This window comes from Phasianus colchicus, chromosome 17, assembly GCF_987193195.1.
Source record: "Phasianus colchicus chromosome 17, bPhaCol1.hap1.1, whole genome shotgun sequence".
NCBI lineage: Eukaryota > Metazoa > Chordata > Aves > Galliformes > Phasianidae > Phasianus > Phasianus colchicus.
Genome location: NC_143452.1, coordinates 9,590,710 through 9,659,414, shown reverse-complemented (window position 1 = coordinate 9,659,414; position 68,705 = coordinate 9,590,710). Strand labels below are relative to the sequence as shown.

General features: G+C 52.1%; 3 protein-coding genes across 6 annotated transcripts; 1 reads left to right on the top strand and 2 right to left on the bottom strand.

Moving 5' to 3' along the window:
• Positions 1 to 5,032: 5,032 nt before the first annotated feature.
• Positions 5,033 to 9,544, bottom strand: SOX18 (SRY-box transcription factor 18). Its single transcript, XM_031589629.2, has 2 exons — positions 8,946 to 9,544; positions 5,033 to 6,982 (listed from the first exon to the last, which is right to left on the bottom strand). Exons 1-2 carry the CDS (start codon positions 9,346 to 9,348, stop codon positions 6,129 to 6,131), a joined length of 1,257 nt encoding a protein of 418 aa, XP_031445489.1. The 5' UTR covers positions 9,349 to 9,544; the 3' UTR covers positions 5,033 to 6,128.
• A 12,770-nt stretch (positions 9,545 to 22,314) lies between these two features.
• TCEA2 (transcription elongation factor A2) lies at positions 22,315 to 38,607 on the top strand. Of its 3 annotated transcripts, none has more exons than XM_090152117.1 (10): positions 22,315 to 22,566; positions 23,872 to 24,080; positions 25,072 to 25,134; positions 25,780 to 25,885; positions 26,951 to 27,041; positions 32,349 to 32,482; positions 33,925 to 33,981; positions 34,634 to 34,788; positions 35,111 to 35,257; positions 37,656 to 38,288. In XM_090152117.1, exons 2-10 carry the CDS (start codon positions 24,012 to 24,014, stop codon positions 37,755 to 37,757), a joined length of 924 nt encoding a protein of 307 aa, XP_090008243.1. In that variant the 5' UTR covers positions 22,315 to 22,566; positions 23,872 to 24,011; the 3' UTR covers positions 37,758 to 38,288. The 3 variants fall into 3 exon arrangements, with proteins under 3 accessions (XP_090008243.1, XP_090008242.1, XP_031445504.2); XM_031589644.2 differs by lacking the exon at positions 23,872 to 24,080 and adding an exon at positions 38,314 to 38,607 and having other exon boundaries at positions 22,325 to 22,566; positions 37,656 to 37,727; XM_090152116.1 differs by lacking the exon at positions 23,872 to 24,080 and having other exon boundaries at positions 22,319 to 22,566; positions 37,656 to 37,772.
• Positions 38,608 to 40,708: 2,101 nt separating this feature from the next.
• Positions 40,709 to 54,300, bottom strand: RGS19 (regulator of G protein signaling 19). 2 transcript variants are annotated; one of them, XM_031589661.2, is made up of 6 exons: positions 54,136 to 54,300; positions 45,912 to 46,045; positions 45,482 to 45,618; positions 43,770 to 43,844; positions 42,872 to 43,106; positions 40,717 to 42,278 (listed from the first exon to the last, which is right to left on the bottom strand). In XM_031589661.2, exons 3-6 carry the CDS (start codon positions 45,580 to 45,582, stop codon positions 42,090 to 42,092), a joined length of 600 nt encoding a protein of 199 aa, XP_031445521.1. In that variant the 5' UTR covers positions 45,583 to 45,618; positions 45,912 to 46,045; positions 54,136 to 54,300; the 3' UTR covers positions 40,717 to 42,089. The 2 variants fall into 2 exon arrangements, with proteins under 2 accessions (XP_090008244.1, XP_031445521.1); XM_090152118.1 differs by lacking the exons at positions 45,912 to 46,045; positions 54,136 to 54,300 and having other exon boundaries at positions 40,709 to 42,278; positions 45,483 to 45,622.
• Between the last annotated feature and the right edge of the window lie 14,405 nt (positions 54,301 to 68,705).

The window sequence follows — 68,705 nt, the reverse complement described above, 5'->3', positions numbered from 1 at the left end:
AGTTTGGTCTACCTTGGTTGTGTTGGGTTAGGTTAAGTAAAATAGATTGAGTTGGTGGAGTACGATTGAATTGTTTTGGGTTGGGTTGGGTTAGGTAGGGGTAGGCTGAGTTGTTTGCATTGGGGAAGTTTAGGAACCTAGAAACCAAGACAACTTTTTCTTCAGCTTGGTTGATAAAGGTTGTACTGGGAACATTTTAACACTTTCCTTGCTTTTCAGCCTTTTCCTTTGGTTAGCCTTTAAAGCACATGTTACAGTCACATTTCTCAATAGCTTGCCACCAATCTGAAAAAAAAAAAAAAAAAAAAACATAAAAAACTGGAAACTTTTGGTTGTGTTGGTTATACTGGGTTAAGACAACTGAGTTGGGTTGGCTAAATGTGGTTTGGGTTGGGCTGGATTGGGTTGGTTGAGTTGGATGTGCTCTGTTGGGTTATGCTGAGTTGGGCTTTATTAGGCGACCTTCAGCTGTCAGGAAATGCTGTGTGAGCTGAGCAGTGGAGAGGTCTCAGTTCACAACTGATGTGAGTTTTACAGGGGAGATGTAGACTCTCAGTACAGCAGATTTTCAGCATCCATGGCTGGGGTTTGGGGAAGGACAGTAGCAACCTCCCATGGCCCTGTGCTGCTGTGGCTCAGAGCAGCATTGAGTAGGGCTGCGGAGGAAGCCGTGGCTTTCCTGTCCTGCGAGAAGTGTTGAGATTTTTAAACATTTCCTTTCCCAAACTGGGCTGCAAAACAGAAAGTCTGGGGCCGAGAAACCGAGACAACCTTTCCTTTGGCTTCACTGGAGAAGGTGGAGCTATGGACAATTTAAACCTTTCTTCACACTTCAGCCTTTTCCCTCTGGTTAACCTTTAAAGCATATAATTGCAGTTACATTTCTAAATAACTTGCCTCCCAATCTAAAAAATAGAAAAAGAACCGTTTTTTTTTTTTTTTTTCCCTTTTCTTTTTAATATTACATCCCAGCGCTCTTTTTTTTTCGAGTCAGGAAATGTTTCAGAGCCATTTCCCACCATCAGGTTTGGTTTTGAGCCCCATCCCTACAGCAGGGACAGGCAGCTCCCAGCATCCGCAGGGGGGGGACCCCTCTATTTCCAGGGTGCGGTGTAGAGCAGAAGGATGCGATTCCCCCTGCATGTCCCAGATGGGATGACTTCATCCAAACTGCTGTTCCCTCTGGTGTGCTCTGGCCAGGACAGCTCTGGCCGCCTGTGGGTCGCTGCCAGCTGCAGCCCCAGAGCTGCACACCGCCGGGACGGTCCGGCTGGCACATGCTGTTTTAATATGTGGGTGATGTCATCCAGTGCTCCATAATGCCATAAAAAAAGCAGGAGGGCTATAAACCTGACCAGTGAGCCTCCGGCAGAACACACAGGGTGTGCATGTGAGCATGCACAGATGCATGCACATGGATGCATGCACATGGATGCACGCACGTGGATGCATGCACATGGATGCATGCACATGAATACATACACACAGATGCACACATGTGGATGCGCACACATGGATGCACACACAGATGCACACACATGGATGCACAAACACACAGATGCACACAGATGCGCACGCACAGAGGTGTACAAACAGACATGATTGCACACACATAGGTGCACATGGGTACACACGGGTGCATACACACACATGGGTGCACACATGTGCACACAAATGCATGCACGTGGGTGCACAAATGTACGTGGATGCTTACACACATGGTTGTGCAGATGCACATGGGTGCACACACACACGCGCGCACACTCAAGGACGTGCAAATGTGTGCATGTAAATGCACACATGCAGATGTACGCAGAGACATGGATGCACACACACACATGTGTACACAGGCATGTGCTCCCACAGTTGTACACAAGGATGCACACACAGACTCTCATGCATGCATACACACAAAAATGAACCCATGCATGCCACACTATTGCACACGCATGGATGCACAGGCACACACACAAATGCATGCACAGCAGTGCACCTACATGACTGCACACATCCTCACAGATGCACACACGCTGCTGCGCACACACACATGTGTTTGCTCACAGGAGTATTGGGATGCACTGCCCAGCCTGCACACGAGCTCACATAGTAACACCAGGATGGGAGGCATGGGGGAGCACAGGGTGGGTGTGCACGGCAGCACTTGCACAAGTGCTGTGGCAATTGGGGCCTGTGCACGTGGGCAGTGGTCCTGGTGGGTGCAGCCACACATACTGGGGGCCCATTGAGGTCCTGGCCCCACAGCCATCCCTGGGAAAGGCACAGGATGCGCCTGTCCGATTTGCAATATACCTGTCACATTATTTCTGCACATTGCTGCTGTAACGACCTGCTAAGAGCCCCTCGCTCCTCCTCCCCGGTCCGAACCCATCAGGCACGGAGCTTTGGAGAGATTAAGTCATAAAATCGGAAGGGGCTGCGTGGTAACAGCCCCAGCCTGAGCCATAACAGCGGTGAAATCATCCCCAAACTATTCCAGCAGAGTCCGTTTCCATTTCCAGGCAGCACCTGACTGCTCCCCCCCGAAATAAATCGCCCCAGCACAGCCGAATGGGGCCGCAAAGGAGAGGATGGGGGGAATCCACATGTGTGCATGGAGCAGGATGCACCCATGGGAGGACAAGGAGCAATGGGGCCGAGCCCCCCCTGGCACTACATGGCTGCCCCCACTGTGCTCCCAACCCTCAGCCCTGTGTGGTACCAGGCAAATTACACTTTGTTATTCATACAAAGGGCTGCGTGCAGAAGCTTTGCTGTGAACCACACAGCAAGGTCTGGCTGGGCTCCGGCTGTTCAGGAACAGGTCTGACTGCTGCAAAGCACTCCTGCACCACGACGTGATTTTGCAGCGCTGAAGTGGAGGCTGCAGCACATTGCATCTCTGGGGCTGCACGCTGTCAGTCCTAGTGGGCTGCTGCAGGGCAGCCAGCAACGAGCAGGGCTTGCTTTGTGCAGAGGAGAGGAGACCCCAAGGGTGCAGCCCAGCGTGCATCTGATCCTTCTGCAAGGGATGTGCTTGTTCCCTGCTTCCTTGCTGCTTCCTTGTCCCCCTGTCTGCAGGAGCATGGGGATGGGGCTGACCTCAAAACAAGGGGTGCTGGCTCCAACCTGCTGTGGATGCTGTTCAGTGAGGCTGGGTGCAACCTGTGGCTGTGCAAGAATCACAGAATCACAGAATTGCCAGGGTTGGAAGGGACCTCAAGGATCATGAATCTCCAACCCCCTGCCACACGAAGGGAAGGAAGGGGTTTGTGTGCTGGAGCCTCTATACCTGAGCTGTGAGCCCATGGGCTGGTGCTAGGTAAGGATGGGGGTAAGGAGATAACCCTCTGCAACGCCCTGCTTGCTCCCCCAGCTGGCACCCAGCCCTGCTGCAGCATCCTTGGTCAGATTGAGGAGACCCCCCTTCATCCCTCACCTCACAGCAATATTCGCAATGATTTTCCAACACAGGTGCTTTGGGGAACGTCCCACCTATGCCCAGCCTTGGGAACCCCTAAAACACATTGGATTCTATTTGAAATCCAAGAAACAGCAGCCATAAAGCACCTGGAGCTCAAAGCTACCCGAGGGCAGATGGGTGCGGGATGGCGGAGTGACGCTTTGCAATGGCAGGAAATGAGCACACACTCACAAGGGTGTGGGGGGGATCGAGGAGGGGGGATGGTACCTGGAAGATGAGGGCTGGAAAATCAGTCAGGGCTTGCTGTTTTTCCTTGGCTCCTTCCTCCTGGGCTGCTGCGGGATGGAGCCTATAGAAGGCTGCTTCCTTTCATAGTCATCGGTGGCGGCACAGGATGCTTCTCATTTCGGGTGTTGTTTGTTTGTTTCAGCCCCGGTTCTGGCACACGTCGCCCGCCAGCCCTCCCGTGTAGGTAATGATGTCATTTTTCCATGTATTCCCCCTTTTTGCAGACTGTATATGGAAACACGCCGAGGTTCGTTGCTGGCGTTTAATGGGAACGCATCGGCGGCCCCAAACGGGGTCGTTTTATTAGCACTTTGCTCAAAAAAAAAGTGAGTCAGGATTGAGTCCTGTTAACACTAATGTGAATTTAATTTAGGAGAAGCTCGAAAATTAATGTCATTTGTTAAATATCCATTTCCCCTAAAAGGCAATTCTCTGCCAACAACAACAACAAAAAACTCTTCTTCTATTCATTTTCTTTTTTTTTTTTTTTTTCTTTTTTTTTTTAATAGCCTTTTTTGGCTATATCGGCCTGGTTTAAATCACTCATCATTCAAGGAACGGATACCACCAGCGTTTTATGCAACACTGCTCTGCAAACGGATGCGTTGCAAACACTGAGTGCTGCAAATACGGGGGGAGCGATGGGGGATGAATGGGGCTGGGGGTGCTCAGCGGGGAGTGAGGGAATGCAGAGGTGGTTGGGCAGGGCTGGGAGGCTCCGAGCTGTGGGGATGCTCTGAGCTGAGAGGGTGCTCCAAGCTATGGGATGCTCCAAACTATAGGAATATTCCAGGCTATGGGGATGCTCCAACGTATGGATGTTCCAACCTATGGATACTCCAAGCTATGAATGCTCCAAGCTAATGGATGCTCTAAGCTATGGGGATGCTCCAAGCTATAGGGATGCTCCAAGCTACCTGGGTGCTCCAAGCTACCTGGGTACTCCAAGCTATGGGAATACTCCAAGCTACAAGGATATCCAAGGCTACAGGGATGCTCCAAGCTATGGGGACACTCCAAGCAATAGAGATATTCAAGCTATAGGGATGCTCCAAGACATGGGAATGCCCCAAGCCATGGGGATACTCCAAGCAATGGAGATATCCAAGCAATGGAGATATCCAAGCTATAGGGATGCTCCAAGACATGGGAATGCTCCAAGTTACGGGGATACTCCAAACTATAGGAATGCTCCTATGGGGACGCTGTAAGAAAAAGCATCGAACATCCCGAGTGGAGCGATGTGATTTTTGAGGCATTGCATAGGAACAAAGCTGTGAGCACACGGTGACCCCCCCCCACCAGCTTCGCAGCACAATGACCACACGAAGGCACGTTTTAGGAGGAGGATATCGCATGTTTTATTACAGGAACAGCTGCTGCTCCACGGGCGGCCGCGAGCCCCCAGCACCGGGCAGCCCCAGCCCCATGTGCCAGGTTCATCATCAGCGCCGGCAGCAATCTGGAACTGGTTGGGCCGACATGGATTTGCGGAAAAAATGTGTTCACACAACAAGAGCACAAGATGGGAGCAATTAGATGAAGATGTTTTAATAATTAACCAGTATCAAACAGTTTGCTCGCCGTACAGTTCTAGACAATAAAAGTGTTAGCAGTCGTATTTTTCCTTTGTACAAAATTCCAGTCGATTGTTCCACAATATTTACACGGTAACTCCCTTTTTCACAAAATATCTCTTTTTTCCCCCTTTTTTTTTTTTCTTCTTTTTTTCTTTTTTTTAAATCCAGCTTTGCTACATAAATGCTTTAGATCTCATGGATATCCCTTGATTTCTTTTTTAAAAAGTCTAATAGTAAAAAACAAAAACAACAAACCACCAAAACAACAACAACAACAAAATGAAAAGACATTAAATACCATTTTATATATATAAAAATGCTTAGTAAAAATATAGTTTTGTTGCCCAATTAAAATATATTGCTGAGAATACAGTAAAAACTGTCCTAAAGACCACCACGACCGGGCACCACGAGTCTTCAACAGCCCCCCAAAAAAGGGTTCCCGAGGGCCCCCAGTGCGCGAGTTCCTAGGGCTGGGTGCTGGGCAATGGGTGATGGTGTTGGTGCTGGGTTGGCTCAGGCAGGATTCACTGCAATTGCCTACAAAATGCCCCCGAGAGGATGGAGCAATGGGAGCTGCAGCGGGCAGGCGGGCTAGAGCGTGGTTAACCTTTGGCTTTGGGAAGGCGTCTATGTGTTATATAGTGATACGGTATATCGGTGAGTTCAGCATGGTTGGGTTGTGTTTTTTTAGGTTTTTTTTTTTTTTCTTTTCTTTTTTTTCTTTTTTTTTAAGAAAGAAAGCGATGCATTTTAATGAGATACTCTACATATTACGGAGCTCGTGGTTAGAGGAGGATGGCTGCTCTTGGCTTGTTGCGTTGGGTGCACGCGCCAGCCTAGCCGGTGATGCATGGGCTGTAGTAGACGGCGCTGCTGGCGTCGGACAGGGCGGATATCAAGCTGCTCTCCTCGCAGGAGATGCTCCTAGGAGTCACTTTGGACAGGGAGACATGATAAGGCAGTCCCGAGGCTTCGGGACGAGTCCTGCTCATGTTCAAATATTGGTCAAACTCATTGCGGTCAACGTCCGTCCAAAGGTCGGTTTGGTTCAAGTGATCCACGCTCTCCATGTGGTGGGCTTCGGGTGGGGGTGAGAGCTGACCCAGGTGGGCGGAAAGCCCGCTCTGAGTCCCCGAGCACATCTGGTTGTAGTAGAGGCCGGAGGGGTGGGGAGTCCTCATGGCATCGGCCAAGTGTGCTGGGGGCTGCGCGTAGGGCACGGCCACGTCCCGGCCCAGGCACTTCTCCTGGGGAAACTCCATCTGGGGGTGGTGGTGGTGGTACCCGCGGAAGGGCATCATGCCGCAGTCCTCCTGCATGTGAGGGGGGAAAAACGCCGGCTCGGTCTGTTCCAAGACATCCAAGGGAGACATCTCGGGAGTTGGCAAGCCGTAGTTTTCAATATCCGACCCCATGGAGTGGAGTTCTCTGAAGTGGTTGAGTGGGGGAGGCTGGGGGTGGCCCGGCTGGCTGCCGCCGTGGTGACTCATGCTGAAGTTGTCACTGCAAGGCTGGGAAAGGTTATGCAGGAGGATATTGGGTTCCATCCTCTTGATTTTCTTGGCTTGCTTCTTCCTCCTCGGGCGGTACTTGTAGTTGGGGTGATCCTGGAGGTGCTGGATTCGCAGTCGTTCGGCCTCTTCCACAAAGGGACGCTTGTCACTGGCGCTCAGGGCTTTCCACGATTGGCCTGCAAGGGGACAGGGAGCTCAGTGACATTGGCCTGGCCTCAGGACACCCACAGAGGGGTACACTGAGCGGGCTTAGTGCCCAGCCTCGGCCCTGGTGCTGGACAGGGAGTGGGGTCCCAAGCGGGGCTGTCTCCATGTCCCAGCTGCAGACATGATGCTGCAAAGCCCTGGGAAGAGGGGAGACTGGCCTCAGGATGCCCAATCCCCTGCATCCCGCACCCACAGCCCAAACTGCCCGTCCCCCAGCCGCACCCACAGCCCCATCTCCTGAGCTTCCCATCCCCGCATCCCACAGTTCTGTGTCTCTGCATCCTGCTGCCCTGTCTGGCCATATCCTGCTTCCCGTAGTCCCGCATCCTGCAGCTCTGGAAACCCATATCCTGCTTCCCGTGTTCCCACATCCCGCATCCTACAGCCGTGTGTCCCGCATCCTGCAGCCCTGTGTTCTCGTATCCTGCATCTCCACAGCTGTGCACTCCCACAGCTCACAGCCCTGTACTTCTGCACCCCACAGCCCTGTTTCCCTGCCTCTTGTGTACATGCAGCTCTCTAACCCCACATCCCACAGTCCCACATTCTGTGGGACCATAGTGCTGCACCCTATAGCCGCTAATCCCACAGCCCTACACCCAGCATACTTTGGTCCCATGTCCCTGCAGTTTGCATCCCACAGACCTATAACCTCACTGCCCTATCCTGCAGCCATGCATCCTGCAGCACCTTGCCCCTGTAACCATCTCCCGCAGCCCCATATCTTTGCAATCTGCATCCCACAACCCTGTACCCTTCCAGCCTGTCCTCCATAGCCCCCTATCCTCGCACTCCATGTCCTCCTATCCTTGCAGCCTGCATTCCACAGCCTCTACCCTTAAAACCTACATCCCAGCACCCCGAATCCCTGCAGCCTGCATCCTCAGCCCTGCATTTCTGCACACTGCTGCCCTATAATCCTTCTGCCCTATCATCCAACTGCCAGATCTGCGTTATTGTATCAACAGCCCGTCACTTTTACAGTCCACATCCCCAGCCCTAAACTCCTGTAGTCCACTTCCCCAGCCCTGCACCCCTGTATCCCCAGCCCAATGCCTGAGTATCCCATATCTCAATGCCCAAAACCCTTGCAGAAGAGATCCTCAGCCCTGTATCCCCACATTTCTAGCCACATTTGTGCATTCTGCTTCCATGTGGACCTACAGCATGCACCCTTATTCTTCTAACCCTGCATCCCGAACTCCCCCCCACACAGCCCCTATTCCCAGCCCTACATCCCTGCATCCCGCAGCCCTATACTCTTCCAATCCACATTCTCACACCTGTACTCCAGCAACCTGCATCCCCAGCCCTACATCTGTGCATTCCCACTGCCCTGTATCCTATAACCCAGTTCCCCATATGTCTGCAGCCCAAATCCTTAGGTTTGCGCCCCAGTAACTCACATCCCCAACCCCATATCTGAGCATACCTCTTTCCTGTATGTCTGTCGCTCACACCCCCAGCCCCATATCCCTACATCCCAATCCCTGTACCCTTACATCCCCCTCCCTGTACTCTTACATCTCCTGGCTCTGCATCCTTACATGCCCACCACCACAACACTACCCCTCCAGCCCCATACCCTCATAACCCCCAGTATCCTTGCACCTCCCAGCCCAGTACCTTTACAATCCTCCAGCTCTATTCCCCAGTCCAGTACTCTTAAATCCCTCAGCCTCATATCCCTACATCCCCATCCCCATACCCTCACATATCCTGTCCCCATAACCTTACACCCCCCAGCCCCATACCTTTGCAACAGTAACTCTGTAACCTTACATCCCCCAGACCCGTACCCATACACTCCCCACCCGCAGCCTCAAGCCCTTCAGTTCCCAGCCCCGTATACCCACATCCCCAGTCCCTCACCCTTACATTCCCCATCTCCCCCTCCTCCCAGCCCCCAGCCCCGTACCGCACCCCACTCACCCAGCATCTTGCTGAGCACGGCGTTGTGCAGGTCGGGGTTTTGCTGCGCCAGCCGTTTGCGCTCATCCTTCGCCCAAACCATGAAGGCGTTCATGGGGCGGCGGATGCGGGAATCCTCCCCGGCCTTCCCCTCGGCTCGGCCCGCCGGGGGGCTGTATCCATAGCCCGGCTCGGGGCTGGGCGTGCGGCTGGGGGCCGCGCCGGGGGCCGCCCCGGGGGCCGCGGGGCCGAAGGCGAAGCCGGGCTCGGGGCTGGGCGTGCGGCTGGAGGGGGAGGCGGCTCCCGGGGGCCGAGGGAAGGCGAGCCCGGGCTCAGCGGCCGGCACGGCGCCGGTGACCCATGAACAGTCGCCCCGGGGTTGCGATATCTCCTCTCGGCAGTAGTTTGACTCAGATATATTCATTCCAGCTGGACAGCACTTTGTGTCCGACCCGAGCGGGTACCGGAGAGAGAACCGAGTCCCGCGCGTCCCGCCGCCTCCTGCAGCCGCCGAGCACCTCCGCTCGCTTCTTCGCCCGCGTTCGGGTGGTTTCGGGGGGATTTGGGGTCGCCTTGGGTTGTTTTGGTTTCTTTCCTCTGCTTTTTTTTTTTTTTCCCGTTTTTCCCCCCCCCAAAAAAAAAACTTTTTGGGATGATGTTGGGCTGGAAGGGGCAAAATATAGCCGGGGTGGACCAATCAGCGGGCGGAGGGGAGGAGGAGGAGGAGGAGAGACGGGGCGTCCCCAGGAAGAGCCGCCCGGGAGGGCCGGGTGGGAGCGCTGTGGATGTGCGGCCCCATTCCCTTCCTCCCGACGAGGAGCGCGATTCGTTTCTGCTCTCCGTTCTTTCCCTTCTTATTTTTTCTTGCTTCCTTTTATTTTTTTTCATCAAGCCTCGTCTCTGGCTGCTTGGGATCTGCCCGTGCAGAGGGGAAGCGTTTGGATTCACTGTGTGTTTGCAGGGCACAAGGGATGCTCGGCACTCCGAGGTTATTTTCCTTACAAGCCATTCTATATGTGTGTTTTGGCCATGGTCACCATTCTGGGGTCAGGAGCAGCCGTGGGGTGAAGGCAGGGCCGAGTCCTCTCCCCCAACATCATTCTGGTGGGTTTTATTTGTGCCAGTTGAGAAATCTCTCCTTGTCTTCCCGTTCCCGTGAAAAGCAACGCATCCCCATCCTGCCTGCCCAGGCACTTTGGAGGAATGCTGGGTTCAGTGATGGGATGATGGCAGCCCAGACCTGCCCAGATCTATGGCACACTGTTGTTTGGTGGCAGCATCCCATCCCTATGCCAGCTTACAGCTCAAAGCCCTCCTGCCACCCGACAGAGATCTGCCATAGCGGCGAACGCGCATCAGGCGACATGCCAAGCATTGGGTGATGTGGCCCGATGCCTCTTCCTGCTCTTGGCATGGGGCAGCTGGCAGGCAGCGAGATGTTCCCCCTGACACCCCAAGGCCATGGGGTTCATGCACAGCTCAGCCCTGGGCAATGGCCCCAAACCCCTCTGGCTGCGGAGATGCCCAAAGCTGAAATCTGAAACCCGGGCGCAGGAAGAGTTGGGGCACCGCGTTGTGCAACAGCCCGGCTCCCTCCCAGCCTCCCTGCAGCCGTGGGGTGTTGCATGCCATGGTTTGTGTGTGTCTGGAAGTGATTTGAAAAAAGCCGATCTGCAGTTAACCCTAAACAAAGCAAAGGCCATAAAAAAAAAAAAAATATATATATATATATATATATATATATTATAAAACCTTGTCTCGTTTATTCCTCCATTGCTAGGAGAGAGACAGAGGTTTCACGATAGATATCCTTCACGTTCCTGCAGCTTCTTCTTAATATTTCACAAGAGCTCATCAGCACTGGAGTACAGGAGAGCCTGCATGGCTGCAAGGAGCCCCTCTGTGTCATTCCCATCCCATCGGGGCCATGCAGCATCACTGTGCCCCAGGAGCAGCCTGCTGCTGCCGAGCTCTGAGATTTGCTCTTTGCTCTTCACTCCTGCCCACAGCTGCTTGTGGGGTGAATGGCAGGATGCTTATGGGGGTGTCCCATGGCATTCCCTGCTGTCACCTCTGGATTCTTCTCCCAGGCTTTGGCAGAGCACACAGTGCTGTCCCCAGGAGCCCCCACCCTGCAGCACAGCAGCACCCTGGGGCTGGACCAAAGGCTCTTCCTGAGCATTGCCCATAAAGGGTTTGGAATGGGGCAGCACGCAGCAGGGGTCCATGCGGTGCTGCATTTTGGGACCCTGGCACAGGAAAACCATGCAGTGCCCAGGGAGCAGAGCCGTGTGCTTCATCCCAGTGGGCAAACATCAGTGCTCCATCCCGGGACGAGACCCCAGCACAACCCACACAGGGGACAAAGCACCCATCCTGACTCAGCATCCCCATTGTGGAAGCACGCAGCCCCTCGACACTTCCTTTCCTTTCTCCGGGGGGCTCCTCACCCACCCTTGGCGTCAGACAAGCTGGACCCCACCCTGGTGCAAAAACTCAGAATTCCTTTTTTTTTTTTTTTTTCCCCCTTTAATTTCCTTTACCATTTTCCTCATTTTTTAGGACGGCAGCTCGCAGCCCCCACCCCGACCCCCCTTTTCCCTTCGCCGCGTCCCGCGCCGCGCAGCCCCAGCACCACACCTCGCAGAGGAAGCGCGGCGGGGCCGGCAGCCTCCGTTCCCCCCCCCCTCCCCTCTCCTCCCCTCCCCATCACCACCACCACCAGCACAAAGGCATTTTCCCTCCCCGCCCCCCACCTCCCGCTGCTGCCTGTTCCTCCACAACGGGCTCCCAGCCACCTAAAAATAGACGTGGCACCACCTGGGCCATCCGTGGGGGTCTCAGAGGTACTACGGGGTACTGTGAGCAGATAGGGATGAGTGGTGCTGGATGAGCCTTGCATTATTTCTGCTGCTGGGTGGGCTGCGTCTGTGCACTGGTGTGCCTGTACTGTGCAAGCAAATGCAAAGGATTTGCCCCCCAGATTTGCAGTGGGGCTGGGGAGGTGGGTGCAGGGAGAGCCTCGGGTGCAGCCGTAGCAAAGTGCTGAACCAGGAGCAGCAAATTCTCCTTTTGTGGAACACATGGGGAGGGATTCCCAGGGTTTGGGTACCACGGGCAGGCTGCAAATCCTGCTGCTAAGGAGTTCATTACTATGCAATTACCATTGTGGGGTTGGCAATGTGGGGTGCCCCTATAAGTTTAGCTGCATGCCCTGGGTCACTGCACAGTGAGGTATTTGTTATCCATCGTGGCTGATGGCCATCTCTTGGTGCCAGGAGAGCTAAAGCATGCAGCACATGGAGCTGTAACACTGTGGGGCTGCAGTGACACTGTCTGGGCAGGGAAACATAAATCATAGCATCATGGAGTCATAGAATCATAGAATCATAGGATTGTGGAATCCAAGAATCATGGAATCATATGAATCATAGAATCATAGATCAGAGAATGAGACAATGGTAGGATGGGGTGGATTGGGTTGGACTGGGTTGGAACGGACCCTGGAATGGAACCATCCATCTCCAGCCCCCTGCCCTGGCAGGGCTGCTTTGTGTCACCCCCAGCACCCCATGAGCTGCCCCACATTGGCAGTCCCATCTGCTCCCCCAGGGCCACAGCCGGGCTGGAACAAAGGCTTTCCAAAGAAAGGCACTTCCTGCAGAGCAAAGGCCGGGCTGCGTGAGAGCCCTGGCGGGACGCTGAAGTCATCTGCTGGGAAATGTTTCAGGTTTCAGTGGAGACTCCCTTTCTCGAGGGCCTGGCTTCCTTGCAGACAAATGCTCACGAGGGTCACAAAGGACCCAGCTGAGCTCCCAACCCTGCAGCACCACTGTACATCCTGACACCGGTGTAGCTGCAGGGTGATGTGTCCCCATGCCCATGGCTGGTACCAAGAAACCCTACACAAGTTTCCAGGGTGAAGGGCCAGGTTCCTTCCTATCCCAAGCAATGGGAGGTGGATGGGGGAAATGACAGCGTGGTCATCCCCCGGGGGTATCTCCTATGGAGAGAGCCCAGCTACCATTTTGCCCTGCTGTTTTCTGCTCATTTGCTATATTTCTTCACTTCTGGTCCAGTCTGAACAGGTAAAGAGCAGAGATGATTTAGTGGAGATGCCCCTCAAGCCATGGCAATCCCCAGGACCAGGTACCCTCTGCTGTCTCTGCCATCACCCAAGCCATCAGATGGACAATTTTCCACCAGTAATAGAATGAAGGTGTGAGAATGGAATAGACTCAGCCAGGCTGGGGCTTTCCTCCTGCTTCTTCACTCTTTGTCCTGGAGCAGCTCGTCCCCATCGCCACCATCTTAATGTGGCTCCAGGCTTTGAGGGAGGATGCTGGACAGGACCCTGAGCTCACATGTCTCAGTGGCAGGTGGCACCCTGGGGACAGCAGCAGATCAGCAGCACGTGGGCCAGCCCTGGGGATGTGCCCATGGAAGAGGATCCCAGGGGGTGCACGGGGTGGGAGGTGGTGTTGGGGGGGCACAGACCCTCACCTCTATAGGGGCAGAGCCCTCGTGCTGCTTCTGCTTCCCTGCAGCTGATTGTGGTGGATGCTGCAGTGCTTGGTTCTCATCACAGAGAGAGTCCTGCTGTTAGGAAGGAAAGTCTTACACCTCCACCAACTATTCCAAGCCCCCCATAAACACATTTTTGGTTCAGCATTAATGAATTACCTCAATGTGGAGCTGCTCATGCCAAATACATGAATACAGAGTGCAGAAAAGCCGCCGAGAAGGACATTTGGCTGCCGTTCAGCTGCTTCGATCGGCACCATTTATTTTCTCTATTATAGCAAGCAAACGTGCTCTGCCTGTGGCACTGCATCCTCCCAGGAACAGGCAGCAGGCTGGCAGTCTGCTTTGCACCACCTGGGCACTCATGGTGGCAGAAAATATCACGTGCGGATCCATAGGAGCTGCATCCAACAACCTGGATCCTGTCTGCCCAGGATCGCTGCTCTGGACACGCTCTTGAGTGCCAGAGGAAACAAATGGAGCAGTGTCATTAGGCATTAGGTTGGGTTTGGCCAGGAAGAAGTGCAGCCCCTCTTTAGAGAAACTCTTTGGAGCTCTGCTCTGTGGGCTCCAGGTCTGCTGACTGCATGTTTGCACATCTCCCTTTGAGCATCACTGAAATGAAAGCATCATCTGAGAGCATCGTGGATAAATGGGTCCATGCTGCATCACGGGTGCAGTACCACTTTCAGTGTGGGAAAGGAGAGACACTGAGCAAGGAAGAGTGATCACACCTCCACCTCTCTGCATCCCAGCCCTCAGCAACTGCTCAGCAAGGGCTGCCTCTCTGCTCCTACAGCCTGACAGGCAGCGGGGTGCAGGCAATGGGACGTTCCCCTCCAGCACAGCGGCTGCAGCAGCGCAGGACGCCTGCATCTGGGAAAGCTTTGCTGCTCTCCAGAGCTGCTGCAGCTCCCAGTGTGGCTGAGCTCAGCACAGGCATTACCTCACCTCCCCACACAGATGGAGCTGGCTGCAGCTCTGCTCCCCACGTCTGCAGCCCCTGGACGGAGTGTATTCCACTTGGGTTCCCCATGCACTGGCTCAGGTGGGGCAGACATGACTGCAGCCCTGTGCCTCAGTTTCCCCAGGTGTTCTCTGCTCTGGGTGGCACAACCCCCTGGAAATGGCATGATACACCAGGTCATGGCTGACACACTGCTTCTGTCTTGAGAGAGAATAACACTAACAGTAATGACGACAATATTAATAGAGAGAAGGGGCTGAGAGCTTTTTCTCTCTGCAGCCTTGGGGGAGAGGAACTTTTCAGTACCTCATCGGAAACACTGGGGAAATTAAAGCATGTGAATATGCTGCACTGGCAGCTCTAAAAGACAAGACTGATAAAGGTCACTCTATCTTTGCATTTCTCCTCCAGGACTCCTCTGCTGCCCATTCCCAGGCTGCCCACCCCAAGCACCTCCTGCCCCATCACCTCGTCCCCATCTGAAGTATAGGGGACAGCTCAGCACGTGGCCACACTGGGGCCACCTCCGTGGCATGCTTGAGCCAGAGAAATAAGGTTAAAGGCTCTTATCTGATGGAGCCTGAGCCTTGCCAAAGCCCTGTTGCTATCAGCTCAGGACACATGTGCTATTGGCAAAGCTTCGGGGACACAATAATACAAACAGTTTTCATTGTCGAGTCAACAATGATGGGAGAAGGAGCCCTGTGCTATTACCGGTATAAAAGGCACTGTAGGAAAGCTCAGGACGGGAGGATGCAGTCAGGATCAACAGCAGGGCTGAGCAGATTATGCAGTTATATTTTTATTCAGGGAGGAGAAATCTTCCATCCCGAGTGGGCTGGAGCCAGAAGGATGGAGCCGGGGGGGTCAGGCTGTGAGGAAAAACCCTCTGAGCAGTGCTGGCAGCAGCTGCAGTGAAGTGCTGAGCACAGCAGCACCTTTGGACAAGGGCAAGAGGCAGCTCTGTGGGATGTACTCTGCTGGCTGGGGACAGGGACACACTGCCCAGTGGAAAGCATGGGGCTGGGATGCAGGGGGTGCAGGGGTAGGGGCACAGTGCCAGACATAGGCTGGGGGCTGCATTCTTGTTCTCAGCTTCATGTCCCCTCCTTCTCCAGCCCATGTCCTGTGCCAGTACGAGGCAAGGGATGCTGTTGCCCTTGCACCACCATCCAAAATATAAGCAGTCTGGTTGGGGGTCTAGCTCAGGGAGAAACTCCAGCCCTGTTGCTGCTGTGCCAGGTATTGTGCCATGGGGAAGCCTTGAGATGGTGCCAAGGATGGGTATGGCCAGGAAACTCCCACAGGGATAGAAGCCATTCCCAAGCTCTTGCTGATGCTGGGGGAACGTTTGGTTTGGGGCCCAGTGGCAATGGATCCATCCCCTGTCTTCAGGGTGTTGCAGCCCCTGAAGATGCTTTGGGAGCTGCTTTTGGCAGGGTCTGGCTGGAAGTGGTTTGGAAATGCTCTCTGCAGGTGCCCCACCTGTTTGGGGATGAAGTGAAGAGTGGCTTTACCATGAAGAAACTCAGCACGAGGGCAGGCAGCCCTTTGGTTGTCCCTCTCTGGCTGTTATACGTGATGCCAAATGGGTGCCAGTCCCCACCAGGACTTGTCCTCAGATGCAGACTGGGGTGTTGGCTTGGTCCCCACTTCCCATCTGTCCTACGGCACGGCACATGCTTGGAGGTGGATGGGGAGGTGACGGGAGCATCGTACTGGCCGTGTTTATGCTGATGCAGAAGATTACACATCATGCCATGATGATGGGGGGGACAGCAGTCTGAGGGGGCTGGAAGCAGGGCGGGAGGTCAGGAGCTTATCGCTGCCATCAGGACCCTAGTGGGGCCGGGGCCGCCGTTCCCACCAGGAGCAATGATGTCAGGCAGCAGCCGCGCCGGGAGCAGGAAGCTGGATGCAGCCAGCGAGTCTGTCCTGCTGGCCTTCCTCGTGTGCTCCAGCAAACAATGCGCCCGCGGTGGGGACCGTGCCAGCAGCGTGGTGCTGGATGCTGGTCCCCATTGGTGTGGGGCTGTGGGATGGGGCTGGTGTCCTGCTTTCTGCACAGGGGTCTGCTAGAGGAGGTGGGGAGGAACATGCATTGTGTGCCAGGGCTGCAGTTGGCATTGCTGTGGTTCTGGGGCTGCTGCAGTGAGGCATTGGGCACGTCTGGCCCCAGCTAGGCACATGCACAGGGAAGAAAGGCCAGCAAGCTCTCCAAAGGTTTGTGAGACCCCTAGAAAAGCCTTGGGAGAAAGGATGGGCATACAAGATGCTGGCTGGCTCCAGTTCAGCTAGGGTAGGGTGAACACTCACTGGTAGCACCCTGGTTGTTGAATAGAGGAGCAGTGGTGACTTAAACATGCAGAGGAAAAGAATGAGCTATGCTGTGAGATGCAGCTGGAAGCTGAAGACCCGTTATGGGATGGAAACCGTAGCATGTAAGCCTCATCTCTGCCCTCATTCTCAGGCTGAGTTTTGCCCCAACAACCCTGTCAGCATCCCCCATGCACCCATGCTTAGGTCAGGGTGAGGGCAGTGAGCGAGCACTCCTGGAAGGGTGATGGGGCTGGGCACTGTGCCCACTGGGAGAGGGACTTCCTGAGCACAGCAGCTGAAGGATGGCCCCAAGGGCTGCAGCTCGCCTCCACCCCGCACAGCACACCCATGTTATCGCTGTAGGCAGCGTGAGGTTCCCCCCCTTGGTCTGCATTTGGCAGTGGCTGGCAGTGATGCTTGCCCTGGTGCCGACAGGCTGGCTGGCATGTTTTCCCCTGGGGAGGCTTTAGCAGGAGGCTGTACATTTCTGGGAATTGTGTCGGGCAGGGAAGGAGGTTATTGTTCGAGCTGCAAGTGTGTGGCGTGCAGATGAGATCAGGGCTCGCTGCTTGGTGGTGGGACAGCCATGCTGCTGGCCCCGCTGATGGGGAGATAAGCAGAGGATGGGCTTTATCGGTGGTGCCATCACTGAAATGAGAGAGGGATGTGGTGAGACCCTGGTGACCCAGCTCCACTCGGCATCATGGTGCACCTGGCATGAGGCAGGAGAGAGTCAGGGTGGTGTCAAGACAAGGAGGATGCTGCCCTCACCCCAGGGCTCTCCAGCACTCTGGCGTGCCATATTCCCAGGAATCCAGCCCCAGGAATCCAGTTCCATCCCCAACCTCATTGCTTTCAGATCACTGTAAAGGGACCTGCTGTGCACAACAAGATGCAGATGTGCCAAAGCAGCTTTTGCTCCAACCATGGGTGAAGGAGGCCAAGATTGCACTTCTGCCTCATGGCCATGGTGCTCACTGGTGGGAAGGTTTTGTGCAGCCCTGCACAGACACTGTACTTCTGTCCTCATGGTGCTGGGGATGGAGGGAACACTGCAGTCCCCAGCCCATGGCTGCAGCTCTGAGGATGTCATGCTTTGGCAGGGCAGCTCAGGAAAGGAGATTTCTGAGATATTTCTGACATATCACTCTGCTGCCCCAGACCTCAGTGCTGAGCCTCTCCTCAACCAAGATGTCCCCCTCCCTCTCTTCCAGCTTTTCCTCGCACCCAGTCCTTCGGAGGTCTCAGCCCCAGCCCTGTGCTTACCCTGGAGAGCACACAGGTCCCATCCATCCCAAACTATGGGACACAACAGCAGACCCCTGTTTACATAATCACTGCAAAGAAGGGACTTAGGTTTCAAAACTTTTTTGCAATCCTTTACTACAAGTGAGCTGAGGGATGCCAACCTTAACCCACCCGCTCGGTGCTGAGAAGTTCAACCATCCTCCTTGGCAGAACATCTCCCTTCATACACTGTGGCTTTTGTCAAAGAGAGACCGAAGAGGACAGAGGGGCACTGCCATCCAGAGAGCTCCTACCACCCTGCTTGCAGGGACAACATAGGAAATGCTACATGGGAAAGCCCAGTGTGAGAGCCCAGGAGCCCCTGCCTTCCCACAGCAGACTTATCGAGGCACCAGTTCAGAGTGGCGCTTTCTATGGGCCAGAAGGGAAGTGCATACACACCAGACTCCTCGGGGTCAAGGATGCTGGGCAAGCAGAGAGCCGAGAGGCTGCAGGGGGCAGGGGAGGCAACTGGGGCGTGGGGAGCGAGCCACAAATAGCCAAATGAATGGCTTCGACTTCCTATGTTTCATGGAGGTGAATAAAAGGAGACAGGAGGGGGAGAGCAAAGAGACCTGAGCTCTCACGCACACAGTCCAGACCCCAGTGCACATTGGTGACCGATTGGCACAGCACAGTGCCAGCCACTTGTCCCTCAAGAATACATAGCACTTATTCTCCCTCCCTATCCCATTATTATTTTGAACAGCAGGAGGTGGCTGACCAAATCCCACACCTAAATCCTGCCTCGCGCACAGCTGGCACAGGAGGTGCTGGTGGCAGTGCCACCAGGCATGGGTGGGCTGGGGGGAGCAGGGGATACAGAGCCACTGCAGGGCTGCTCTGCTGGAGGGGCAGGATGGAGCTGGCGGTGTCCTCTGGGAGTCACACAGGTTTCTGCTGCGTTAGGAGGGACTGTGCCAGCAGATGAGGTATGGAGAGGTCCCTTGGCTTCTCAGAGGATGTTCAGCAAGACAGCAATGCAAGTCACCATGTGGGCCAAATTCTCCAGATTTCTGAAGTGTTTGTATGGAGAATTTTGGCCTCCAGGCTCGCATGTTCCTAGTGCCAAGCCTAGGAGACTAAAGACATTGGGCATTTGCAGAAAGGAGAGGGATCCTTGCTTGGGTTGCTACAAGCTCACGTCTCTCGGGGATCAGCTCCCCCATCTCTTTCCTTTTCCTCTCCCAAACAGGAGCTGCCCTTGACTAAGGGAGGAATCGCAGAGCAGCTCTGTGCTGAGAATGGTTTGACTAACAGTGAAGAGGGCAGCGGGGCACTGGCACTGATGCATGCAGCCAGGTGGAGCCAGTCCAGAGCCAAAAGCAAACAGCCAGCAAGGCCAGGAGCATCGAATTGCTGCCAAGGCAGGCTCACAAGGGTGGCGATAGGAGATGCAGAAAAACCCCTTCCCAAAAGCGGAGCCTAGAGCAGCTGCTCCCATCTCCCAGCTGGGTGAAGGCATGGAGTCTTATATCTCCTTGCTGTGCATCTTGAAATGGGTGTCATGCAAGAGGCTCAGCACCTCATCCAGGAGCCCCCAGAGTTCCCATGACACCAAGGATGGGATTTCACAGACCTGGGCACACCTGAAGGAAGAGATGTTTGGGGACAGAAGTTCCATGGGGGGGTCTTATGGTGGGTAGGTGGACAAGGTTCTTGCATTCCCCTTCTCCAAAAACCAAACCAGACTGTGGGTTCTAACTAGATGGGAGCAAAGTGGGTGGAAGCAAGGGAAAAAATGTTTTTTTACATGAATTATGGTGATTATGGCATCCAGGAAAACTCATCTGCCTTCAGCCGGCCCATACACCAAGTCCTGAATCTTTGGAGTGTCATTTGGGAGCCCAGCAGCAAAACCAGGTGAGATATTATGGGTTTGCATTTTGCAACAAACTCCTCTCCCTGGAGCCTGTAAGTGAGGCAGCACACATGGAGGTGCTTCTCAGGCATGGCGGGGCCACAAAGCCCCCTCCCAGCCTTTCCCCTGGGTCCAGCTCCAGCCATAGTTTTTCTCCCCGTGCTCTGTTTTTAGCACATTCAAGTAGCTGCTTTCACAAGAGGTAAAAGAAAGTTCACGGATCCGCTGACAGATCAGCCCAAGCGGGAATTTCGCTGGGAATTCCTGCAATAGCAGGTTGGCTCCCGCGGAGGTGGAGTTTCCTCTGGATCTACCTCCACCCAGGCTCGGCGAGCGCTCCGACCACCGGCTCGCACTCGGGGGGCCGGGCTGAGCGACGCCACGCTGCTTCCCAGCCAAGGTCAGCCAGAAACCCTCCCCGCTCTGTGAACGCCTGTCCTGTTAACCCTTGGGGAGAGTGAGAAGGATGGAAGGGCCGTGGCTCAGCGGCAGAGTTGTGCTTGTCGCACATCTCTCCCATCCAGCTGGCATTTTGTGCAGCCCTGTCCCTCCAGGATGCCATCAGGCTGGGAGAGGATGGCCGGCGTGGTGGGAGGGCGGCATTTGCAGGCAGCGGGGTGACAGGCTTCTCGCTCCGATGGGGCGATGGTGCTCGGTGTGAGTGAGCAGTCTGGAATCTGAGACACGTCCCCAGCCATACTTGTGGTCAGGAACCATGTTCATGTTGCAGTGATACAAACCACATTGACAGTGGCAGCGGTGCCTCTCAAGCGTTCCGCTGACGCCGAGGACCGGCATGACCCGACCCCACACATGGGACAGGCGGCCGCCTGCTGCCAGGGACCTCCAGAAGATCTCCTGGCTTCTTCCTGTCTAGCAGAGATGGGCCAAAATAGCACCTCCTGCCCTATAGCCAGACCCTGCCGAGGGACAGAGGCTCCAAAGGCTCCAGACTGAGGGTTGGAGGGGATTTGCGTTTACAAACGTGGGACCCAAGCCAAGAACTGTCAAGGTAGTGCCAAACGTCACACCAGGGAGAGGGGCTGGAGCTCAGGTTTGGGCTGGGGCCACCTCTGCTGGTTTGTGGGCGACGCAAAATGTCTCTCGCACATCTGGGGAGCAGCTCTTGCCCAAGGGGATCCCGGATTTGTCCAACTCAGTGTGAGCTGCCATAAAGCAACATCTTTGAGTACCAAAAATGCCATTGTGGCAGACAGCTATCCCCAGAGATTTAGCACCAATCTGTTCCATTCTCTCCACTTTTGTGTGCTGATTTAAACCCTGGCCTCGGTGACTCTCTGTAGGAGAGAGCGGGGTTGTGGCTGAGCTCAAGGATCCCTGCTTCCCAACATGGAATTCTGCAGCTCACAGCCTCATGTAACAAACCCCTGCATTCAGCTGACTTGCAGCCTGCCAAGGCAGGACGCAGCAGCTATTTACCAGCATAATCAGGGCTCTACCAGCAGCAGCAAGGAGACAGCATCCAGCGCTCGCTGGAGCTGCAGCCTGCTGGTGTTTCTTCTCCTTTTCCTTCTCCCAACCACTGACACGTCGCGTTCTGACGAAGTGGCTGCGCAGGAGGCATCGCAGCTCTCCTCCTGCCAGGATCCAGCTGAGCAGAGCAGATCGATGCTTGCAGCGAGTCCCAGGAGCAGACGTTGCACAGCACCCCGGGGACGTGCCGGCCCTGCACAGTGTACGAGTGCCACCTACAGGGTGGCTCCAGGGCCCAGATCCCAAATGGGCTCACGCTTCCCCCTGCACCCCATCGCTCCTTGTTATTCCTCCAGGCTGAGCTGAACAGCCCCAAATGTCAGTGTAAGCAAGCAGTGGGTCAGCGTGGTGCTGAGCGTGATTGAGGTTTGATCACTGCTGGAGCAGCTTGTTTGGTTTTGGGATTCCCATTAGAAGAAATGTTGTCCAGCGGGTGGTGGGATGACCGTCCCTGGAGGTGTTTGGGGGATGTGGCACTGAAGGATGAGGTCAGTGGGCACGGTGGGGTGGGGTTGGACTTGGGGGTCGTGGAGCTCTTTCCCAGCCGTAATGATTCTGTGATTCCCCAGCCACGAGCCCAGCATACAGCTGGCTCACAGCCCATCTCACAGCTGCCGCCATCCATCGAGCTCTGCCCACCTGGCCAGGCGCTGGGAGGGGCAGAGAGGGCACACCTGTGCGGAGCTTATAAAGGGCACAGCTTCAAGGTGAGGATGCTTTAGGGTACAGCTTGCGGCTGGGCTAGGGAATGCCAAGCCAGGCTTAAGGGCTCAGCCCAGCCCACGGCGCCTCACAGCCGTATGTGCTCAGCCCCTGAGTTCGGGCAGCCCTAAAATGGCGGTGGGGGGGGAGCGGGGCTTGCGGTTCCTCCAAGGGGGTGGACTACATTTCCCAGCGCGCCCCCAGCGGGCGCAAAGCATGCCGGGAGCTGTAGTCCCGTCGCCCGGCCGTGCGCGGGGAGGAGGCGGGCGGGAGCCGCTCGGACTACAAATCCCGTCGTGCCCCGCGCGCCGCCCGCTCGGACTGCGGTACCGGGGGGTTGAGGTGAGCACCGGGAATCGCCGCCGTCCCTCCCTCCCCCGTCACACCCCCCGGGCCTCGCCGCTACGGGGAGCGGAGCGATGGGCGGGGAGGAGGAGATCGTGCGTATCGCCAAGCGGCTGGACAAGATGGTGGCCAAAAAGACCGCGGTGAGTGGCGGCAGCCCCCGTTACACACACACACAGCCCTGCAGCGCCGTGCTTTTGGGGTCCCTCCCCGCCTCCCCCCTTCCATTCTGGGGGTGGGGGTCCGCCCTGCTGCCCATCTGCGGGCCGTGTTTTGAAGTGGGGAGGGGGGGGTTTGTCTCCAACGGCCATCATCGCTGTGTTGCAGCCCTGCCCCCTCCCCACGCCTGGCCGTACCACGACCCCCCGCTCTGTACCCCCCCCCCCCATCCCCTTGCAATGCGGTCAGGCCCACCCTGTGCCACCCCCCGCCGTTTTGGAGGGGAGGGCTGTGTGTCCTCATTGCGAAGCCCATTTACCCCACGTTGTGCCCCCCCCCCAGCTCTCTGCTTTCTTACTGGGCAGCACTCCCAACCCTTCTTCCCCATTCTCTTTATGGAGGAGGAAGGGGGGGGGGGGGTCATGGAACGGCTTGGGTTGCAAAGGACCACAGTGCTCATCTCTTTTCAACCCCCTGCTATGTGCAGGTCACCAACCAGCAGACCAGGCTGCCCAGAGCCACATCCAGCCTGGCCTTAAATGCCTGCAGGGATGGGACATCCATACCCCCTTGGACAACCTGTTTCGGTGCCTCACCACCCTCTGTGTGAAAAACTTCCTCCTCATATCTAACCCCAGCACATCCTCGGGTGACCCCCAGCGCTTCTGTATCTCCCTCTTGCAGCCCTGTTCCGTAGAAGCATTTTTTCTGCTCATCGCCATCAGCTTTCAGAGCATGGAGGGTTTGGCCATGCTGCTGTCTGCCTGCCGTGGGTCTCATGGGGTCTGTAGTGGCTCCCTGGAATGGGGGGGACAGGGGGGCTGTGGCTGCCTGATTGGATGTGTCAGCTTCTGCTGTTTCCAACAGCATCAGCTGTGACATGGAAGCAAACTGGGTGCGAGAAGGGCTTTACACCTGGGTTTGGACCAAAGGGAGTGGGTTTTGGGGGGTGGGAGGTGATGGCTGAGGTGGGGAATGGATTAGGGGAACGAATTTTGGGTTATGAGGTGCTGGGTGCAGCTGCGATCAGTGAGCTTCTGGGTGTTGGGCTGAACAGTGGTACCTTGTAGCTGTTGTACCAACAGCTCAGCTCAGCCTTTGATGTTTGTTCATGTTGATGGAAGGTTTACAACGCCATTATTGAAATAGGAAAGAAGTAACTTTGAACTTGCTTCTGAGCTTCACTGAGAAAGAGGCAGCTTCTTAATGGAGTGGTATGCAACCTTTCCTCTTGGTTGGCGTTTTATCTGTTTGTTGTGTATTGGCTAATTTGCAAACTCTTCCTGCAGGGCGATTGCCTGGAGTACCTGTTTGTTGCTCTAGTTTGTGTGTGGATCCTGATTGGCTGCTGTTTCCCCAAATGTGGCTCCACTTCTGATAACAGAAGCGTGAATCACCACGTCTTTTTGTATGTTAAGGGCTGGATTTAATGAAGTCTGTTACTGTTGGAGGAACTGAAAAGTCTGAACCTGCCTGGATGGGAAGCTGCTCATTCTGGGTACTGTGATGTGTGGCTTATGCTGGTGTGAGTTGCTTCTGTGTGTGCTGAAAGCTTTCCTTCTGCTTTCATTTGGCTTTCTCGGCCTCTTTTCTCTAGGGTGGCACTGGCAGCTGGATTGCTTCCTGCAGTGGATGGGAAACAACAGGGAGGAGGGGATGCAGGGCAGTCTGTGTCACTACAATGATGGGCCTTATAGGTCTTGGAGTTTGGAGCTTGGAGTTGTTAGTGTTGGAAATAAGCTGCCAATGGAATGGAAATGGATGTGAACACTGGGAGGTCTTGTTTGATAGAAGGGGATGAGGAGGAGCTGGCTGAATGGAAGTGGGCTTGCTTCAGGCTGTGAGCTGCAGAGTGCTGCTAAAAGGAGACGTGGCTCATGTTTCTGTCCCTGCTGTTTGTCTTAGACTACCAATTCTAGGCACCTGCAAGATTGCTAGACAGATTTTCTGGATTATGGGGCTGTGAAACTGATGCAAGAAAACTTTAATGAGTTTCAAGCAGCCAGCTCCTTAGCTTTGCTGCTTGATGCTTTGCTCCTGGTACCAGCTCTTGTTCTGAGCAGAGGGGGGATATCAGCGTGCCTACTGCGAGGTGATCACATGGAGTTTCAAGTGGTAGAAAGAGGATGCAGGTAGCTGTGGCTGTAGGCAATGCTTTTGAGATGTAAGTGGGTGACTGGAGTTCTTGCAATTCTGCTGAACTGTTTTTACAACCTGATGTCAATGATCAAGGCTCACAAAACAGTTAGGTAGAATTACTCATGCCAGCCAGATGTGTGCTGAGGTGGCAGCTGTGATTCAGAGTGATTTTTCAGGTGTTAAAGGTCCTGAACTTGTCAGGTGAGGGCAGTGACCTAATGCTCAGCAGCCTTGATGATGTTTTAGGGAAGAATTGTCGTCTTTGATTTCAACTTTCTAAATTTATTCCCAAGCTGTTGCATTTCTTTACTAAATGCTGAGGCACCCATTCTCTATCCTTTCTTCTGCAGGATGGTGCAATGGATTTACTGAAGGAACTGAAGAGTATGCCTATGACTTTGGACTTACTGCAGGTGAGTTGCACAGTTAGGGTGCAGAGCTGAAGTCTGTCTCTGGAGGAGCACAGAATGCTTTTTAAAGGAATGTAATAATTTACTCTGCCTTCTTGCCTTACTCCAAGCATCAAAATAAATATTACCTCTAGAAAATAGCTCTGCACCTGGGTGTTGGGCATCAATAAAATAGCTTTAGGCAAAAGTGTGCTGCCTGAAGTTTGTGCACAGCTGATGAGGCATATGCTCAAATCCCTTCATAGATCCTCAAAATAAAAGGGAAGATGTAAATGACAGTGTGTTGGGGGCTGAGGGAAGGAGTTCTTTAAGTCTTTGTAATGGTGATATTCAGGACATCGGGGAGATGAACACAATAACAATTCAGAGATTAAGATGCACATTTGGGATTCTTTCACTCTAAGCTTAAATGACTCAGGTGTGTAGAGGTGTTTGTGAGTGATGGGCTGCCCAATTTGTGATGAGTCCCAGCAAGCTGGACACTGTCATCCCTTGCTTTTGGAGTTATAAGGAGTAGATGATTCTGGGAACTCTTGGATATTATGCATCTTGGTCATTGTTTTGACTTTGCTATGCTTATTTCTGATTTCAGTTGGTAACGAGTAACGTATCTGTTCTTGAATGATTCATGTGCATGTTCACTTGCAGTCCACCCGCATTGGTATGTCAGTGAATGCACTGAGGAAGCAGAGTACAGATGAAGAAGTGATAGCACTTGCCAAATCACTCATCAAATCTTGGAAAAAACTTCTAGGTAAGAAAACAATCATGTTCCTGTCAGATTCCACTTGTGAGGGTGCTGGTTTCAGTGGGAGATTGGCTTTCTCAGGAGGTCTTGTGCATCCATGTAGAACATTCTAGAAAACCAGCCTTTGAAACTGCACTACGTTTGGAGTTTCATCTGTTGCCATGCATACTGGTTGTTTGAGTTCCTGTTTGTCAACGCAATGGCTAGTTGGCTGGAAAGAACAGGGAAAGCTTCAGAACTATTCTAATTATATGATAATTAGCAACGTTAGTTATAGAAACAATATCTGTACTCTGAAGCCTTCAACCTGACTTGTGTGCTACGTGGCATTCATACAGCATGTGCTGTCAGCCTTGTACCTCAGCTTGGAAAGAGAAATGCTAGAATGGATTTTGGATGATGACTTGGAGAAGGATCTTAGTTTAACAACTTGCAGACAAATTCACATTGTTTTCTGCTGGAGGGGCTTTCATGACGGTTGGCACTGAGCAGAATCTGCAACTGGGCTTTCCACATCAGGGTTGATGTGTATTTGATTGGCTCAGACAATTTATCTCTGGATGAAACTAGTTCTGCAGTGTAATGAGAGCCATCTTCAGGGTTGTGCTCTTGGCTTTCAGCAGCGCTTCGGAAGTGCAAGACTCCCAGAAGGGCCAGCTCTTACTGGCCTTCAGATGATGTTGGCTTGAAATACTGCATTTGGTGACACTTTAGAGAACTTAATTCAATCTGTACTCAGCAGCCAGAGTCTTTGAAAGGAACTTTTGTGATGAGGCAGGTCTTGTGAGGAAGCTTATCTCTTGAGGAGGGAAGGTGATTGATCCCTGCTTTCTGGTTTAGTAGGGAAAGCTTTTGTTTAAATTAGCTTCTACTTGAAGGCAAGTAGAAGGTCTGCATGCAGGGCCGTAAAAGCTTTCTTTGTCTTTTTAAAATTCTTTTTGTAGAATGATTTGCCTTGAGCCAGCTCTGTGAAGTTTTAGGACATTGCTTAGTGTATGCAGGGTTACAGTGTAAAGAGCTGTTCTGAACACTTTGCATTCAAGTTTGCTTTTTCTTTTTGTTCAAATTTAGATGCTTCAGAGGAAAAAAGTGAGGAGAAGAAGAAAAACCTGTCCTTGCCAACATCTTCCTCAAAGGAGACCGGTAACTCAAGAGACCAAAGGTAATGCTTCCCTTTAGCTGGAGATGATACTGTTATCTAATTTGAATATTCTCTTAGTGTCTTACTTGAATTTTCACTTCTAAGCATCTCAGCTGAGGAATTTGTGTACTCAGATTCCTGGTTAGGGTCACTAGGAGTCTATGGGTTTCCTCAGTGGTGAGCTGTGTGGTGTTTTTAATACTGAACTGTTACGCAGAAATAAACATCTACAAAAGACAGTGGCTTTAGTGAGTTTTTTGCTTTTATTCATGACTTTTCATGTTTTCTGTCAGTTTTTTAATTAATGAAATACTTCTGGGTTTTGTTGCATTGATGCTTTTGCTTATTTCTAACTCTGAATTCTTCAGAGATTCTTTGGCCTTTGCAATCTCAAGTTATGGATGGGATTGATTCATACATCGCTGTATTAAAACTTCCCTTTCTCTGTGCCCTTTCTAGCAAGTCCCAGCAGAAGTTCTCTTTTCACTCTGGGCTGGTGTCCACCCCTCTAGAAGGTCTGCTGCATGCTTGCTCCTTCAATGTTGCATCCTATTTCCACTGTCCTATACATGCTAAGATGTTGAGTGGAGGCAGTGTGATCAAAGGGGAGAGGGGAAATATGGGACAAGGCTTTATATCTCACATTTCAAGAGGCTTGCCTCAATCCTAGGAGGATGGGTTTGTCATAGGTTTGACACTTAGATGATACTGCCTATTTCCTAAGTTTGCCAGAAGATTCAGAGTACCAAGTCCCTCTGTTGTACACAGTTTTATGGTTTTATGTGCTTGTGGCCTGTTCCCTGCTGGTCACTTTCCTGTCACTTTATCCTTTGCTCCTCTGCTGTTGTTTTTTTTTTTTGCTCAGATCTCTCAGGATCAGTATTTTGGTGTAAGCTTTCTCACCCTTCAGAGCTCACTGCACAGGACAGGTGGTGGGCACAGCCACTAATGCTGAGCGATGTGACTTAATTTACATGTGTCTTTGGTTACCTCACTTCCATAAAATGTGAAAATGGATTTGATGTTGCGATGGAAGTTTTAATAGAGGAGAATTCACAGTCAGAGAACTGGCTGTTGGAGTGTGATGTGAGCAAGAGCTGTGTGCATGATGCATCTAGTGGCAGTCGGGTGTGTGCCCGTGGTATGGGGGTTAAAGCAGTAGGCTGGGATCTTCCAGGTGCTGTTTCTTCTCCTGTTGAGAAGAGAAGCTGTTTAAAGGCCACGAAGCAGTCAGTGATAGATGAGAAGGGCTTGTTTTGTAATTAGTCTGAGCAATATCACCAGCTTTGTGATGCAAATACCTTCTCTTTGTGGTCTTTATCTTCTATGAAAATGCAGTGAATACTCCCTTCCCCAGCGTGTGGACAAGTGAAAAATCTGTTGTAGGTTTAATGGGGATAGGAATTGAGTCAGTGGTTGAGGTAAGAGCCTTTGAGCATCCCCTGAATGGTAAAGGGAGGCAGCTGGCTCTTCTGTGTAAAGGCCAGGAGCTTGTCAGCTGGGCCTGTTGGGGAAAGGGAAAGGCAAGTATTACAGAGTCGTCTGATCCCATTCAAGCCAGGAAGCAGTACTGCAGTTGAAAGAAAAAGGGGAAACTTCAACGGGATCCTGGCTGTAGGTAGTGAGACAACCCAGCCCTCCCCTTCCTTCTTGGGCAGATGGTTGTCATAGGATGTGTGGAATGGAGCTTTCTGGTTTGTGCTGCTACCCTTACGCTGTGCCTCGAGGGTATGCTGCAGCTACTGCTGCTTTTTCCCTTGATCCTTGATGTATGTTCCTCTGCCAGTCTTTTGAATGGTAAAGCATCCCCTTGGTTGTGAGGGATAAACAGAAGCAAAGGGAGGAGCTTAGCACAGATCCAGCATAGTGGTGAGCTCCTGGTGTCAGGCTGAGGCAGGCTCTTTACAGAGTGCAGTGCTTATTCTCCAGTGCTGCAAAATGAACTGTTAATCTGCCTTGGGGAAAAAAAAAATATTAGCAGCAAGGAGTTCTTGGCTTTGCTCTTTGAAGTGCAGGCTGTGATGAAAGGAGCCCAACTTGCTGCTCAGTGTGTTATGCTTGCAGGTTCAGATGAGGCTGCTATTGAGGCACCAAAGAGATCAGATTGTATACAGATACTTCAGCCACTTATTTTGATAGATTTTGGCTACGCCTTCCTCTTCTGTCGGAGGGAGAAACCCAAATAGCTCTTGGCTTGCAGTTTGTCTTACTTTCTGGAGCACAGATGTAGCAATCCCTCTGTAGTGACTGGAGAGCTGATGCTGCTAGATCTGCAGGCTCCGAGCCAGCCAGCGTGGGGCTGGCACCTGCAAATTGCTGTGTTACTGTGATCCTCTGTGCTGTAGTACTTTTAGCCATTACAGTAGTACATCTTAATGGACAATGTCTAATGTTTCTCTGTCTCTGGCAGCTTTTTCTTTTCTGGGGCTCTCTGAAGCTTTTATTGGGAAGTTTTGGATCTGTGGCCTTAATTCAGCTGTTTTCTTCCAGTGCAGCCCTGAGTTGTGTTTGTGATGCCTGGCTGTTGCTTTGTACCATTTGGTTTTAGCATACATGTGTGGTTTTTTTGTGTGTGTGTGTGAACTTTTGTTGTCTGGATAGATTTACAAGCTCTTTCTCCTGTTCAGGAACAGTGTGAACCGCAAGGATTTCCTGAAATAAGTTTTCTTGGTGTCTTTGAGGTCTATTTCCCACTATTCTAATTATAAACTAACTTCTGAAGCTTAATAAATAGCTCTCTGTACAGCCTTTGGAATAGCTCAGAGCCTATTTGATCTACCTCAGGAGTGATCAGTTGTCATCTCAGGGCATGTGCAGGTATGCAGGCAAAAACTGTTGCTCACCAGTTGACAGAAGTTGATAACCATGCAACTTATCTAGCTTTTTCCACCTTCAGGGAATAAACTTTTGCTATTTAAATTGATATGAAATATTTAATAGCATTCAGAGAGAGAATCTTATTAAAATTAAAAGGTCTTGGTAGTTTGTCCATGGTAGTTTGAAGGTTGACTTGAAGTTGGGCCTTTCTCTAAGCTGCTCTTTGATAGCCCTATAGAAAACCCTCAGGGTGTAAGGTATTTTCAGAGCTGCCTTTGGTCCCTTCCAGTTAATAACTCATATTTACAGTTTGAAAGTTAGTGTTGATCAAAACCTGTCTTGTTAAGATTGTTGTTTTGTATTCCGTTATTTTTTCTTGCAAATACAAAGGATTTTTTCCTGCCATCTGTATTTGTAACAAGTTTTCAAGTATTTCAGCATTCCTCCCAGTAGTCCATACTGTAAGCCACTCTAATCCTATCAGTGTTTCCTTTTGTTTCACATATTCTTTCCAGGCTTTTTTCCTTTATTCTTTGGGAAGTCCAATTTTTCTGAAGTGTTTTCTACAAGATCAGCTGCAGTTTTCAGATGAGCTTTTGAGTTGTGTGTCATTTGCTGCATTCGCTCTCTTGTGCAACGTCTGTGATCTGTACATAGTTCCTTAAGTACAAAAGTACCTGGTAGCAATTTGTACCCTCCAGGGAAAAGATCATCATGAGTGATTATTTGCAAGCTAAGTTTTTTCTCTTGTCATATATTGTATGATTCTATATGTAATGTAAATTCTGAGTGTTTTTAGCTGTTTGGACACCTAATAAATGTGTTTCTTAGTAGCTTGGTGCAGTGCTGACCAGTAAAACTAGCCAGCAACAAGTCTTCATTCAGCTACTGGGCAGAGTGTAAGTGAGCTGACAATAGAATTTTCAAAATGCTTCTATTTCATCTGAGAGAGAAATGAATCTTCCAGCTCTGCTTTGACCTGAACAGCATGCTCAAGGTGCACTGGTGGGGGCCCTTCTGAATAAGGCAAATCCAGCAGTTCTGATGATGATCTGAAGGCTTTGAGGCACTGCAGAGCCAGGCAGGATTTGGACTTGGCAGCAGTGGGGTCCCTGTCCTGAGTCCCTGGGGCTGTCTGGCTCTGTACATACAGCTGTGGGTTCCAGCTCAGTTCTGCCCTGCTGTGGAATAACTAATCCCTTCCCAGGCAGTGCAGTGGAAGTGCTTGTTGATGAGAGATTTCTCATGGCAGAAAGCTGGCAGTAGTGTCCCAACTTCTTAGTGATGTTCAGCCACTTGTATCTCAAGGAAACATGGCCAGTGTGGTGTGGCTGAAATTTTCAGGGTTTCTTATTTTTGTTTTCTCTCTTACTGCATTGATGTTACCCAGATACTGGCAATAAATACTGTGTGTTTTATGGCCCAAACACCAAAGTTAGAGCAATCTCTGCTGAAAAATTGGCTGTTCTACTGCCTAGATATAAGCAGGGCAGGATAGGGGGAGGAAAGATCTATAAAGTCATCTGGGAGTCATAATAGCCCCAATTTTTTTCTGTGGTGATTGCAAGGCTAGCTCTATGTGCAGATGTTAGGCTTTATGGGTAAGATACTTCAGCACTGTGGATGTACCCCAAGCTGAACTGCTCCATGGAATTACTCCTCCAAAAAACAAATCTGAGCCTGTGCAGTGCTGGACCCTGCTGCATGTGGGGTGATGGCTGGGTGCCCCCTGGCTCTCCTGGCAGACGAGCTGGCTGATGCAGTCCCAGCAGGCAGATGTTTGCATTTCCCTGACTGTGCCTACAAGTGCTTGCAGGTGGGAAATGTTGGTTTTTTTTGCAAGGGAAGTTGTGTTTATTAGTCCTGTGTCCACCTGGCACCTGTGTGAGCTGCGTGATGTGTAGGGGTGCCCTTGTATGAGATGAGTAATCAGAGGAAAAAGGAAAATCCTCTTACGTGTTTTGCTGTGTTTCTTTTTATATATCAGAGCTGAAGGAGCCATTTTTTTTTCTTTTTCTGAGCACAGAAAGCCCTTGCTCTGCAGAGCCTTGTGTAAGCTTCTCTGATTTCTGCTGCAGAACACACCGTGCTGCGTTTCTGTGCCAGTGTTCAGTTCCCACTGCTGGCATCTCAGGGGTGAAGGATGTCTCAGGAAGTTCTGAGCACGTTTGAATTACTGACAGTATCCTATGGCTTTGCAATACTTTCAAGTGCTGCCTGGTGGTTCAGCAGTTGTGGCTTGTGTTCAATAACCAATTGATTGGCAGGCCTGCTTCATGGATTAAACCTCGACTTACTGCCAGCACATTCCACTGGAGAACTCATATCTGGGTTGGTGGTGTTGGCTGCTGTGTTGCACTGTGTGCTGGTTTGGAGCATGTCTTTGCACTGGTATCCTCTGACTGTTTTGTATTATAATTAACAGGATGCTTGGCCACATGCCTGCTGATCCCTTCTCTGCTCTCAGTGACCCGAACTGAGACATTCTGACAGGTGAAGTTTCTCTTTTAGCTCCAACAAAAGGCAGGAGCCTCCGAAGACCCCGACCACCCCCAAAATCACCACCTTCCCCCCGGCGCCCATCACCTGTGATGCTGTCCGTAACAAATGCAGAGAAATGCTGACAACAGCTCTGCAGGCTGATGGTAGGTGCTGGGCAAAACCCTACTTTGCCTGAAATACTTCTCAGCTTCCAGTGAGTTCTGATAGATCTCTACATGTGGGTCAATACCAAATTTGGATCCTCTTAGATATGCTTTTTCTGGAGCAGCCTTGTTAAAAGACTATTGCAGTCAGTTTGGTTTGTCATCACCCTTTGTCAGGCTGGCTGGTGTTGCAGCAGCTGTTGATACTTGCCTAGGGACCTGATGTGTCAGGCAATGGCAGTTAAGAACTTGGGGTTGTGTGGTCTTCTATTCTGCAGTCTGGGTGGGTGGGTCTGGCCAGAAGTTTGATCTTCAGGTATGCAGGTATTTGCTTCCCTTTCTAGGTCTCAGTCTTACCTGATTGCTGTAAAGTGAAGCTGTCATCTCTGCCTATCCTTGGGATGCAAAGTGAAGCTGTAACTCAGTATACGGAATGTGTCGGTAATGGTGCTTATGCCAGCTGCCTCCTGCACTTAGACTCTCCTGTATTTATGGGCTGGAGCTGCTTAAATACTGTGGTCCTCTGTGGACCTGGAATAGAATAAGTTTCTCTTCCACTCAGAATGTGCTCTCTAAAGCCAGAGGCAGCTGCAGGTGCTCAGCATCTCTAAAAGTCAGATTTTAAACACCTCAAGCTGAATGTATACTTGAGACCATGTTGCAGATCCTCTTGGAAAACTGGTATCTGTCTAAGCACTGCTGTTTTATTAATTTGAAGCTAGGGAATGTAGACAGCAGATGGAAAGATTCATACAGTCATTATTTCTAGCCTGTGTGTGTGTGCTGCATTAAATACCCTGTGTAACTCTTAGAAGAACTCTTTCCATGTGAAGCCTGGGAAGCAGTCCCCTCAAGTCTGCTGCTAAGCTCAGCCCTGCTCTGCACTGCTTTCCCCTACTTCGTGGTGTTGGTTAACATACCCAGTGTATAAGCTGATGACAGTTTTTGCTCTCTATGATGCTGTTTAACTGTCAGAAAGTAGCATGTGAAAGAAAAGAGGAGGGAGCCTGAACTGAGAAAAGAAATGAAGGCTTGACTCTAATGCTGCATGGTTTAGGTTCTGTCAGAGTTGGTCTGAGTGGAGCTACTTCTCATTGACACCAATTTCTGCTGAGAATGAATTCCTTCCAGTTTGACCTCAACTATGGCAAAAATACATTGGATATGGAGGAGGTTATTGTTGAAGGACCAGCTTCTTGTTAGCTTTGTGAGTGCAGTCCATCCAATAGAGAGATGGAGGGCATAACTGGCTGGATTTGTCTGCTTTTGTCACTGCTCTTCTTGAAAGGGTCAGAGAGTGCCTAGAGCAAAGGCCAAGATGCCAGTGATGAAAGGAGCACGTAAACCAAAATAGCAGTCTAGATTTGTGTCTTCAATACTGAGCCCAGGGACCCCTTGCCTAGTTGGAAATCACTGACCTCTTGTTTCTCTTTGTCTTTCAGATGACTATATTGCCATTGGTGCTGACTGTGAGCACATAGCAGCTCAGATTGAAGAATATATCCTTGCTGTACTGGGCTTTCTTAAGGGTCTGCATGTCTCCAGGCCATGATATTAGTGAGCACAGAAGAAAAAGGGGGCACTCAGTCTTTGTGTAAATGTTCTGATTGACACAGTTGGTATGATTGACACAGATATTTCCTTCCCGTTCACACCATCATGGGTTTGTAAGTACCAGTTTCTCCTTCCTATCAAAATAGTATCTCCTGCTTCTGAAGACATACAGCAGCTCTGTGCCTCTCTCTTGAGAGCGTTGTGCTGATATGAGGCAGAAGCAGTGGGGAAGACAGCAGTGAGTTTGAAGTTGCATGTAGATTTGAGAATAGCCAAGAGCTTGCTTGCTTTTGGGGGCTGTGGGGCAGGAGGTGCAGCTGCACTCTGAGTGCAGGGTTTTTATGTCTGTCTTGCTGATAGAGAGTAGGTTGAAGAACCAAGCATAATTGAAAATCAGGATTATGTGGAAAAAGTTAGCATTGGAAGCCTTTGGAGCCTGGGATTGTGTATTATTGATAGTGTTAACTTCCTAGAGCAGGAGCTGTCTTTTGATCACAGCAGTGGTGATCAAATAGCAATAACTCTGCTATTAATGAGTGGTGTAGATGGTGGTTGGAAGCCTTTGGATTGACTGGAAAGTCCTTGACTGCCATGTACGCATATATCAAGATATCAAAAACACTGACATGAAATACAAAAACCGAGTGAGGAGCCGCATCTCCAATCTGAAGGACTCCAAAAATCCTGAGCTGAAAAAGAATGTGCTGTGTGGGGCCATTACTCCTGAACAGATTGCAGTGATGACCTCGGAGGTGAGGAAGCCTGAGCAGGGTTTGTTTCTTACAGGGAAAGTATCATATGGATTCACTTTGAAGCAAGTGGCTGGTCTGCTTGCCAGGGTTGCAGATCTCTCAGCAGCTGCTACCAGAATGTATGAGGAGGGGGCTGGTAGTGGTGATTGTGATGTGGAGAATACTCTGATGGAACTTCATAGCATCCCAGGGGCCTAGATATGAACAAGTAACCAAAAGTGAAAGGCCCATCTGTTAGGCTGTTCCCTCCTGCTGACTCTCTGGAGTGTGGTGGGTGTGGTGGGAGAACTGGGCAGATGTGACTTTATTGCTTTTTTGAAAGGAAATGGCCAGTAATGAGCTGAAAGAGATCAGGAAAGCCATGACGAAAGAAGCAATCCGGGAACATCAGATGGCAAAGACAGGAGGGACGCAGACTGACCTCTTCACCTGTGGGAAATGCAAGAAGAAGAACTGCACTTACACCCAGGTTAGTCTTCCTGCTCCTGTAGCCTCCATGGCGTTGACCTCTGCAAAGGAAATGATCTGTCATGGTCTGGAGCTCTTACTGCTCCTCAGCACGCCATGCAGCATGGCAGAGATCTTGCTACTGGTGGGGAGAAGCTTTTGGTGTGCTCAGGGCTCTCTAAAATACAACAGTGATGCTTTTGTGGTCATCTTTCATTGGGGCTTCTGTAACCTTGAGCAAATGCTGCTCTCTTTCTTGAAGAGCTGGGCTTGTGCAGTACCAAGGGATGTCATACCAGCAGTATGTCAGGGCTGCTTGCTGAGCAGCTTGGGAGAGCTTCATGTTGAAAGCAGGTGCAGGGAACGTGGAGGCTCAGAAAAAGGAGGAGTGGGTTGTGTAGAAGAGAGGCTGCAGAAACTGAAGTAGGCATGTTGATGGTATTAGAAGTGCAAATTAAGCACATGGATAAGCTGTGGTTGAACAAATCCCAGCTTGTTCGAAATAAAAGCATTAAAGAGGTGAAATCATTAATAAGGAATAAGTGAAACAGTGGTATGAGCAAGCAGAGGTGATTTGTTCCCTTTGATGGACAGCTGCTGGAAGCTTTGTGCATTACCAGTATGTGTTAGTTCCCATGCTTATGCCAGGTGTTTGGAGATCAATCTGCCTTTGCTGCAAGTCAGTGGTTTGGAATGTTTAGTTACCAAAAAATGCACCAGCAATCTCACAGTTGCTAATGTTTGCTGAGTATGTGTGCCCAAACTGCGTGTGCAAGAGCCAAGTGAAACCCTTCAATATGCTTGGGTGTGACATGCAAACAGATGAGAGCCAGGCAGCTGACCCTGGGTTTTTTTCTGGCTGTCCAGCAGTTCTGCATCCCACAGACTGGGTTGGATGAGAGGCCTGGCTCTGAGCATGGCCCAGTAAGTCAGCTTGCAGGGCTGCCTCGTTTGTCTTGGCAGCATGTGGGACTTGAGCTTCACTTGTAAGCTGGAGTCTGGCTGCTTAGAATTGGGGCAGATCATGGCAGTGTCTTTTAAATAGAGATAATCAGAAAATTTTCCAGAGAAGAGACAGTCACTGGCATTAATGTGTTCTATGCTTGAGGAGGGTGAACTGGCATTTATGAAAGCATTGAGAGCCTAAGAGTAACGTTGGGTGGGAATGCCAGAATTCAGCTATCTGGCATTCTTGAGGAACGTGTTTAGTTTGCATCATGCAAATGCTGTGGCTCTTGCACGTTAGGTAATTACACATGTGGATCATCATAATTACCCCTTTGGCATAGTTCTGCTGTCTGATTTGCTCAAAGGGTGCCAATATTTTGGTGCCTTGTGGAACTCAAATGCCATGAAAATCTGATTATCTTTTTTTCTTAGTAAACTGTGTTTCTGGCAAGAGCTGGCCACATCTGGGTTAAATATCAGTTCTTTAATGACTCAAATAGAAAGCAGACTGGAAATGTGCAGAACCTGGTAACCCAGAGTATATTTCTGTGAGGCCAGGACACGGGACTGGTCTGTAAAAGGGAATGGCTTGAGTGCTTTTTTATGTGTTCCTGTGGAGCATGTGCTTGATGGGCTGAGGGTTTTGTAGTCTCCCAGCCAGCTGCATCCCTTCCTGGGGCGCAGCACGGCTGTGGCTGTGTGTGCTGCCAAAGCCACCCACAAAGAATGAGGGGTGAGAAGGGAAGGCTGCTGCCCCAAAACGAGTTGCTCAGATGGTGTCAGGTTTGTGAAGGACCATTAGGCAGTGTCTCCTCAAGCAGCTGCTGCTGAATGCTGACGGGGTCATTTTCTTGCTGTTGCTTTTGTCACAATCATTAAGAAAAAGTGGTTGTAGCAGGGAGATCAGAGCCCCTCAGGTGCTTGTGCAATCACTTGAGTAGACGTGGGGCTCTCTTGCAGCAGTGCAAGTCCTTGTGTGTGCTTCTGGCTTGGGGAGAAGTGTCCCTGCTGTGGTGTGGGTATCTGTCACATGTGTGTCTTTATGTCTGGTGGGGCATCCCTCCAGTTCCTATCAGTGGCCTTTTAGTGCCAGAGCTTTCAGCTGCTCTGGTGTTTACCCACTGTACCCTGGGAGCGCTGGCAGGCGGCTGTTGATGATGCTTGTCTGTTTAGATTACAATAAATTAGACACTGCGAAACTTGGTTTAGCTGCAGAATCTGCAAGTCTCCTAATGGTCTCGGAACATATGTGTGGATGTGTAAATTTCTGTGTAAAACAATAACCAGATTCATTTTACAGGGAGGCTCTTTGCGCTCCCAACCCCTGATGTCTTGATTTCTGCAAGTGTGACCAGATATTCAGCATGAATCCCTGGTTGCTGGGGTGGGATGGGGGCAAGGAGCTGCTTTGTGACCCTCCCACGAGGCAGCATACGATGCTCACCTCTCCTTTCCTTTGTATCCTCCTCCAGGTGCAGACCCGCAGCTCCGATGAGCCCATGACCACCTTTGTCGTGTGCAACGAGTGTGGGAACCGCTGGAAGGTAGCACACCAAGGATATTACTGGCACTGAGGGGTGTTAGGGTAGCTCTACCCACGATGCTGCAGATGCTTAGCTGCTCTCCTCAGATGTGCTTGCCAAATGCTGACTAGCTCTAGCGAGTGATCTTTCCTCCCAGCACAGAGGCGAGAGCTCCTGGGTTCATCCCATCTCTGCAGACCAGCTGGGGCTATGTCTTACTTCTCATTCCCTCTCTCCTTCCTCACATTCCCTCTTCTGCCATGACCAACTTCACAGTGCTTTTTATGCTCCCTCTGCCACCCAAGAGATGGTGGCGATGACATTATGTAGGATTTTCAAACTGCTTTTATACTGTGTGCAGAGCTCGGATGTGAGCAGAAATGGCACTGCTACAGAGTGCCAGAGCCACAGCTGAGAAATTCAAGTAGGAGCTCTATTTAGCCCTTACTGTGGGGGCTGAGCCCTGCCTCCAAAGAACCCCCAAGCCCTTGCCAGCTTCAGAAACAAGACCGTCACCTGGATCCCTATCTTCTAGGCAGCAAGCGCTTGACCTGCAACTCCCTTAGTGAAGTTTTCTAATCAGGGTTTAAACTCCCTTCTCTTGCAGTTCTGCTGATATGTGCCATGGCCCAAGAGCGGCAGCCAAACACAGATCTGAGTGCAACCTCCATACGCCAGCTCCCACGGCAATTGTGTATTGTGTCCCAAGTGAGTTTGCCTTGTCACGTACTGAGAGAGCAGCTGCAGGGAGGCCTGCCTCTCTGTTTGGGCCTCGGTGGAGCCACAGTTGTGGGCTGACAGTGGCAGGAGAGCTCACTAAACACACTTAGTCATTATTTTCTCATCTAAGCAAGTATGGTCACTTTTTCTTCAAAACTAATATTAAACATTTTTGTCAGTTTCTGACTTTTATTTGAACTGTGTGTGGACTTTGCATTTGTTGTAGAGCTGCATAGAGGCTCAGAACAGTATCTGGATCAGTGTTGACTGATCCATACCTGGGTCATGAGACAGCATAAAGCTGCTTGTAGATAGACCCTCAGTGTGTGAAAGCTTGCTTCTAGCCCAGCTCTTAAAAGCTAAAACATTGGGCCAAATCCTGGAGTGGCTGGCTGGCAGTCCTGGCTCTCCTTACCTGACTGAGGCCTGTTGGTAGAATAGAACTTTTTGGGCAGTGATGACATGCAGCTGTCCAGATCAGTTGGACGTTGCATTCTTGTGATTTTTGCATGGTATTAAATAGCTTGTGATATTGTGCCTTTAAATGCCAACAGCACAGGCTGCTGCAGAGATGATATCGAGAACGTTGCTCTCCACATTGTAACAGACTGAAAACTAGGTGACTCCAGCCATCAGAAAAACCAAGTGGTTGGTTTGGAGGAGCAGGGCAAGGAGACCCTAACAGCCAAGAGATTCCTTAACATCTAGTTGGGCAGGAAGAGCCCAGGAGATTGTTGCTGTTTCTGCTGGCTGAGCTGCTCCCCTTGACTGTCTGCTCCTGATCCCCATTGTGGGGAATGTTTGAGGTGAGCTTGTAGCTGGTGCTTGCAAGGGGTGTGAGATGAAGAAAGCTGGTAGCAAAAGCAAGCTTCAGGTGCCAGCTCTGGAGATGTGACCTTGTTGGTGGGGACCTGCAGGATCAGGCTGTTGGTGGGAGGATAACTGTAGCCTGCTTTTCCTTTTGGTAGTGTTTGATCTTGGTCTAAGACTTAAAATCCCTCTTCTCTCCTGGGTTTCCTAGCTTCTAACTGAGGTGATATAGCATTCCAGGGACCCCCCTCTGTGGTCACTTCTACTGTTGTGCTCATAAGCAGTACAGGGGCATTTGCAGTCACATCAGTAGCATTGCTCCCCTATTTCAGAGTGAAAAAGCAAGTATTTCCATTGGCTTTTCAGCATGCCAGACAGCAGACATTTAGCAGAGACCTTGGAGATGTTGGGAGGGGAGTAAGCAGCCACATGAAAGCGATGGGAAACGTGCTTGCAGCCCCTTTGAGAGCTGTGTTCCACTCGAGGCAGTGATCCCAACAGGATCTTTTGCTCAAGGCTTTCACTTGATGGGGTGCAGCCAAGTCTCCCAAGAAGGAAAAGATTCAAAGATGCTGACAACTTGTTAAGCCTCACGCATCTTGCAGCGGATGGGATTATTCAAGCCAGGCTTGTGAGGGAACAGTGTCCTCACAGTAATGCTTAAAAAACCCTTCAGGATATAAAACCAAAGCTGGCCAAGGCACTCTGGCTCGTGCACTGTGAACAGGAGCCAGCTAATTACCAGTTGCTGTTGCTTTTCTTGTATTAATGTAAGAAGAGGAGTGGAGCCTGAGTGCAATCCTAAATTTACATATGGAGATTGAGAAACAGAAGGAGCTCCTCAAAAGCTAGAGGGTAGCACCTTGTCTCGTGGCATTCTGCTGTGCTTCTGGGGCAGTCAGAGGGTGGAAAGCCATGGGATAAAGAGGGATGGAGATTGACTGACAGGATGCTTAAGTGCTAGGATGGTGAGCAAGTTTTGACACAGCTTACCTGGTGGTATTGGATCTGTGTGGGGCTGGCACCTTGGTGGAAGATCCAACCTGCCTGCTGTGCTCCTGGACAGCATTGGGGATGCTCTGCAAACCCAAACATGAAGGTAAGATCTCTGTAATGCAGGGTGTGGTGCTGGGGGCCTATCACACTGCTGGCTCTGCTCAGTGCCTGTAGGGAAACCAGCGTGCTGCACCTCTGTGCCAGGCCTCCTGCTGCCGAGTTACTGGTTAGCATCAGTCATTAGCACTGTCACACTTCCATCACTCGACGTACAAGCAGGGGGAGTGCCCTGGGCAGTGGAGCTGTTGCTTTGCTGCTTTTGTATCCATCAGAAATGCTCTCTTGGTTCTTAATGGCTTCTTGGAACAGGATGGGAGCCCCTGCTGTGGGAGCTTGTCTGACCCACTGGGTCTGCAAGGGGCTCTCGGAGCACTAAGAATCAAATAATAAAAATACCAACATTCCTGAGCAAACAAACCAGCTCTGCTCTCTCTCAAAAATACATTTTCTTGAGTTGTATTTCCAGCTTGGCAAACAGAAACTAAATTTACTGACACGAATTTCCACTCAATCACGCCATGAGGAAGGAAGGAAACAAACAAGAAAAAAGAGCTGAGAGTTTGTTTGCTTAAAAAATATCTTCAATAAAAAGAACCGATGCTCTTTTTTCTGAAGGGGGTGGATGTGAAGCCACGGGCTGTTCTGTACCAGAGCCCTTCCAGAACTTCCCAAAGGCTCTGTGGCTGCTGGGGCCACAGTGTTGGCTCTGTGTCAGCACAAGGGCAGGGGCTGCTGGCAGAAATGCTGCAGTGCTGGAAGCTGGGCCTCTGGTAAACAAGTCCTCGTGCCATACAAAAATACACAGATATGATATATCTTTTCCCTGTGACATTTCCCATTGCACACAGAGCCCTGCCTGGGTGCTCAGTGCCAAGCTCCTCTTGCAGGATGAGGGCAGAGCTGTGCTGAGGAAGGTACAGTCCAGCTGAAAACCTTTCCTTTTGGAGGTCCTGGTGCCTGTGCAACCCACACTGATGTTCTCCCAGGGCTTCCTGCACCAAGGATGCAGGATGCTCTTGTGTTTGGGGTGATGAGTGCATGGTCCAGTCCTGCTGCTGCTGACTGGTTGGGACTGGGGCCTCCCAGATCTGGGCTGTGTTGGGGGGCTGCCTCCCTCTGCTCCACAGCATCTCCCTGTTGTAGCAGTGGGGGCTGCCTGGGGTCTGGGGGTGCCCCCTAGATCTGCTGGGGCTGCTCCCCTCCCTGTGCTGCTTCAAACAGACAGAGCGATGTAAACCCGAGGTGTTTTTATATGTACAACAGACGCTCATCAACACCCCCCTCCCTCCCCACTTCCCCCAATGAAAGCCAACCAAAAAAAAAAAAAAACCTTTTAAAATAAAGAGTTAAAAAACCAAACAAAAAAACAATTGACCTCCTCCCTACCCCCTCCCCCCCAAAAAAAACAACAACCAAACAACCCACAGAACAAAACAAGTCCCCCAAAGGGGTCTCAGGTGGGAATTGGGGATGTGCTGCATCCCCAGGTGCGATGGAGAAGGGATAAAGTGACCTCTTCGAAAGTGGGTGCGGTGCAGCCGGGGGGCGTGGGGGGTGGGCACTGAGCCCTCGGCACCCCCTGCTGCCTCCGGTCGGGACGGGGTTCAGTAGTACGAGCCCAAGTTGAGCCGCCGCGGTGCCCCCACCCCGGGGACGGCCCTGGGGGTGGCCCTGAGACCGAGGGCTCACAGGTAAAAAGCTAAAAACGGGGGGGTGAAGAAGAGCCGGGCCGTGCCTCCCCCACCCCTCCCCACCCCCTTCCTGGTGCCGCGTCCCCCGCCGGTGTCCCCACGGCCTTTAGGACTCCGAGGAGGAGCGGGAGACGTTCTGGAGCAGCGATTTGTATATGGCAGAGTTCAGGAAGCGAGGGTAGGAGTCTCTGTGCATCAGCGTGTAGATCTGGAGCTGAGCGTCGTCGAATGTGTGCGAGGACGGCTCCTGCATCTTCCTGTTGATCACCTCCCGCACCCGCGAGTCCAGGCTCACCTGGACGAGAAATGAGGGCTGTGGGACCCCAGCGATGAGCCCCCAACCCCGGGCGCAGCCCCGCAGGACGGGGACGAAGGATGACCCGCGGAGCTGAGCGGAGCGTCGGGACCCGGCGCGGTGCCACGGCCAGAGGGGGGAACCCAGCGATGAGCCAAAGGGCAGAAAATCGGGTCCCAAACGAGGGATGGGGTGGGGCTCGGGGGGGTTCGCACCGCTCCGCGTAGGGGAGCAGCAGGAGCTCATCCCATCCCCGCGGCCTCGGGCCGTGCGCAGGGAGCGGGGTTGGGGTGTCCCCTGCAGCCGCATCTCCTCGGCACGATGGTGCCCTCGTGAGGTTTCGACCCCGCAGCACAACACCGGCGCGGCCACGCGAGGAGATTTGGGGACACAGACGTGAGACGGGGACGCCGCTGGGCACAAACACCCTCCCGATGCCTCCCGTTGGATTTAGGGACGTAGCGCTGTGACCATCCCCCCGGTACCCACAACACCAGTGCACCTGGGTGCCCTTTCCCTAAGAACCTCCCCTCAAACCTCCTCTTAACCAACAGAAGGGGCCAAAACCTTCCCAGAGCATTTGTGCCACGTACCTCCTTGGGCGAGAGGATGGAGATGTAGTCCTCATAGATGGTCCTGGCCTTCTCATCGATGGTGTGTTTGTTGCACTCGGTTTTGAGCTCCTCGCACGCCAGCCAGAAGAGCATGTTCTCCTCACTGTACTCAGTCCTCAAGAACTCCCGGAAGACGTTGCGACCAGCTGGGCTCTTCATCAGCTTGTCAAAGGACTGCGCCCAGCCCCGCACCTCCTCCGTGGTGGGTTTGGAGCTGTGGGGTCAGTGGGGTGGGAGGCAAAGGGAAGGCGTTACAACTGGAGAGGGATGCTCAATCTGGGATGGGATAGGGCTGGGTTTTCTCTGTTGTATCCATCCCCCAGAACAGGGATTGCGCAGGGATGATCCCAGCTCTGAGCCATCCCAGAGGGACTGCTCCCAAACACATCCCCTGTGCTCGTGTTCCTGCTCAGGCTCTGTTCATTATGGAGCTCCTGGAGATCTCCAGAAGTGCGCATGGGGTTTATCCTGGCTCTGCTCAGCCAGGCCACACCATGGGCTGGGTTGAAGCTGAATTCCCTAAAAGGGGACATATTTTGCTGCCAGCTCTGCACAAACCCAGGAGGGCGCAAAACCCCTTCCCATGCTGAGCTGCACTGCTGGCAGGTCCATGCACCAGCACTGACAGCTGGGGGAGCAAGATCCTAATTACTAAAGCAAGGCAGGAGCCATCATTACCACTAATTAATGCATCTGATCCCTGGCACCAGCAGAGCAGCCATGGCCAGGCTGTGTGCAGGCAGCTCTGTCTTATTTCCAAGGCAGTGGATGCCCGGTGCAGGTGCCCCCACGTGTCCCTGCAGACAGGGAGCTTGGTGAATGGCTCCCTGTGCCATGATGAGATGCTGTACCATGCACACGTTGTCCCCACACTCACCACGCTTCACAGTTTGGGATGGTCTCCAGTTTGGTCTCCCGGGATGCCCTCCACGCTCGCTCCCGGTCCTCGTTCCTAACAGGGAGATGGAAAGGTAGTAATGGGCAGCAGGGCATGGGGCTGCAGCCCCACCTCACCTTGACCCCGCTACCTCCTGCCCACCAAATTCCAACCGTGGGCACCCACATCCCACACCTCTGCTCCTTCCCTTCCTTTGTGCAATTCTGCCCTGACCATGCGGTGATGTTTCCTGCGCTCAGGGCACGGCTGTGCCAGGCACCAGGCACCATGGCCAGTGTGCACCGTGCAACCCAGCACCAATGCATTGCTGCAGGGCACCATGCTGTGCTATCGCCTCCTCCTGCTGCCAGCAGGGCTCAGCCCACGCAGGAAGCGGGCGGCCAGGATAGAATTTGAAAGATAAAGTGATGGACGCTGCACTGTGGTGTGGCCACGATGCCCAGCACCAGCACTGCCTGCAGGCAACCACCGTGGCACCGATGTCCCCTGCTCCCCCCATCCTCAGCCCTGTGCTGCAAGAGGAAAGCGGCCTCCAGCCAACTTCCCCCAGCCCACCAATTTCGGAGCTGGGCGCCGACCGCAGCGCTTCCTGCTTGCAACACTGCCTCTGGCTGCAATCCCGGGTTTAACCCTGAGAGCAGCAGCTGGGGTGGGCACATCCCTGCCTGTGCTGTGCCACAGGGCTCAATGTCTGATGCCCCCGAGTCTGGGAGCGCCTTGCACCATCCTCATTTGCTTCTGCTCCCAAGCTCCTGCAGATGCCAAGGTGGGACATGGGTGGGTGTTGCGCTGCTCTCAGTCCTTGTTGCATTTGAGGAAACAAAGCTGGATCAGGAGAATGGGGCCCCAAGAGCAGGGCCTTGCACAGTGATGATGCATCAGTGCTGTGGTTGGTCCACGGGTTTGCAAGGGGCTCAGCTCCAGGTTTGGATGCTCCTCCGGGCTCAATGCTGTCAGTGGCTGCAAAACCCAACGCTGCTGTGGCACACAAAGCTGTCAGCAATCTCACAATGGGCTGATGCTGTGAGCAGGTTAGCTCTCTAAAACCTGGTTAGCTGGGATGCAGATGGAGGTGAGCAGCTGGCGATAGCTTCAGGCAATGCAGGGAGCAGGGCTCAGCTCTGCACAGTGCTGTGCACGGCAGTCCTGCTGCTGCCCTGGGCTTGGGATGGCCTCTGGCTGTGCTGCTCCCACGTGCAGCCCCAGCAGAGCCATCGATGCAGCACAGGATGAGGGTTCCCAGCCCAATACTGCTTTCTGCTCTATATATTTCTAACGACTTGGCTGAAGGGAAGGAGCTGTGGTGAACTGGAGCTCAGCAGGGTGAACTCACGGGGATCCATCGGGAGAATAGCAATGCACGTAGCCCCGTGCACCTGCACTGGTGCTGACACCCACCCCCAAAACATTCCTTTGCAAAGCACTGTGTGCAAACCCCTTGCACGAATATCGCTCACAACCTGTCTAATTGCAGCACGTCTTTGGCTTTTGGCTGCTGACTGAGCACAAAGCACATGGGCACCCCTGAGACGAGGTGAGTGGGAACGGCTCCATCCCCGTTGCGCTCCTGCACCGCTGCCCGTGGTGCTGTGTCCAAAGGGACCCCATCCCTGCAGCTCCGGCTGCACCCACACCTCGGTGCTGAACCAGCCATGGAGGACCAAAGTGCTGCTCGCACGACCCGTGCTTACCATGAACAACTGCAGCAGCAGCACCAGCAGAAGCAGCAGGCGTTGGGGCGGTGGTTGCTGGCGGGTTGCACCGTTGTCGGAGAAGTCTCATGCCGGGACATCGGAAGGGGTGGCTCTGCGGACGCAGGTCCAGCGTACTGCAAGGCAGGAGGGCACGACGGGGAGGGGGTGAGCTGTGGGCAGGCGACCACCCTGCTTCCCCTCACCTCAAAAAGCAGCATTTGGGTCCAAGTGGCATCCAAGGGGCTGAGGTCACTCCTGCTGCAAGCAGGTGGTCAGCAACCCTCAGCTCTGGGTGACACACTGTCCCCATGCGTCCTCCTCTCCCCACCACTCAGAGGTGACCGAGGGACCCCTGTGCTGTGGCTTGCAGTGATATATTTTGCCCCCCCTCAGTCCTACACTCCCCCCAGCCCTATTTCCACCTCACCTGCGTCCCAGCCTCATACACGGTGGCCGTTGGTGGGTCGTGCTCCAGGGGCTCTTCTGCTGCTCGCTGCTGCTCCCAGGCCGCGGGTGACCCGAGCAGCCCGGTTAGCGTCCCTGCAGCCACACGGCTGGAGCCTGCAACAAGCAAGTGGAGTGGCACCATGTTACCCCCATGGTGAGCATGGAACCTGCGTGGGAGCAGCTGGCGAAGGGCTGTGTCATGCTGAGAAGAGCCCTGTGCAGGCTGGGGCAATGCAGGCAGACATTGGTGCAAGAAAAGGAAGTGAGAAGGAAAGGAGGGGAGGGCATAGCGGGCTGCCCCACACTGCTCTCTGACCCTGCTCTTGCTTTGCTGGCTGTGTGATAGCCCTCCTGCGTGCGGCACTCATAGGATCCCCCCACTGCCTGGGGGCTGCCTGCCCCATGCTGGATGCCCCACATCCCAGCTCTGCCCTGCAGGCTTTAGGTACAGTCCATGGTCAGGTCTCAGCCTCGCACAGCTGTGCCCTGTGTCACAGCCAAGCACCATGAAGGCATTTAGGTCCAGGATAGGGAAGTCAGACCCGCTCCACGGCATCATGTGAGTGGAAGGAAACGGGGGAAGTTCTCAACTCCCAGCGCTACCCCCAAACTCTGTGCCAAGTGTTGGCCAGGGCCTGAGCTCAGTACAGCTTAGTGGCACCGACTGCACCTGCCCTATTCCCCACCTGCAGTTGGAATGCTTCATGTCCCATTGCCCCAGGCCAGCATCCTGCTGCAGAGCCAGGACCTGGGATGTGCATCCCAGCAGGGCAGGGGATGCTGGTGGCAGAGGCTTGGAGCCATGCACCACAGGCACAAGGACTGGGGGCTGCAGTTGCCTGCTGCAAGCTCCTCTCCCCAGCCCCTGAAGCCCTCCTGCTGGTTCTCTGTGCTCCTGCAGGAACTAAAAAGGAGAGAGTCTGTGCTTCTCTCCCAATTGTCCCTATTTATAGCCTCGAGTGCTGGCAGGATGGCTGTGACCTTGTCACCCCGCTCGGCAGCAGCTCTGCGCCCTCAGACAGCACTGTTGGCAGGTGATTGCAGAATTCTCATTTTTCCCTTTTTTTTTTTTTGCTTCCCCTGTTCCAACCAACCTCATTCTCAATGGCTGCACAGGCAGCAAAATCCCACAACAAATCCCAGTGGCCCGTTGGTCTGAGGGGTTCATTACAGCAATGATGTGAGAAGGAGGAAAACACAAAGGAACTGTGCTGGGACCCCCTCCTGCTGCATCCCACTGCACTGAATGCAGCACTGGAGCACAGAGCACAGAGTGGCCAAGGGATGGGGACATGGGGATGGAGCGTGGCAGTGCTGCAGTGCTGTCCCACCATGCTGGGGTCACTGGGACAGCAGATCAGGAAGCAGAACTGCACAGAGCCAGAGCCCATGGGGAGGTGTGGGTGTGCAGAAGACTGCAAAAAGAGGAAGGTGGAGGACAGGGGATGTTTCCCAAACACAGACACAAGACAGCCCCATAGCCCCCACCCAGCCCCAGCGCCCTGCGGTGCTGCCCCACACTCGGTGACGTAGCTGCAGCACACGGCCTCGGAGTTCCCAAATTCCGGGCACCCCCGTGCCATGCTGTGCGAGTTCCCACACCCACAACATCCCCAACTGAGCTCTCCCCATCCGATCGTGGCACGGAGGTGACAGGGATGGGGCTGTGCCACCCCAGTGCACATCACCGCCCCGCGCCCCCATGCAGCCGGCCATGGGGGATGCTCCCCAAAATTACTTTGGAAGGGAAACGACCCCTTCCCCGGAGTGGCTGCTGGATTGCAGCATCCACCAAACACCATGGATGTCTCAGGCAGCGCCGGGTCCATCCCCACACCCGTACCTGTGCTATTCCAGCCATGGCCACGCCGTCAGCACCCAGCTCACGGTGCGCAGCGTTGGCCGGCCAGGGAGCCGGGAGGGAAAAGAAGAAAGAGAGAGAAAAGAAAAGAAGCCGAACACATCCTCTCACAGGAAAGGGAGTGGTAAGGGAAGTGGCAAACTCAACTGAAGAGTTCAGACCTTTTTTGGGAAAGCCCCGCCAAGGCCACGCTGCTCTGCCCGGCTGAGAGCCGCGGGTGCCGCATCTCTCCTGCAGTGTGGGGACACGGCTCTCCAGGGCAGGATGGAGACATCTGGGGTAACATGGGGACACCGAGGGCACGCCAGCACCAGAGGAACCCATAGAACCAAGGAAGTGGCCATTGCGGCATCATACCCTGAGCAATGCAAGGATCCATCCAGAGGGACGGTGCCAACATGTGGTGCCCCAGGATTTTTTGGAGCATCACCCGTGGGGGAGGAATTGGGCAGTGAGTGGTGAGGCTCTGGATTGGGGTGAAACGAACCAAAGCCCCATGGACACAGTGCCTCCCAGCAGTGTCACTGCAGAGTAGGTCTGCACCCACCTGCTGCCATGCAGTGTGGGGCTGAGCTCTCTCGCCTGAGAGTGACTCACAAACAAAAGCAACATGTGAGAGAAAAATCGGCCGTGCAACCTCAGCTGCCTTGATTGAATTTGCCCGCGGGGCTGCAACAAAGGCACAGACACCGGCGGTCACTGCTCCGACTGCAGCACAGGGAGCACAGAGCGAGAGCTGGGAGATGCAGCATGCTCCCATCAACAAAAAACCCACCAAAATCCCAACGCCGTGCACACCAGCACCCAAAACCCAACGCGGCTGCACCGCTGCTGTCCCAGCACTGAGCCCACACAGCCACAGGGGAACTCCCCAAGCCCTGTGCAAAACCCCCATGCTTTGGCAGCTCTGCTCCTTGGCAGGGACCCCCCACACCCTCTGGGTTTGCCCCAAGGGCACAGCCTGGCCCCGCAGCTGCCCCCGCCCCGCAGTGCGCCCCAGACACCTGCTGGTGCACAGGAAGTTTTGGGAGCTATTCTTAGACTGCTTTTTCTCTCTTTTTTTTTTTTTTTTCCCTCCCACTTCAGCAATTAGAAGGGACTCAAAAGGTGAGGCTCGAGCTCCAGCACTGGGATGGTGCCTGTGGGCACGGGGTAAGGCTGACCCCCATGCTGTCAGCACGGCAGTGACAGCGGTGCCTGGGACACCTCGGCCACGTGGGAACCAAAGAGGTGGTGATGCGCAGCCCTGCACCTGCCCTGAGCGTGCCCACAAAATGCCCCTGCACCCTGCAGAGGTGGTGGCGGGGAGCAGATGTCTCCGGAAATCCTGCAGTGATTTCTTTATCAGCCCCAGTCCCCAGCACTGGGTGCTCCTGTACTGAGCCAAACCCCATCGCACATCCCCAAAACTCCTCACCGCACATCCCAAAAACTCCCAACGTCCCAAAAGCTCCCCACCAAACATCCCAAAGCTGCCACCAAACACCCCCACAGCTGCCCACCTCAACACCCCAAAGCTCCCACCACACTCCCCATAGCCCCCCATCCCCAAATCCCACAGCTCTGCCCCAGCCCTGCGGGCACAACGCTGCCAGCACCGTCCCCTCAGCCCCGGCTCTCGCACAGAAACGTGGTTAATTATTTCAGAGCCCAGAAATAGCACCCGCGCCAATCAGCTGGGGGATTTAATAAGGCAAACCCTGACAATTATGTTTCTATTAGTGGAGGTATCGTGGCGTTGTTAAGGCAGACTCCCATTAAGCATTTGGTAATGATCCATGCGAAAGGAGAAAGATCGTGGGGATCAATACTGGGCAGAGGCATGGGGCAAGCAGCGGGCACACGGGGAGAGGGAAGGAAGGGAAGGAAGGGATGAAGCCTTGCTGTGCTGCTGCTCAGGCCGTGGTTTGCATCTGGAGTGGTCCCTGAGAAGTTCTGCAGCTGTGCATCCCTTTGCTGAGCATCCCTGACCCCAGCACCGATGGCGTGCACCAAAAATCCCACTTTTGGATGCTAAATCCCTCCACTGATGGAGAATACGGAGCACTTTTGCTCATGTCAGGTGCATCCTGGTGAGAGGCAGAAGAGTCTCTGCGCACAGATGCAGGTGGCACCCATGTGTGGGGCTCACGGCCTCCTCAGCAATGGGAACCCACGGTGATTGGGGCTGTGGAGCCTCAGAGAGCCAAGGGCACAGAGATGGGGCATTGTCTTTTCCAAGGAAAGGGAACAAACAACCACATCGAGGTGAATGGAAACCCTCTGCATCCCAGGGAGGTGCTGGGTCAAAGGGCGGCTCCATGCAGCCAGAGGGTGATTTCCTGCCCAGCCCCAGGATGAGACCAAACGCAGCACCTGGAGCCCCCAGTGCTGCACACAGAGCTGTGTGCCCACCTATGTGAGCACGAAGGCACTGCACACTGCCAGCCCAGATTGGAGCTTTTCAGGATCAGGTTGCAGGCAGAGCCCAGGACAGGTGCCCACGCTGGTGGGCACGGCATGCACGCCATCCCCTCTGCTGCACCATCCCCAGTACAGCCCCTGGGGGACACACATCAGTCAGCACCACAGGGATGCTCTGCACTGTCCCGGCTGTGATGAGCACTGAGGAGCACTGACACAGACCCATGGGTTATTTAAAACTCAACCAAAGGGGAACAAAGTCTGCAGGGTTCGGCTCAGCCATGCAGGGAGGAGCTGGTGGCACAGAGGAAGGAAGTGCTGTCACCGTGCATGGCCCCTGTGCCATGGGCACAGCATGCAGCACGGTGTCCCACGCCGCCCCAAAGCATTGCCATTCCTCATTATTATTTTTGCTTGTTTGGTGAGGCCGGCACAAAGCTTTCCCTTCCTTTTCCGGGGTTGCTGCACCTGTTTGCTCTTCTCCTGCCCTTTGCACTGAACCGCCGCGTGGGCATTTGGCTTCTGCAAGAGCCCCCAGCGGGTTCACACAGGAGAAAGGAGGGAGGGCAAGGGGAAAACCCAAAACCTGCATCCCAAGCACTTTGCTGGCTTCCTTCTATATGGAGCCCCATCCGCAAACCCAGAAATCCTCACTGTCTGTGTAAAGAGCCCCCAGCAGCTCAGCACAAAGCAGGTGAGGCCATTTCCAGGGCTGCTCAGAGAACTGGAAGTGTAGCTTGTTTGGAAATTCTACCCTACGTTTTCCTGCTGTCAGGAAACCCCCCTTTTTTCCATACCTGAGATGAATATTGATGCTGAACCCCAATGGATTACGTTGTTCTCCTTCCTATTGCTGCTCCACCTTCCCTGGGGCTAAACTAAATGCAGGACACGTTGTGGGATAGGAGCAGCTCTGGGGCTGCCCCTTGTGTCCCTCCCCATTTCCTTGGGTGCAGCATGAGCCTGGCTTTGGTCTGAGCTGTAGCTGTATCCCAAAGCCACCAAACACCGTGTCTTCTGGTGCCCAGCTGCTGGCACAGGGGATGGCATGGACACAGCTGCCCCCAGCCACACACCAGCCCTGCAGCTGCAGCAATGCATGCACAGCTGGAATGAAGCCATCCCATCCCTGCAGGAGGTCTTGAGAAGGCAGCTCTGTGCTGCCATCGCTGCAAGGGATCGGAGACTTTCTGAGCAACCAAAGCAGCACAGGGAGCAGCCCCACTACAGCCTGTTGGAAACGCGCTCGCTGCAACAGAGCTCACCAGCAAAATGCATGAGTGCATAGAGCTGGCTGGGCTTGGATTGCAGGGAGAGAGCATGGAGGAGAACAGGCAGATCAGCACTGCTCCAGTGCCCATCGGTGATGGTAGGGAAGGGAACACGAGGGGCTGTGATATGGCCAGCACTTGGTGAAGCAGAGGGGAATGAATGAACTGGGCACTACTGGAAACGTGCTGGGAGAGCTGATGGAATGCCCAGCACTGGACGAGATGCCCACAAGGCTGAGTGCCACGGAACTGGAGTGGGGATGGTGACGTCCCCCATGGAGCAGCTGCCAGCTCCGGGCTGCAACAGCGTGAGAGCTCAGCACCTTCCCCTCCTGCAGCAGTGTGGGACGCCATACACTGTCCTCTCCTCTCCGTTGGGTGAGAATCATTGCGAGAACTGGGAGCAACATCCAATTTCTCCCCCTCGAATTGAGAAGTAGCTATTAAATAACACACAGAACCAAATGGTTTTAGACCCACCCCCTCCAAACAGCCTTTGCAATGGAAATGCAGAGACGTGCAGAGATGAAGAAGGAACTGAGTAATAGGAAGCAGTGGTGGGCACGGGGCAACCCGGAAGCGGCCACGATCCCAGCACAGCACTGCACCCCACTAACAGCCCTATTGCTGGGGTGTGGGTGCACAGCAGGGGCTCACTGCAAGAAACCACCCAGGGGGAGCACAGACCCCCACCAGCATGGCTGAGGGATGGAGCAGAACCCAGCGTGGTGAGCATACCTCCCCCAGAGCTGAGTTTCCAAAGGAATTTTCTCCAGAGGATACAAACTTGGGGAAAATGAAAGACCGCCGTGGCAGGAGGGGCTCTGCAGAGCTTGTGGAGCTTCTGCTCCAAAGATGCTCATGGTGCTGCTCCTGGAGGTAGAGCAGAACACAGCGCTGCCCCGCGCTCTTTGCATGGGCCCAGCAGAGCTCAGGGTGCTGCAGTTCCAGCCTCACAGTGAGCATGTGGCAAAGAGAGGAGAGATGCACTTTGGGAGGCAGTGGAGATGTGCTGCTCCCACACCTCGGGCAGCTAAGCATGAATTACTCTGCCAGGGTATTCTTTTCCCTTTCTCTCTCTGGGTTGGAGCGGCACGATCAGATTATCTCCCTTTGGTTCCTTTCATTTTATTTTAAATAACGATATCAAAACGGGCGCACAGACCCCGACTGATGCATATCCGAGTCACCAAACCCCTGCTTCCCCACTATAATCTTATGAGGTAGAGTTTGTTTAATTGCCGAAGAACACGACTGTATTTTGATTAGAGGCTTTGAGTCATTTGTGGGGAAGGGCTGAGGCGGAGGAGCTGAAATCCTTGTAGGGAAATCTGATGTGGCGCTGTCCCCTGGGATGTATCCTGAGGTACGTGCCCACTGGGGCAACCCTATGCACAACACATCCACCGGGACAGCAGGCACTGTGAACACCAATCCTGTCCGGGATGATGAAGCTGCATCCAGAGGGGAACCAAATCTTCTTGCAGCAGGGAAATCCCTCCCACTCACTTAACACTTTTTGTTGAGTTTCTTAAATAAGGCCATGGATCCGCGCCAGAGCAGCCTCATGGGGAGGGAAGGAGGGAAGGAGCTTCCCAGGGGATCCTCGTTGTGCCCAGGGATGCGGTCGGCCCTCTCCATCCTCTGGCCAAGCTGCCAAGCCCACGTGATGGGCTCGTGTTGGGTGACAGATAGATGTCATGTCCCTATGGGGGAACCACATCCCGGTCACTGGGTCCTCTGGTCACTAAGTCCCCTGGTCACCAGGTCCCCCTGCCTGGTGCTGGAGGACCCAATGGTGACTGGACCTCAGGCTCGCCCTGACCTCAGCCAACCTCCCCATGCCACAGTGAGGTCAGTGCTGCTGGTGGGGTACAGCACCCCTGGCTGCAGGGAGCACGCACAGAACCCCACATCCCACAGAGGATGCTCCAGCACTGCACACCTCTGTGGGTGCAGAGAGGGTCCTGGGGGGTGACCCCAAAGCAACCCTCCCCCTGGGTTGGGCAAAACCCAGTGCAGCCATCCCTGCGACGGGAGGGGGCCCCCGCCTTCCTCCTTCCTCCTCCATCCTCCTCCTCCTCGCAGGGGCTTGGCTCTCTCCGGGGGCGAGAGGGAGGAAGGGGACAAGAGGGGAACCCCCCCTACCCCCACCCAGGCCCGGTGCGCTCCGTGCCCCCGCCCCGCGGAGCATCGCGCTGTCCCCCCTCGCGCACGGGGCCGGTGACAGGCGGTGACACATGGACGGACACACGGACGCAGCCCTCCCTCTCCATCAGCGCCCCGCGGTGCTCAGTGTATGTGCCCGGAGAGGGGAGGAGGAAAAGGGGAGGATGCACGGAAAGGGGGAGATGCGTGGGAAATGGGTGGGGGGGGGGGGGGTAGGGAGGGAGGGAGGGTGGACGGTCATGGAGAAGAGGGGAATCATGGAGAAAGGGGGGATCATGCAAAAGGGGGGTGCGTGCAGGGGGGAGCGCGCACGGAGGGGCGGCGGGGGGAGCGTTACAAGGATGGGGATGCAAAAGGGGTCCGGCCGCAGCCTGCAGGGGGGGTGGGCCGGGCAATGCACGGAGGTGGCGGGTCCGTGTCGTCGTCCCCCCCCCCCCCCCCCCCCCCCCACCTCCGTCCCAGCCCCCGTCATCCCCCGGGCCGGGCCGTGGGTTACTCACGGGTCGGGCATCCGCGCCGTCGAGCAGCGCCGTCCGCTGCCCCGTGCCCACGGCCGCCGCCCGTGCGCTGCCCCCGGGTTCGGCACCGGAGGGAGAGGGAGAGGCAGCGGGAGCGGAGCGGAGCGGAGCGGCTGCACTGCGCACGCGTCCCCCGGCCCCTGCGATTGACTTCCTAAAGCAATTGCAGCTTTGGCACTTCCTCACGTCAAAACACACACACACACACACACACACACACACGCACACCCGTGCCCTACACCGGCACCTACAGCCGCTGTCCGGTGTGTGCAGCCAGCACCGGTACCAGCACCCGAACCCGAGCTGCATCCTGCACCAGGTACAGGATCCTGTGCACCCAGCACCTTTGTAACCCATCACTGCACACCCCATACTGATATCTCACACCCGGAGCCCTGTAGCAGCATCCAGCAGTGGCACCCCGATGCAGGCATCCTGTGCCAGCACAGGGCACTGGGACCCCCTACACCAGCATCCTGAACCCAGTGCCTTTCTCCAGCACTCAGCACTGTGCACCCCCAAGCAGCACGAAGCACTGACACCCAGCACCAGCATCACCCCCAGCATCCTGAACCCAGACCAGCACTGTGCTATGGGGGCACAAGGGGGGAAATGCTCCACCTCTGCTCTCCCACTGAGGCTTTCCCCAAATGCCCTGGGAAGGGAAGGAGCTGGAGGCACCCCTGCTCTGTGGGTGCGTGGGACTGCTGGGAGCGGAGTGATTTTCCCTGAATTCCTTTGTTATTTATTTATTTATTAAAGGGGGATGATGCATTGCTAAAGATAAAGGACGATAAAACTTTGGGAGAGAAAAGGAGGCATAAAAATTTCATGCTCTCGCCAGGTGGGGAAAAAATATCCCATTTTATTATTTAAAACCTCATTAAAACCCATTTCCCTGGGAGAGAAAATGGTCGAACCGCCGCCTCTCAATCCCTGAGACGTGCACTCTGCTACGTGGGGGAAGCATTGAGAACAGGGCCTTCACACGTGGCTGCTGAGCTGCAAACACTGAATATGGCCCCATTCCATGCGAGCAGCATCTGAGAGCACAGAGCTCTTCTCCTGCATGGGGATATGCTGCCATATCAACACCTTCCTTGTTGGATTTTCCTATTTTTCCTGCTTTTCTCTCTCCAGCACGCTCTGAACAGGAGTTTGCTCAGGGAAGATTTGCCCAAGGCCCTTCTTGGCCAAAGCAGGGCATGTCCTGTTGCAGCCTGAGCAGGTTTCAGAGCAGGTTCGCTTTAGCACTCGGAGCCTGAAACTCCTGCAAAGCCTCCTGCGTCCACAGGAACTGCTTTACAGCATTCGGGATTTGCAGAAATCCCACACCAACATTTGGGATTGCGACTTTGTGAGATTCTCTCGAGCCTTTCGGATGGAGGGAAAAAAAAAAAAAAAAAAAAAAAAGCGGATGGAGAAAAAAAAGCCTCCCACCCTCCCAGCTCCCACCCGCCCAGCTCCCCGCGGGGCTCGGGGTCGCCTTGCAGTTGCGGTACCCGCCCGCAGGTGCCGCCCGACTCCGCCGGCAGCGGCTCTACGGGAGGAGGCGGCTGAGCTCGGGCTGCCCCCGGCCCTGAGAGCCAGCCGAGCTCCAGGGATGGGGCACCGCCGCCCCCCTGAGCGAAGAGTTTCTAAGAGTGCCTAACCTGAATCTCCTTTCTATTTTGCTTAAAGCCCCCCCGTCACCTCCCCCCTCCAGTCCCCCCCCCCGTCCCTTCGTTATTGAAGTATGTGAAAAGCCACTCTGCATCTTTTTCCTAAGCTCCTTTTAAGTACTGTAAGGCTGCGATGAGGTCTCGCTCCTCTCCCTCCCCACGGGTGCTTCCAAATAGAGAGCGGTGCCTTCAGTGCGCCCAGATTTGCTGATTTTTGGCATTGCTGATGGAGGTCCTGTAGGGCGGTGCTGGGTGAGTGGGGCAACCTCAGCTTGGATTGCATGGGGAAAGCACAAAGCACTGCACGCCTTGTTTTGCTCTGCAAGAAGAGCTCAAGGAACTCCAAACAGGCTGCTAGGGAGCAGGAAGCCTCTTTTGATGAATAGCTGAGAGGAGTCAGGCCGTGTCAGGACTGAGATACAGCGTGGCTCCCGGTGGGTTTGCAAAGCAGCATTTGATGGTGAAATCCTGTCAGCGGTTGCTCAAACCACATCTCCAAAGCATTCTGCAATCCCAGCCTTGCTGGAGCAGCAGTGGGTCATTCCCTCCTGCAGTTCCCAGCTGATGCACACCCCAAGAGGCTGGCAGGTATTGGGATAGGATGCATGGAGGCTGCTCAGGGAGGTTTTGCATTCCAAAGGCCTTTTCCTGCCTGGGTTTTGCAGGCAGCAGGGGGAAGTTTGGGTGGAGGGACACAAACCTGTGGCTGGAGCACTGGGTTATCAACAGGACCTGAGCCCCTGCAGCCAAAGTGCGTGAACCCAACAACACGAACTGCCCCATCCATGATCCTTGCTGCCATTTTGAGGCAGCTCACATCTCTGTTTTCTACCCCTTTTCTGTAAAGACATTGGATGAGAGGATCCCACTGTCTCTCATGCACTCAGGCTTGAAGGCAAAGCAACAGCATGAGGCCCTGCAGCGTGGCTCTCCGCAGAGCAAAACTACAGGGGGGCTTTTGCACCACTGGGAACAATGCAGCTATAATAAATTCTATCATGTTTAGGGGAAAAAAAGGGGCTGACTGTTTTGATTTCCTAATGTAACAGAGTTTATGCAATCACACTGTATATCAGTGCATTCCCATTCTTCCAAATTCCTCTCTTTAAAAACTCTTTAACCCTTTGGCCACTTTTAGCCCAAACCCAGCAGAGAGGTATGGAGCTCAGATCCTACATTTGCAATCAGTTGGGTAAAGAGTGGCCCTGCCAGGGCTGCAGCTGTGAGAAACACCGACTCACGCTGCCAGCCCCTATTAGACACCAGAGAATCCGCACAGTGCTGACATCTGATTGATGTCCAAACCGTGGGAAAAACTTCCCTGGGAGTTTGTGCCCTCCCAGGCACCCAGGTCGGTCCCCCATGAGACACCAGCCTGCTGAAAACCAGGCTGCAAATCCTGTATCTCTCAGAGCTGTTTGTTTGCTTTTTAGTGCCAAGCTTCGGGGGGAGAGGGGAAGCAGCTTAGCAGAAGTCATAGCCAGGAGGGCCAGTGCTGGCATTGAAAGCAGCACTGGGGCTGCAGCCCCAAAGCCTTTGGTACTGTGCAAGTCTCATCTTGGAAGGAATCACTGCAAATTACTGTCTTTGCTGTGGGTATTACAAGATGTCAGGGTTTGGGGCACCAATACTCCTTAAAGCCCTGAGCAGCCTCACCTGGGGGCCTCCATCCACACCCTTTGCAGTCAGCCCAGGAGCCCTATTTAAGCTCAGCACAGAACTCTCTGCTGTTGTTGCAGCAGTGCTGAGGCTGGCTTGCTCCCAGCCCTGTCTGCCTATGGGATCCTGCTGAGCTTGACCCCAATCTGAAGCTGGCTTTGTGATCTCAGCCCTACCTGGCCTCTCTGGAACTGCTCAGCACCTGCTGGACCTGATCCTGACTCCAGGGCTGGTTCACTGCTTGCCTTTTACTGGTTTGCCTCATCGTTGCAAGCTTGCCTGGTGACCTTGAGGGCTCTTAGGTGAAATGTGGTGGTGATTCCTGGAGCTGCCCTGTCCCACTCTGGAACTGGACCCTGGCTGGTGACATCCCTTCTTGCCTCCTGCTTCTTCTGCCCTTGCTGCTCCTTTACACAGCCAAGACCAAAGGCAATACCTGTGTGTAGCAAACTGCCTAGGAGCTGCTTTCCATGCAGGGGATTTAACCACACCACAGTCCTGTTCATACAGTGAAATTGTGAAGGAGACAGAAGCAGTGCATAAGTCTTTTTACAGTTTACAGCTCATTTAGCTGTGGATTGTGCTGCCAGGTGCAGTAGTGGCAACATTCCATATTACTTCTGTGGTTTTTCATCTCAGCTTCTGAGGGATGTGTGAACTTTCTCTCGAGCCCTCATCACTGTTGGAGCAATGGCTGAGCAGTCGTAATGCAGTGTGTCAGGAAGAAGTCAGAAGAGGTAACAACAAAGGCAAAATGGAGCTGGATGGACTTCTCTTTTGGCTGAAATCAAGGCAGGTGGTATCTGCACATCCATGGCCTTTCCTTGACTACAAGATGGGAAAAGCTGGGCCACATCCAGGCTGCTCCCACCCATCTGCTCTGAGAGTTCAGCAGTTTTACCATCCAGGAGGAGCTGAGAGCTGCTCTGGAAGTCTTTTGTCTGTGGATATGAAGGTGGTTCTGTGTGCTCTCTGGAAGTCTGTAGATGGACAGAACTGCTGGCACAGGTATGTTGGAGAGCTGACAGGAAGCCTCTGCTCTTTGTTTGGAGGGGGAAGAATTAGCTGAAGGTAACTGAGGGGAAGGATTGAGAAGCAGAGGTCAAGTGTTTACAATGAAAGCAAAATACTTAGCACAAGTGGGGGGAGGATAAAAAATATTCCTAGGTTGTGTAGCCTAGCCCAAGAACAGTGTTCTGAGTTTCATTCTTGTGCGGAAAGCACCTCTCCATGCTGCTCCCTCATCTCTCAATTATTTGGTAGAAGCAGTTCATTAGAAATCCACCCTGCTGAGCTGCAAGCGGAGTCTTTGTGCTTTCCATTTCCTCCATCTGAACTGGAAAGTGTTTTTCTCATGTAGTCTCTGTCATGAGCAGTAATAACAAAACCACAACTTCTGTTGCAGCTCTTTATTTGCAGTTTGGATTTCTATGCAGATGCATCTAAACAAGTGTGCATGACCTGCTAGCTACATGGCAGCAGGCAAAGCAAGTGATGGTTGGTGACTCTAAGTATCATTCTGGTATTTCTGTTTTGACATAGCAAGGTCCAGGAATCATTGTCAGGAAGCAGTGCTCATGATCTTGAGGTTTCTCACGTATGCTAAGCTGACAGCTTTTATGTGCAGAACAACACATTGTTTTTTGGCTGAATGCTGTACGATCCCTCTTTCTATCTGATCAGGTGATACTGAAAGCTTTGATTATGGCCTGATATACACGCATGGCATGCTAGATCAAACATAAGTCAGGATTTATTTGAGTAAAACATCCTGGCCTGGCTCATGTTGCCACAATGTCGTGTAATAGATGTGGAATGGGGTAGGTACAACATGATGCAGAACTGTTAAGGTTGGGAAAGGCCTCCAAGATCCCCAACTCATCACTCCACCGTGCCCAACTGCCCACATCCTCAGTGCCATATCTCCATGGCTCTGGTGACCCCACCACCTCCCTGGACAGCTGTGCCACTGCATCACTGCTCTTTCTGAGCAGAAATGTTTCCTAACATTCAACCTGACATCTCTGCACCCTAGTTTTCAGTACATAAGTAAAAGTGACATGTAAGAACCCGCCTTAAAACGCTCAGTGCAGCGTGGGAAGTACTGCTTCTGAAGGCAAAGGGTGATTGTTTTTTCTAGATCTTGAATCAATCCCAGCTTTGTCTGCTGGGCTCCTGTGCAAGCACTCATCTCCTACCGGGCACCAAACAACTGTCAGTGCTGAGGGCCAGCTGCTATGAGCTCAAGCTGGATTTGGAGCAGCAGCCCAGTGTGAAATGCCTGCATCCCTGGGCACATCAGGAGGTAACCCTGCCCTGTGGCTCGTAGCACAGCTCCCATCTGCTGCTCCTGCGGGAAGTGGGTGTTAGGAGAAGTCTGAGGCCATCTGTCTGAGCCCTGTGGGAGCAGAGATCTCGCTATTTTCCAGGAACTGTGCTAGGGACAGATTTAGGAGCAACCCTAGAAGGAATTCATTGAAGTGTTTGCTCTTTCAGATGTGCTCTAGGATAAGAAGGAGTGAGCTGTTTGTTCCTGCCTCGTTTCTCAGTGACACAGATACAGGCCAGGAAGCTCTTCCTCCCTTTTGGTGGAGGGAGGGGCAGTTTCCTGTTTTTATATAGAAATCAGGTTGATCTGGGATGCCTTCATGCTGCTGTTGCCCCCAAAGCAAAGAGTGTATGTGGGCACCGGGTTTTGCTGCAGTTTTCCTGCTTGCTACCAATGCTAAATCCCAGTTCCTTGGGGTCTGGATGACCCCAGAGGGTTTGAAGAAGTCTGGGCTCTTGCATGCTTCAACTGGAGCAGGATGCTGCAGAGCACTTGGAAAAAAGGGGCTGTGCTTTCCAATGGCCTGCGGCAGGGCGTCTGCTGGGGTGACGGCACAGCTCCATCCTGCTTCAGCCACGGCTGTATCTGGAATCAGCATGCAAGGGATCTGCTCTGGGCAGGCAGGAATAAAAGTGGAGAGACATATTTACTGCAGGCTGGGGGCAGGGAGTGCAGGCAGCCCCACATAGCAGCCTTGCAGTCTCACTGTCGCTGTCAAGGAACTGGTGTTGAATAAGGAGAAATGGAGAGCAAGCAGCAATTTGGCTTTATTCAGTGCTTTGGTCACAATTAATAAGGAGGGAATTGGGCAAAGATAATGTATAATTGAGTTGGCTGATAGCAGAGCTCTGTCCAGAGCAGGAATGTGTTATGTGCTGTCAAGCTATAATTAACAACATTTTGTTAAAGTGTTTTTCCTTTCCTTGATGGATCCCAAGAAGCTTCACAAGATGCACTTGGTTCAAGTTGCCAGTTCCCCTCTGGGTGCCCTGACCTGTGGGGATGGATGGCCTGGGGCTAGCAGAGGAAGAGGGATGAGGTTCTTCCTCTGGAGACACTTACCCAGCTGGGAGCAGCGGGGTTCCTCTGCCTGGGGTACCTGTGAAATGGGTGAGCTGTACATGTGAAAATGCTGGAGCAGGGAGAGGTGAAGTGGCTTTCCAAAGTTGTCAAGTGAGTCATGGGTAGAGCTAGGAATAGAAGCCAGAAGTCAGGTTCCCAGCTGCTACACCTATGGTTATTTCTATTTATGCTCCTTGGTTCTCCTGTCCACGGTTTACTGAGTGCATTCCAAGAGTAGCTCGCCTGCCAAACTTCTTCCTCTTGAAATGGAAAGATAAGATAGTGGGAGAAATCAGTTTAACTGCTGGTATGCACACAAACATACCTGAACCTTATCCAAGTTATCAGCTAGATTTTTTTTTTTAAAGCTCTTTTGGGGCAGGAGAAACGCCTCCAGTCTCAAAGCGCTGATGGCAGTTTGCTGGCAGGATATCAGATGATTTATTTCCTTTGCCTGTGGTCAAAAGAAGAAAAAATAAATTAAAAAAAAAAAAAAAAAGCAAAGAAAAAATAGAATAAAAAATAAGGCAATGATTTAGACATAGCAAAGCCCTGTTAAGTGACTCCAATATAAATTCCATGAAGGCAATGGGAGAATCGTGGCTCTGGGAATTGGAGGTTTAGGCTGTAAAATAAAATAAGACTGAGGCATAAAATAAATACTGCATTGTCCCCCAGTACGTTTTCCCAGAATGATTTGACTACTTCAGTGAAGCCCTTAAGACCTTCCTCTATCGACTGTAGTTGTAAATTGGATTGGGCCCAAAGCCAGTCTATCCAAAAAGCTCCAAACCATGGAGTAGGCATTTGGTTCTTCACTCCTGGGGTGAGCAGAATTAGATGCTATGCCAACTGGCATTCAAAGAAAGGCATTGAAAGGTTCATCCAGGTAGCAGAACTGGCATGAAATCAATGTTCCATCCATTGGAACCACAGTTGTGGTGTGGACAGTAGAGACTGGCTTGCCTGCTTTATTGCATGTGACGTCTAAATCCACTTAAACTGCCCACTGTATGAATCAGTAGGTGGCCTGATATCCTTGTACTCTTCCCAGCACAGCGTACCACCACTTCCCCATACTGCTTCTCTTCTTGCTGTGCTCTTCTGTTTTCTTTTCTCCTCCCTGTTTCATCCTTTATTTTCCTGTTTGCTGTGTCTGTTTTGCAATTTTGTTCTACAATTCTCTGACTTGCGGGATGATCAGAGGAAGGCATGCAGGAGCTGCTGCTGCTGCTGGAGTAATGCACCAAAAGAGGTGTCTGGGTCACTACACTGCTGTCTGAAGTTCAGGATGTGACGACAAGCTGTTCCCTCTCATCTGTGCTGTGGAAATAGGGAGCTGCCTGATCTTTGACCAGGAGGAACTCAGCGCTGTGTGGTTTTTGTTTCTTCTGTTTCCCACTTTGCTGGATTCTTCCCAACTTTCTCTGGGATCTTTGCAGAGGGATCAGACTGGAATAACATTGGTTTGGCTCCCAGATAGCTTGTATACGGGCAGGCTATCAGTTTCTCAGAGGTGACTAACAGTGTCCCCGGGCACAAATGCAGACCTCTCCTCTTTCCCTCGTGGTGATTCCCTCAGCTTAGAGCTGATGAGTGGTGTACAGCTGAGCTCTCCCTGCTGCTGCCAGTCCTGGCTCTGCACGCTGGAGTTCCAGGTCTCTTCAAGGAATTTACTTTAAGAGCTAAAATAAATAAAAACAAATAAATCTCGGAGCAAAGTAAGAGCAATGGAAACACAGCCAAGTGCTTTGTTTTGTTTAGAAGATGCATCTTTGTGCATATCCAGTTGTGCATTGCCAAGTTTTGGGAATCAGCAAAGGCTGACATTGTTTACTGCAAATTAAAGACCCTCTGGAGACTCTGTGTCTTGCTTTGCAGTGTAGCCTTGGGCTGGGGGAGGGAGGCACTTGGACAGTAGCATAGAAGGAACCCTGCCCCAGTGTTGCTAACTATAGCATTAATTTCAGTCATAAATAACTTCAGTGCCATGGTTACAGCACTAGCCAAGTATGATATCATTTAGTTTGGGATTAGGGAAAAATATCTTCCTAGAGGCTGTGGGTTCTAAAATAAGCAACTTTTCCAGAATGAGTGTCTCCCAAAGAGAAACTCCAGCCTGCAGTTGTAAATTAGAAGGATTACTTTGGTAAAAGTGACTGGATGGGAGGTGTCAGGAGGTAGAACAGCACAGAGAGGAGATTCTTCAAGGTTTCTCAGTGACTGACAGCCTGGCACTCTTGGTTTTCTCAGGAAACAACACCTTCTGAGAATGAAAGCAAGCACAGTCTTTTCCAGCCCAAGACCTGGAATATAGAGACATGCAGAAGCATGGGTCCTTTCAGGAATCAGATGCCACTAATGATCATTAGAAAGATGGACTGGAAGATCAATGCTGACAGTTCCTGTGGCTGTGTGGGCAATGATAGGGTAACTGTGCAAGCAAATGACAGCTAGCATGCATCCATTGGTCTAGTTGTACAAACAACTGTGATATTTGTGTCTGAAAATTTATGAGCAATTGGATGCACATACAGTTCTGCAGGACCAGGGGAGCAACAGTGCAACAGTGAGAGGCTGTTGTGTTTAGAGAGATACCAAATACTTCATACTTATAGTGCTATTATGGGCTACAACAAGAATCTCAAATAGGACAAAGGGCTTGCAAGGAGGCATAACAAGAGAAAGCTTTATGGAGAATGTCTGAATGCTGCCAAAATGGTCACAGGTTGACAATGCAGGAGATCTGGCTCTAGGGTTCCTGGATATAAAATGCTTGACCACACAACCTGAAGTGCTGATCCAATTGAAAATCGTTCAAGAAAGTTCTGACATTAGCTCTGTGTTGGTAGGCTTTATGCCAGATTAGATATTGTCTGTCTTCCCGCAGCCAGCATAAACGCCACATTATGCAGTCTGGCTGAAACATAATTGTGTGCCCAGGCCTGATCTGGATTGAATTTGTCATGCTAAATGATCCAGTAGTGCTCAAACCTGTTACAAATGACCACAGAATCGTGGTCCAAACTTCCATTCCAAATTTCATATCTAACATAAGGTAAGTTAGCCACATGCAAATGTCTATGGGAACTGTTGGAATGCTCTCCCTTAATATAACACCAATAGAGAATGCTCCCCCTCCCCCCAAAAAGCAGAGGAGAAATTTGTACACATAGGAAAAAAATGCTTTTTATTTCTTAAACTGACCCAGACTTACCTCATCGTGGTTATTTACACTGTTTGTTCAGGCCTTCTGCTATAGGGGAAAAGATTTAGGTCTTGTCCATCTGAAAGCTCTGCAGCTAGATAAGCTGCAATATGTTAAATGGGCTGGTCTGTGTTTGGGCCCTCTCTCCTGTCAGAGCTATGCACGCATCTCTACTTGGAAGCTCCTGGAAGCTGCTCTCAAGTATGGTTTAGAAATATGCATACAATTGCATATTGCTCCTATTGTACTAGGTCTGCCAACCATGGGTTCAGGTTGTCCCCTTTGTTTTCCAGTAATTACTATTTTTAGTTCACTTTTCATTTGAATGCAGCGTTTTCAGATGAGCCCAAAGGTCTTCTGGCTGTGCTCTATGCAGCTTCTTAGAAGACAGATGTGTCATTACAGACAGGCTGTACTTAGTCCCCACCACTTCACAAAATACAAAGCTCAATTCAGTTGATTAGAGAACAACATTTTCAAGTTCTGAGAAAAGCCATCTGCATTTCTGGATGGAAGCAGAATAGCTGCAACACAAACACAACAGGGAATCATTTTACCTGCTCAGTAGAACTGGAAGATTGTAAATATCTGGGGACCATGGGGAAATGGCTGTCATGGCTGGTGTTTTTTCAGTAGCTCTGGCCATGTCAGCTTGCCAAGTGTATCTTGAGGCTGATGTCCCTCCTTGGTTCCACTGCGGTCTGTGAACAAACCAAAATCAAAGGCAGGAAGGAGGTGGCCAGGCACTGGTCAGTGAAAGTCAGTGTAGTTCCACTGAGGAGCTGGAGCAGCCCCAGCTCCATCACAGGGGACTGGGTCAGGCCACGTTCCTGGAACTGCAGCTCCAGCTCGGTTCAAGCACTGAGGTTGCCAGCGGCCATCCCAGCTGCACGAGGGCAGGAGTCAAAGCCATGACAGTCTTGTACGACCTTGCCAAGTATAAACTAAGAAGTGCAAAGATGCTAGATGCTGCCTTGCGTGTGATGTGCTGATTACTGTTGGGTGAAAGCAATGAAAAAGGTACAAGCCATTGGGAAATCCAAATGCATCTGCTGTTCAGAAAGCATCGTACAGATCCTAACCTTTCACATATGCTAACCATCTGAGTCTTGTGGGGCTTGGGAAGATCTAAGTAGCACTGTCTTTGTTTTACTGAAGCCACAAAGGGTAATCAGATAACTGAGGATTGCAGATATCAGCTCCACTGTTAAAACTGGGACTTGGAGAGCTCGTGTTCATCATTTGCTGCTGCTGCTGTGTACCTGTGGATCAGGTATGCTATCCAGAACCACGATTTTGGAAAGCCACAGCTCTCAAAGGCACGGGGGTCTCATGGTGAGGATGTCATCACAGCAGAGAAGCCCAGACAGGCGGGATGATGTCAACAACCTCTGAAAACAACCTACATAAAACAGAAACTACTGCTGAATTCAACTTGTTGCTACCGAAACAAGTTTCTTGGAGTCATACCAGTATTCTACAATAAAACCTGAAGTCCACCTTCTGTTTTCAACCTCAAGTGCAACATTAATGCAAGGTGGTTAAAGGCTGCAGGTGGAAATTACGCTAAAGATGGGTTTATTAGAACTATTGTGGGTGAAATGTGGTGAGCTGCCTGCCAGAGCTGGAAAGCCAGGGGTGAACGAGTGCAAAGCTGTGGACAAACTCCAGGAGTCTAGGTTGTTTTTCGCCAAGCCGTGTGAACCAAACCTGCCAAGATTCACATGAAGGTCAGCCTGAGGCATACTGGTTTAGTTCTCAGAAAGTGGAATTTGTGCATAAGTTCATGACAGCTTGTGGTAAGCAGAAACTATTCTTATCACAGGAAGCGCTGTTGGTCAGGAGCAACGAATGTGTTTGGTCCTCACAAGCCTCACATTTTGCCTGTGCTACGCAGCTCCTTGGGTTTAGTTCATTGACAGTGTTCTTAACAAAAGAGGTGGAGTAAATTGGCTTGACTCTAGGCAGACAAGCCAACAAGATGTGGAAAAAAGCATGAGGATACGTGGAAGATAAGCAGCCTGCCTTTGTCTCAGCTGGGTTCTCCTTACATTAATCTGTAATACCCAGATGAAGATGACTAGCAGGAAAGTAAACTGATTTAATTTACATATTAATAAAAAAGAGGAAAGTTCAGACTGTTTGGAAGGTTTATAGCACACAATAGAAGGTGGGTGGCAGTTTAAGTGAAACTAAAAGAATCTAATTGTGTACAAAGAAGGTTATATTTCTGCCAAAGCTCAGTTTCAGGAGCTGCCGGGAGATGCCAACTTACCTCAGTTTAGGATCCATCAAAGCATTATTAGAGTTTGGCCTTAAGCACTGAGTAAGCAGCTTTAGTGTCTGTGGGAGGGAGTGATATCCTCACCATAGTAGGAATGGTGCACAGTGCATGCAAATTACTCAGGATACATTTGCTCGTCAGAGTGGATTTTGGATGGGGATGGAAAGGAAATTAATTTCTTTAGGAAATAAAGCCTAAGACATTTGTAGCTATTAAGATCCCTAAGTGAAAAATTAGCTCGTGTGCATGCAATAGAAACCCTGCTGTACTCTTTCTCAGAAAGTACCTTTTGTAATGAGAGCTTTTATGTTTCTATGTTAACCAAAGCTGTATCTCAAAAGAGAAGTCAGGAAGAAGATTTTGACTGTAGATAGAAATAATGTAAATCTTAAAAACAACCAAACAAACCAAAGGAAACCAACCTGTTAGGACACTGTTTTTAAAGGGGATTTTGTAAGTAGAGTTGAAAGAAAAGCTGCTAAGGACAGAAAATGGCTTTCTGTAAACGAGGAATCCTTTCATTCGTACTGCCCTTACACAACAACACAGGAAATCACACAGGAAGCTGCTGACGAGGAGGAAGTGGTTCTAAGGATGGCACTGGACTCGGCAACTGGGATGTCAGGCATATCTAAGCGTATTCTTTCTACCAGTTAATACATCGCGACAGCTTCTGCTTTTTTCCTCTGCTACTGGAGGAGCAGTGTGTGTTATGGTAAAAGAGCTTGGGGAGCTCTGCTTGAAGCCTCCCTTGCTCAGGATGAAATGCAGCCAAGCTGTCTCGTAATCTCTTGCTTCAGGGCGTTGTTCTTACAAAACCTGTCCAGGAACTGAAACTTCTCAAATGAGACGAGCTGCCTGCCAAGGCTGCACCTCCCCGAGCCCTGTTTGACTCACCCAGGTCTCGTAGGAAGCAGGCAGCTCAACAGGAGGCCCGATTATAGAAACAGGGCACAGCACTCGACTTCTGCATAACTCAGGGCTGCCTTTGTCGTTTGTAAGCGGTTGCAGCGAACAAAATGATCCGTGTTTATTCGGGTCCTTGGCGTGTTGTTTGCCTTTTGCTATTGATGTGGCATACGGATTCCAAGGTCCCAGCACAACACCTCTTTGCCTCAGCAGAAGCACGAGGCAGCTTCTGAGCAGGCCGTGTGTGCGTGACTGCAGTGACAGCGCGTGGTGTGCATCGGTTGGGGCTGCAAACGAGAGCAGTTTCAGTTCTGGCTTGCCAAGGTTTTGAATACTCTTAAAAATAACTGTGCACACCAAAGTGTGCAGAGGCATCTACTGATTTTGTGTGCCTATTTGTGTGTATAAATACATCTGGCGTATTTTCAGTGAAGGTACCTATTCTTGCGTGGGTTCTACATCCACGGCTCTTCTGTGCTATAGAAAATGTAGCTGTAATTATTTTTGAGGTAATTGATAGCTTTTAAGCAGTTAATGTTCAGGTCAGTAGCCAAACAAAACCAAAAAAATCTGAAGTTCCTGTCAGTGCCCATAAATACATCCAAGTGGTCATTCATAAGGGTCGCTCATAAATGGCTCATTACAGTGTAACAGTGGCGACTGTAACAGGACACCGGCTCTCACCTCTGTGTGGTTTGTTCCTAGCAAACAGAAATTCAGGAGGCTGACTCCACAGCATTTATTTAATCAGAGCCAGCACAGCTCTAGCTGTCTGTTCACGTGTCTTAAGAAGCAGTAGAACATCAGTGCTGTCAACTCCTGCTACAAAGCTGAGATGCGTTTTCCTGCTAAGTGTCACCCAGTCACCAGACAGATGTTATCTGAGTCAAAGAGGGGAAAAACTCCACTGGGCTGCATGGTGCGAAGAGCTGCTTTTGGTGGCACGTGAGATGTGCTGTGTTTGTGTCTTCTGTGAGAAACGTGGCTTTGTTTCCCGACTGCTGTAGTGAGGCGAGAAGGAGCCTAAGAGCTTGGAGAAGAAGTGCTTTCACATCACTAAGAAAATGTGATGGATTAGATGGGTAGGAATAAACAGTCACTTTTTAAATTTGCAATTTTTAAAACAACTTAATTTTCACCCTGCTGAAAAAAAAGATATATCCTTGCCCACTAAATAAGGACTACCTGCAGATTGGCTTTTTAGCCTCAAGGTTTCTCTTTGCTGATGGAAGTGGCCTTCGTGTGTGTTAAAGCTCTTTGAATGGTTGTACATCAAGGTTTAGAGCTTATCCAGTTTCTCAAGAGGAGGTCAGTGCTGGTGTTCATGAGGTACAAGGTAAAACAACATTGGTTTTCAGGAGGTAGAAATGTGCCAAGTGAAACCCTTGTTTTACATCACTTCAAAAGTTACCAGCAGCCCCCAGGGCTCAGTTTATTCCC

What these genes read in the sequence shown, in the direction of transcription:
- SOX18 (XM_031589629.2), bottom strand. Translation starts at nt 9,348, where the DNA reads ATGAATATATCTGAGTCAAACTACTGCCGAGAGGAGATATCGCAACCC. An exon ending in CGTGCTCAGCAAGATGCTGG is followed by an intron (nt 6,983 to 8,945) that starts GTGAGTGGGGTG and finishes GTCCCCTTGCAG; the next exon opens with GCCAATCGTGGAAAGCCCTG.
- TCEA2 (XM_090152117.1), top strand. Translation starts at nt 24,012, where the DNA reads ATGAAGTCTGTTACTGTTGGAGGAACTGAAAAGTCTGAACCTGCCTGG. An exon ending in AGCAGCTCAGATTGAAGAAT is followed by an intron (nt 33,982 to 34,633) that starts ATATCCTTGCTG and finishes ACTGCCATGTAC; the next exon opens with GCATATATCAAGATATCAAA. An exon ending in TTGCAGTGATGACCTCGGAG is followed by an intron (nt 34,789 to 35,110) that starts GTGAGGAAGCCT and finishes CTTTTTTGAAAG; the next exon opens with GAAATGGCCAGTAATGAGCT.
- RGS19 (XM_031589661.2), bottom strand. Translation starts at nt 45,582, where the DNA reads ATGTCCCGGCATGAGACTTCTCCGACAACGGTGCAACCCGCCAGCAAC. An exon ending in TGCTGCTGCAGTTGTTCATG is followed by an intron (nt 43,845 to 45,481) that starts GTAAGCACGGGT and finishes TCTCCCTGTTAG; the next exon opens with GAACGAGGACCGGGAGCGAG. An exon ending in CCATCCTCTCGCCCAAGGAG is followed by an intron (nt 42,279 to 42,871) that starts GTACGTGGCACA and finishes TTTCTCGTCCAG; the next exon opens with GTGAGCCTGGACTCGCGGGT.